The 72,089-nt window shown below is 40.6% G+C and overlaps 1 protein-coding gene across 6 annotated transcripts; it reads right to left on the reverse strand.

The window, feature by feature from the left end:
• Positions 1-4,431: 4,431 nt before the first annotated feature.
• On the reverse strand, positions 4,432-59,414 carry PKIB (cAMP-dependent protein kinase inhibitor beta). 6 transcript variants are annotated; one of them, XM_085056071.1, is made up of 3 exons: positions 59,284-59,414; positions 9,519-9,693; positions 4,432-5,319 (listed from the first exon to the last, which is right to left on the reverse strand). In XM_085056071.1, exons 2-3 carry the CDS (start codon positions 9,664-9,666, stop codon positions 5,234-5,236), a joined length of 234 nt encoding a protein of 77 aa, XP_084912197.1. In that variant the 5' UTR covers positions 9,667-9,693; positions 59,284-59,414; the 3' UTR covers positions 4,432-5,233. The 6 variants fall into 6 exon arrangements, with proteins under 6 accessions (XP_084912197.1, XP_084912200.1, XP_084912199.1 ...); XM_085056074.1 differs by lacking the exon at positions 59,284-59,414 and adding an exon at positions 59,197-59,237; XM_085056073.1 differs by lacking the exon at positions 59,284-59,414 and adding an exon at positions 59,163-59,184.
• Positions 59,415-72,089: the final 12,675 nt, after the last annotated feature.

The following is a 72,089-nucleotide window of genomic DNA, read 5'->3' on the forward strand; positions in this document are numbered from 1 at the left end:
CATCGGGTGCTGAAAGCACTAACGGTGGATATTAAGGAGGCATGAATGAAGCAAGGGCTGAGCTCTGAAGAAAGGAATAGATGGATGTGGGCTTTGAATGGAGTTAGACAACAAATTAAGAGGGAAGGAAGGGACGGGCTGGGATTGGATTGCTGAGCCCGCTCCCCCTCTTTGGAAGCCGCGGGAGGTGTGACGCCCAGGGCCCTGGGTGGAAAGCCGCCGCGGAGCTCCGAGCAGCCGCTGGAGCCGAGGCCGCGCCGCGGCAAGGGCGCCCTCTGCCGCCACCGCCCGGCGCCGTGCGGAGCCCCGTCCCCCGCGCCGCGGCGCTGTCACAGCCCTGCTCTTCCTCACGGTAGGGGTGATCCCGAGGGACACCCGAACTCCGCCTTGCCCGAGCCGAGGGGGCGGACAGGGCCGAGGCTGTGAGGAAGGCGGGGCCCGGCAGTGTGCCTGGCGCGGGCTCGGGCGCCATCGTGTGCCCGGCCGGCGGGAGGTGTCCGCTCACGGCTGCGGAGTCTGTCCCTCGGGAAAAGCTGCTGCTGCACCCTTGGAAACCGGGTGTGCAACTGGAAAACTGCTTCTGGAGTACTGCTGGACATTAACAGCAATTCACATGCTCTTCTTTCTGTGTTTACTTTGCTGGTGTGTCATTGACAAACATGCCCAAGGAGTCTGGAAATAAAAAATTACACAGCAGGGTCAAGCCAGTCTCTCACAGATTAGCTTTTCCATGCATCATATGATAAGCACTGGACTTACAGCATCAATACTTGCATAGCAGAGTCCCAGGAATAAAACACTGGTAGGGATTGTCCAAATCATGTCATCAGGGCCCTTTACATTGCAAGCAAGCATTATATATATGTTAAACACACAAAATCTACAGTACACAGGCAACATCCCCCCCAAACAAACATCACACAAACAACAACCAAAAAACCCCACAACATTTTCTATCAAATGTAAGCCTTGCACTAGAATCCAGAGATCTGGCATCAGGATGGGGCACATGCCAAGGTGAAGTGATGGACTTCAGACTTCCTGTTGCTTACAGCCATCAGGATATGGACTGGTCCCCACTGGGCTGAAGAGGGAAATAAACCAAGACAATAAAGTAAGAGCTCTCAGCAGTCATTGCTAATTACTATCCAAAGTAGAACAGGTTGGGAAGATGAAACACCGTTTTCCCTATAAAAGGTCAAAACAGTAATAATCTGTACTGTGATTGGCACCCAAGCCCAAATTGCAGAGTGAGCACCTAAAGCTGGGTAGGCTGCAAGCCAGACTTGGACACCCGTTTTACGACAAGAGTTTATTGGTTGAAACACGAGATGCCTCCTGTTTGTAATCGCACGGATTTCTGTATACGCAGAGGCACCAAGGTTCTGGGCCCGTAGCAAAACTCCCGAAGCGAATGTGTTGGATTATGTGGAGACATTCTGTCTCTCACCAGCCCAGTCTGCACATGGGTTTGGGGTCCCTTAAAGTTGTCTCCATCCACTTGCTTGCACAGCCTACCTGGCAGGCTGAGAATCCCACTAGATGGCAGGACAGCTTAAGCCTTTGCTATTTCTACTTCAGAGCAAGTGCCCTGGGACCCCGATGGGCTGCACCCCACTGGTCTGTGCTGTCTGGACCCGGCGGAACCCACATTCACTGACATCTGGGGATAATGCTTACTGAACGCACTGGTGGAGAAATATGTGAAGAGGTCTTTGTTCCATTCTGTTTCATGGGCTTTATCACACTAGCAGATAGAAGAAAGGAATATGAACGAATGCTACTTTGCTAAATCTTGAAGACTTCCTCTTTATGTGAGTGATACATAAAGGATATTTGGCCTACTAATGGTAGTAGGTAAAATGGTAGTAGTGGTAAAATGCAGTTTAAACCACTTCTAGCCACCACTCTCTTGTAATTTTTAAGTAAGCGAGTGCAGTTATAATTTCTTAATGACACCTGGAAAATAATTAGGCAAATTTTCTATATATTCAAAATACCGAAATTGTTTTATATATGCACAATTATGCACAATAAAATTACAAGGGTACTTTTTTTTTTAACATGCAGAGTGGGTAAGAATGGATAATTACTTCATTATGTTCTAAAATATGGAGACAACAAAGTTACCTTTTTTGCTTGGTAAGAAAATGAAATTCTTTGCTTTACAAAAGCCCAGAATAGTGCTGTAAGATTATGAAAAAGATGCTCTTACCTGTACCACACTTACTGGAATGGAAATTGAGATTAATGCATTATAATACCAGATTAGCCTTAATAGAAGTTTGCTGCTGCCATTTATCAAGGTAATTAAGTATGTAACTAATTTTAGGCACATAAGTAGTTCTATTGACTCCTGTGAAACCCGTCTGCATTTAAAGTTAAGCATGTTTAAAATACCCTGCCTATTCAAGGCCATAACATTGTGGCCATGTGAACCAAGAGGATGCATTGCTATCAATTACCCATCAGTTGAGCTGTAGTACAGCCTGGATAATGGTTGAAACTGGATACACTGGCTCAGTGATAGACATATTCAGAAGCACTTCACCTGCTCTTTACAGGCTCAGTCGAAGTTTAGTAAGACTGTATACTTCAGTATACTAACAAGAAAATTAACCTGAACTACCTCAACTTTAGGTGTGCTTAAAACAGTAACTCTGCCCAAGCCCCAGCCTACTGGACAGCATGGCATAGAGCCCCCCAGGCAGGTCTAAAGGGTCAAGTTCCCATCTGCCTGAGTCAAGCATAATGCACAACTAATAAACTCTTCTCCAAAGACCAAAGTTTATATGGTACAATGTCTCCCACACCAGCCAGTTTGTGCGTCAGTTTTTACTGGTCAGAAACGTGCATCTGGTTTGCAACTGGAAAAGATTGACAAAATCCAGGCACAACTAAATATTCTTACTATTACAACTAACTACAAAAGAGCTCTCTCATGCAGTCTAGACAAATGGTACGTGCATGTGGCAAAAAATGGTACGTGCATGTGGCAAAGAAGCATTTCTGTGTTTGTAACTTGGTTAATCTACAACGAGATTATACACATATAACATATTACAGATCTTTTAAAAAAGTTCATCCTGCTTTTAATTAAATTGCATTTTAAATCTTAGTCTTTACTACTTCTCAATTTTTTCAAATTTGCTGTTAAAATTCTTCTTTCTGTGCAACATATTTCCACTGACAGGTTCATACACCTCAAGTACAAAGTAAACACCAGAGTGCTTACAGTAAATTCCTCAGGGTGTTGAGCATTCTTGTATAGCATTCTCTATAGCTGTAAGCTACACATTGTGAACAGGTATTTATGTATACAGCTATAGATTTTTTTAAAATTTGGAATTTAGTACTTGAATAATTTGCTAAATTCAGCTGGTTCATAGTTGGTGTTTTGGTAGCAAAAAAATTCAAACTAGCTTAGACTAACAAAGTACTTAAAGTACCTATTCCTGTAATCCAAATTTTAGTGTCTGCATTGTATCAGAGAAGAATCTAAATATATCCAGTGCTGCAACTGTGAAAGAGTGCAGAATTTGATGTAGGCCATGAGCCAGACTAGCAAAGCATATAAAGAATTATGTTTCAGTAATACTTATTGACTTGATTTTGATGGGATCACCACAGCTGCTTCTAATTTACCAATGTTATGTATGGTGATGCTGTAACGGAGGCTGGTATAGGAGAATGGGACTACAACCCAGAACAAGAGTATGTACCATGAATACAGTTACCTCTGAGCCCCTCTCCCCTGTGGTTTTCAACTCTGGTCCTCCAGTATCAGCTAGTTGAGTCTCTCAGACTTTAAGCCACCTCTTTTGCTCCAGTGGAGTAAGTTATTTTACCTTTGCAAATCTGAAAAAAATTTGGGATGTTTGCACTTGTTAAATGGGAACAGGTTTAAGAGGAGGAAACTAATTGTCAGTCCAGCTGAATTAAACTGGATCCTTTATTGAATGGACCCAAAAGACAGGGTGTGAGTAAATGCACAGTAGGAATGGAAGTTGTGCCTTATAAGCTCTCTTGAGCTCATCCAAGCTCTCCACCAGGTTTTGATGACACAAATATTTTATAGATGGAATACCAGTCAAATGTGGAATGCACCCATCAGAGATGCTTCCTCCGCATTCACAATGTACATAAGAGGCTGCTGCCCCAGGAATTGTGAAGGTTCATGTCTGTACCTGAATCTTAGGTCTCCTGCAACAAGGGAATGAATGCCAAGTATTTTCAGGAGCATGATCTCCAAAAAAACCAAGTCCTTTCAGTAGAGAAAAAGATTTGCCTAAAATCTTTGTAAAAATCATGGTGATTGAAACATCTTCACTGTCAGCAAACAACAAAGCAAAACCCAGATGAAATAAAAGAACTATGTATTATCAGGCTTTAAATATTGTCCTACAATACATGAGGAGAAACATCAAGAAATCAACTGAAGACAGAAAAGATGATAGATATTTAATTTCCACTGTGAGATTAAACAATTTTAATCATATACAAACATGGCTACTTTACTTTAGATACACATTAACAGCTACAATATTCAGCATGAAAATGAGTGACCGAACTGGCAAGACTGCTAAAAGTGGGAGAACTGAGATAATCAAACTGTCTTAATCAAATAGAGGTAAGGAGAGTCTGAAAACAAATACCGATGTTTAAGTAGTTTACAAAATCTTCTGGCAACAGGAGTAGGAGAAAATTTTATTTTATGTTTGTTTTTTTTTTCTCACACCCATCTACATATGTCTAATGAGAACAAAAATCTCAGGAGATAAATTACAGATAATGTCTGTAATCTAATATATACTTAATATCACATTGGAGGGAGTGAATACATCTCTGTGTCAGCGAGAAAGAAGCTGCTTTGGGAAATTAGGAAACAGGATTTTTATTTTGAAACAATGATTAGTTCCTGGTACATCTGCATCTGGTATACTAATTGGAGCTGTCAAAGATTAGTTAGAACAAATACTATAGCCAAAACAAGAGAGAAAACCAAAACAAAGAGATACATTCTTTAGTTCTCTTCCTGTTTGGATATGCAAAACATTGCTTTTGAAGGATGACAGTAGAAAAAACTGTATGCCATCCACATAATCACCTAGGTACAAGTGCATTGCAAAGTCATATCTGTGCTGCTAAAGTTGCTACCACACTTCAGAAGGGGTGACCCAGGGAAACGGGGAAGTCTGTTGATGGGATTCATTAACCCAGAAGTCCTTAGGTGTTAGGAATCATTGTGTTTTCCTTCTGCCTCTTGAGTTTCCAGCAAGGCTTTTGGTGATGGCACTTCTCCACCCTCTGCTCCTGCATCTAAACAGAGATAGAATTAAACATTTATACCACAACCATTCTCACAGATTTTTTAATGCAGCCAAATATTTGGGTTCACTGATCATCTCTGTTTGGACTGGCTCTTTATTACCACAGTCATGGGTGCTTTAGAAAGAGAAATTAACTCAAGAGATAAAGAACTTTCAGAGGCATCTTCTAAAAGCTGCTGCCTGTTGGTGTTGATTTGCCCACTTCTTGCACAGGCTGATCAATGTGTATTTGGCTTTAAAAAAAATTATTGGAAATAACTTTGTGGTACTGTTATTATTTGTTTTCTGGGTCATTTCCAAAATCAAATTAGAATATTGTATTCCTTTGAGCACTGTGTTTTTTCAGGTGGATGACATTACAGTTTATTAACATGCCAGTTATCTGTCTGACCTTCTTTGCCAAAAAAATACCTGCATGGATTTACCCTGTCTTCACAAGATGGGGGATTTTTTGTTACTCTGAGTTTGAAGTTTACTTTTCCACAGATTAGAGCTGAATGCTTACATGACTTATATAATTTAAAGCTCCCCAGTAAGTCTAGTCATTATATGAATTCTTCCATGCTGTTTCTTTTGATCAAGTTTACTCACTGAGAAGCAGAAATTCCTCTTGCCTTGATTTTCTTGTAAACCATAATAATTTTCATATTACCCTTAAGTCCCACATGGCAGTATCAGTGGCAACAGAAAACCCAAATCTATGGCAATCCATAGCTTTTGGGGACAAGAAAAGGTCAGCTCAGCACATCTGGCTATACCATCCTCCACTTCATATTCCTCCATCTCCTCCACAGCCATATTGTAAGGGGTACATTTTTGGACTTGCTATAAAACATCACAAACACCCAAAAGAGTTATATGTCTTGGTTTCTACATATCACAGCAAATATATAATGCTGTACACAATTCATCAGCTAAAGCTCTTGGCAGAAACTGCTCAATGTTTTAAGTCTGCTCAGAGGTTCAGGGGCTTTGGAGTTCTATACTGATAAAGAACCAGATTATTTGACACCCTCTAGCTTTATATAGCACAGCACTGGTGTGGAAAGGGAGACAGAGCAATCTCTTCTTTTTTTTTTTTATGCAGGGTTGGATGTCTAATATCAGTGGAGTCTTTCAGACAGTGTAGACAAAAACAATTTATTAGAGTAAATCTAATCTCATACTTGGTGGCACTTAAGTGTGCAATAGGTGCTAGTTAAGCTGCTAAGTCTTATCGGCAGAATAGTGCCCTAACACAGGTTACCAAATGTGGGAGACCAGTATAGCTTCTTGCTCTCAAACTTCTTGCACACTCCTTTTCAAGCTTTGGATCACCAGTGACACAAATCAATTATTTAACATGGTTCCAGTATGACCTCCCACCATACCACCTGTCTCAGCACTCCAAAACTTACACGGCAGCAGAGATGATCAGACAGGATACAGATGGTCTGCATTTTGGAGTTAGGCTCCAAGATAAACAGCTGGTGCCAGAATCTCTCCTGTTCATCTCATGAGAACATCAATTTTCTGTGGCTTGCAGAGTACATGGACATTTGTATCACACAGGTAGGATCCTTTTATATTAATAAAAAAATAAAGCAAAGCTTCTTTTCTCTTTTAAGCCAAAAGGTATTAGCACATCCTGTTCCTGACTTTTCACTATGACAGTAGCTGACAGCACTTTAGAAAGAGGAAATGTATGATCCAATGAGCATTAGCTAAATTTGAAACAAGATGGAGAGTCCTCCTCACCCTTTCCCATAATCTCCACTGAATCTGAATTTCAGAGTAGCAACAAAATAGGGCATACTTTATATAGCCACATGTTCCATCTTTTCTACTTCTCTCATTTATCTAATTTCTTTGTTCTGGGCTGGAAATGACTTTCCTTTTTTAACAACTTATTGTTAAAGTCAGAAATAGGCAAAAGAGATGCCTGTTAGAGCCCCAAATGTTTCACAAACACACAGTTTCCCTGTCACAGCATTTGAACTTCAAAACTGCCTTTCCATTTTGATGAATTCTCCTCTATTTGCTTGCTGTCTCATCAAAAGTTTAAATTACAACACAATGAGGCTGAAATACCTATCTGATGCTTGTGGAATTCCCATCCTCATGAAGCATCCTATTTGTCAGAGTGGACCTAAGTGCATCCTGTATTCACTTCCTATTATCACTACTGTAAACTGCTGATAACAGAATCTGCTGCCTTCCAACATGCTCTGACACAGCTATATGTCAATGACAAAAGCAAAGGACAATTCCATGCGCTTCATTGTTCTTCAAATCCTGGCAGTGCTGGTCATGTATTTCTAAGAAAGCATCAGTACATTTTGCTAAACCTAATGTAACTGTATTTAATTTCTTCTTCTTCTTCTTAATCAATTGGATGGAGGCCAGGAGAGGAGGACTGTTCTGGTCTGCAGGGCATACTTATTTTATGCTATGCTGTAACATTTCTTATAAAGACTTGCAATCTTTCCTGTTTGTTTTTATTCACGGAGGGGGGGAAAGGACCAAAGAGAGAACTTTTTTATGCTTTAAAAAGTACACTCTTTCCAGCTACTAAACTTGCCAGAGGTCAAAGTGAAAGAAACATGAGAAACTTATTTACAGCTTTTGTATTCCTTGGTGCTGTGTTTAACATGGTGCATGTCCTTCAAGGATCACTGCTCTAAACAATACAAAAGGTTAGTTACACATAATATAGTAATGGATATTTCAGTGGGTTGGACTGGTCACTTCACTTCCACAGCTCCTGACACTGATAGCAATATAAATTCCCATCTGCCTCCCCTTTGATAAGGAAAACAGTTCCCTCCTATTGGTGCCTGACCGTGCCAGGCAGGAGAACTATGTGGCACATAAAAAACCACGCAATATTTGAAAACAAAGACATTAAATGTTAATTGACTGTTTGTACTTTGGAATTAATTTCCAGTGCTTCAGTTGCACACATCACAAGGGGGAAATATGCACAGACATAATTTTCATATTCATAGGGAAAAATCTCTCCCCAAGACAAAGTAATGCCTTCTTCCAGCACCCATCCAGATTCTTATTTTCCTCTCTTCTCCTGGTTCAAGTCAGGATATGGTCTTTCAGTCCCTTGTCACTCCTTCAGGAAATGTTCTTTCTACCTGCTAATCAGTCCTTTGATGGGCCCATGTGGGGTATAGATTACAGGACAAATACATGACTAAATTGAATCACCAAAATAACAACAATTTGTGATCAAATAAATCCTCACTCCAGCCTTTATGGTGCTTTAGGAGGCTGTACACTTAACATCCTTTAATTTCTTCAGGCAATGTAAAAGAGCTCATGCAACCTTGGAGACTAGGAATCTCTTTTATGATCTGCTTCAGATTCATGGACTCTTCATACCTCAGCACAGGCTTGCCCTCTGCTTTGCTGCACCCACACCATAACTGCTCCTGATTTGTTGTGGTATCACAGCAGCAACAGTGATGGGCAAGAGAAGAAAAAGTTCTCTGAAAAAAATTCTGAAAAGTAGGGACATGAGTGAGACCATGCTCAGGGCCAGTCTTTTTTTTTCTTTTCATAGGCATAAGAAATCAGATTTTTCTGAATCTAAAAACCCCCCTGAAGTTACACTGAAAGTAAAAAGAACCCACAAAGCTGGTGTTGATTAGACCTGTGCTTTATCAACAGAGCACCTTATCAAATTAAAGGACATGGCAAAATAGGGCACTGGTCTCAGATGGCAAAGTTGAAAGCCTGCTAACAGGAGTAAATCATTATAAACCCTACTCTTGTATATACTCATGTATATGCCTGAGTTAGCTGTCATTGTATTAATAGCACAGCCCTGCTGTCTTGTGCTAAATTATCTCAGTGCAGGAGTACACTCGAATTTATAACTGGAGGGATGGGTTTTCCATGTTGCACAGAGATGCCAACTGTGTTTTCTCTTCCTCAAGGGAACTGGAATTCAGTTCCCAGCACTGCACTGTTTCCCTGGCTTCTAACACTGGATCTGTGATGGATATGGCTATGGGTTAATCTTAACTTGTCTCATCAGGAGAATCAAATGATAACTACTTTGGAAGGTTGAATTTAATTCTAAATGATGAAAGAAATATTAGTATTGACATCAAAACTGTACGGTGGTGGAAGTCTTAAAGACGAAGCAAAGAATGACTGGATAAAAATGTCCCTTTCTGAATGCACTGCAATTACCTTCTGAAACAGAGAGCTCAGCCAGTTTGTGTGGCAGGTCTGAAGTCCCAGCACCAGCAGGGGAGCCCAGGATATCTGGTAAGGCGTTCCGGCGCCCTGCCCGTCCCGATGCTGCAAAATCTGTGACCACGGGCTCCACATCAGTCATTGCTGACTCCTTTCGTCATAGCAACATCTGCACATGGAACAAACAGAAGAAGAAAAGAGCTGTAGCCTGACGGATGCTAGTCACCTGCTCAACAATACAATGGCCAGAGGCTTTGTCCAAAGGTTCTTTTGTTATTAAAAGACATACATTTCAATACTGAGTGTTTAGGCTTTATTTCTGCCTCTGAAAAAGATGGAAGACTGTCTGTGCATTTCCTTACCATGCCATTTGCACATCAGACTAGCACAATGAAAACTCTGCACCTACAATAAACCTGTGAATAGGGTCAGCAACAGCCCTTTCAGCCAGCCATCTGTATGTCCTTCCATGACCTGTTCACTGTTTTTGAGTGGTTTTGCTGTACAATCACTCAGAAGAGAACTAAAACTCTGTTGTTATACAGTCTGTATGAAGTAAAGCATGTTTTGCTACTATGAATCTTGTTCAGATTCTTATTTAGAATCTTGTTAGCACAAACTAATTTCACAGATGGGCAAATTATATAAAATGACCTCTCAAAACACAAACTGAAACTCTTCATAGAATTACTTTATCCTGCACATATAAAACCACTTGTTTTCCTCTGCTTCTTGTTAGCCTGGTTTAACCTTCACTTGTGCATGTGACTTTTATCTAATAACTAACTGAATCCTGGAAATAACAGAACCAACAGTACTCTGCTCCCTTGATCCCTGTCTCAAAGCCCATTGAACTGAATGGGGAAACTGCTGACCACTATGGGCTTTGGATCAGGCACAGAGACGTTTGCAGGATCACACCCCGAGTCAACAGATTAAGTGTGAACACCTAGAGCAGAAAATAGTAGGCTGCAAGTGGCACATGGAGACAGAGTATGAAAACTGCCATTAGCAGTCACAAAAGGCTACACCAGAATTTACACAATAATGTGATAATTAACAGAGCAATTTATAATAATTAGGTATCCATTAAACAATTAAAAACAATAGTTACTTGCTCTACATGAATGAAATTCTGTTTGCAATGTGGGAGCAGGAATGTTTTCTCTTTGTGTAATACGGTCAGAGCTTAGTGTGGGAAGGGATACAGATGGTACTTGAGGCCAATCTGATGGAAGGCTGTCAGCTTTTGGTTGACAACTGGCTGTATTTAGACTAAGAACTGGATATGGAAAGTGTCAATCATGTTAGTGTTGTTCATATAAGAAGCAGAGCATCACAGTCCCCCTTTAAAATTCTGCAAAGCTTGGGAAATATTACTGCTTTCATTTCATGGATAGAAAAAATGATACAAATAGATATCAAATGTGACTTGCTTCAATGTGCAGGAAAGAAGAGGCAGAATTTGAATACTGATGCTGACATGCCATTTCTACCAAAAATACTTCCTTTTTCTCCCTCAAAGTGCCTTTTGGCTGTGTCAATCCAAAACCAACAAGAAAAAAGCCTTAATCTTCTTTGTATCTCTAAGTACTTTGTAATAGAAGAAATTAATCCTTCTTGCAAGAAACAAAGGCATAAATAGGACCGCCAAGTCTGAAAGATGAACTGAACATGCAAATTAACTACTTTCTTTAGCTAAGGTCAGTAAGTGAAAGATCTGACCTGCAGATTTAGCAGGAGGTTCCTGTCCTGCATGAAAACAGGTCAAAGCCAAATGAAACTTTCCCATCAATGGCAAATTATAGAAATTATACATGGACACTCAAGAATGACTCTTTTCAGAAAACATATAAAAATCATAGACTCATCAAGGTTGGAAGAGACCTTTAAGATGATCCAGTCCAATGGTCAAACATGCATCAACATTCTCAGTTAGACTTAGCATTATACTATCAGAGGGTGAGATCAGCACTTGGCATGAAATATGAAAATAAGGACAATGAATCCATGTTTACAGACATAATCTCATGGTTTTTTGGGGTTGTTCATATTTACTTAACTGTAGGTGTCCTAAACATTTTTCTTCATATGCTTACCAGAGCAAGTAAAGAGATTGTAAATTGTACTTCACAACAGAAAATGCTTGGGGCTTTATTTTGCTTAGTAAATTGTTAAAATTATTCTCAATGCCAAAAACCAGCATTCTTGCAGTTCCTGCCCATTTCTTCTCAGCCATTTATTTAATGGAGCCAAAAATACTGGTGTGAGTACAGAATGACATTAACATCAAAATACACTTTTTCAAGCCTGCCTTGTGGACTTTTTTCTGCTTCTCTTCTCTCTTGCTTGTTGTTTTGGATGTTTTGGCCCCTAAATGGTTGCTTTTTAAATGGAGAAAATCTCCTCTACAACGCATGCCATATTAAGCTACTCTCTTCTGCAGTACAGTTTGCAGTACAGTTTGCACTTGTGCACTTGTTTCAAGGCCCTCCTGTCCTTCTCTAGCACGTCTCTTTCTCCTCTGATGTAATCTCCCTGTACTGCATAATACTAGGCAACCCAGGAAGATGATGAAGGACACAGTCAGATGTGCCTTCATGTAAGTGAATTTTGATTTATGCACTTGATTAAAAAAGTATGCAGAGACAAATCTAGAACATCTGTCAGACAGAAAATTGGCTGATGATTATCCATCCGTCTGGTGGCCATAATTCAAATTTAGCTATGTAAAAATACATCATCTTTTATATACATAACATTTACCATTAAGGGTTTTCACCTTTGTTTTTTTCTATCTATACTGCACTAGCACAGCATGTTGTCTAAGTACATTTGAAAGATGAGGTGACTATCCCAACAGGCTTAGAATTGACATTACAAAACAAGTCCATTTATAGGTCCATATAACCCAAAACTTAAGCTCACTTCCCAATATATGACAGACATTATTCAAAGTAGCTTGCTGCTGTACTTGAGAGAAATGCCATTTTGTCCTTTAATGTTCTAAGGAATTTCTTCAATTTCATTCTGATGCTCTCTTCTAACACTATATTCTAAGGCCTACATCCAAGTAAGGATACAGAGTTTCTCTGCTCTTCGTCTGTTTTTGCCTTTAATTTTTTTAACACATTCATTGGGAAATATCTACCTTTCTGGCATCTCCTTGCACCTGTTAAGCACAGTATTATTCATGCCTCCTCACGTTGTAAACAATAATTACAATGTGCACAGCATCTATTTTCTCAAATCCACTCCTCCTCCTGCTGGCAACATCTTCTTCAGCTTCACTGAACCCATTTTGCTCTAGCCTTATCCAAGATAAAATACTCACATGTTGCCAACGCCTGTGTGCAGTTGCTTCTCTGAGTTTCCTAATTACTGTTGTCATTTTTCTCCTGTGTCACTGTTCACCAGACGAATGGAGCACAGCTCTAAAAGAATAGTGCCAGATTTCCAAAACACAAGGTTCTGTATTTCCCCAGCTCCGTTTTTGCCATAGCAAAAGCTGAGTCCACCCACAAGGATAAGGTGACTAAGTGGAAAAGAACAGTTGGGCAGGGATGCAGGCTGTCTGCAGAGGGTCAATAGTAGGAAGGCAGGTGCACATCTCAGAAAAGCTCACCTACTAAAGATAGAGACTGAGGGCTTTGACTGGCATCCCAGCTAGTATTCCATCACCAGGACTAACTTTGCAGCTCTTACATGGTCCAAGACAGTGCTAAGGAGGTTTTGGGAATATTAAGTTAATCCTCTCATATATGCCTCTGAAATCCCTGTAGGATCACCCAGAATTCACAACAGACCACTCAGGTGTGCAAGGGAAAAGGAAATTCTCTGCTTGTGCAAACTGACTACAGCCAAAAGCAAAACTCAACTACTGATCTACCAGACATTCAAGTGTCCTCAGATAAAACAATAGCAGGTAAACTACCAGTGGCATTTTCTCTAGAAGACAGCTAGTTTGTTAATCTTTGAGTCTTCTTTTCTGGTGGCATAGCCATCCCTTCAGGGGAAGATGAGTCACAGGGGCTGGTGAGAATTTATTTAAATAAAGGACAGGAAAAGAACAAACAATTCTCCTGAAACAATTTATATTGAGAATCAAGGGAAATAATGCTTCAAGGTGTTCAGTTGTAGCAGGTGCCATGGTCCACATTAAATGTCAGCATTGTCTCTTCCTCACTCTTATCTGTTAGAAAATAGATAAATCACCACCTTAAGTATTTGTGAAAGCTATTTTTCCTTCTGATCTTTGTACTGTCTAACACAGACAAAATACTGGATTTGTTCTGCTTGGAGGACAAACTATTCCTCAATAAATGTCAAGAGGCTCCCAACATTGGCACTGTGACAACTCCACTCCACGCAGGAGTCTGAAAGACCAAACACATCACTCCTTGCTATTCAGGCACATTTGTCAAAAACTTATGAATAGTCTCTGCCTGTGCTATCAGAGAAAGCTACATTTCCAAAACCCTATTCCCTCTGAATGCCCTTTAGTAGGAACAAACTGGAAAGCATGAAATCCTCTCACAAACAGATGAAAAATACAATAGCCAAGTAGTACTTTCAGAGCCCAACTGACTGATTCAGTGTCTTGAGGGTCTCTTACTGTAAGGTGCATTTCAGCATCTTAATATATTCAGAAAAAACTTTAATCCTGTAAGTTGGGTTTAGTTTGCTTTTATTTACTTGTAAGTAATGAGTGTGCTATAAGCACCTCTCCCCCAAAAGCTTGTAGGTTCAAAACTTTCTAAGTGAGGAGAACAGAAAACTTATCAAATGAAGTGCTTCCCCCTGTGCAACTGAGATGAAAACCACATCTTCTTGCTATGCAGTTGCCATGCTTTCACATCCACTTCTGCTGCAGCTGCATCCTCATGCCTTTGTCTCCTCTTAACAAAGGTCTCAGAATAGGAATATTCTCATTATACATACTCACATAATCCTTATGCTTTATCCTGAGGCATTCCTGGACCATAGAAAAGGAAAAAAAGACCTAGGAATGTCCATGTTTTTAAGGAAGATTATGATGATGATTAACAGTAACTTGGGCACTAGCATAAATTCTTTAAGAAAAAATTTATGTGTTTTTTTTGCATCAGAAACATTTGTAAAACCCTGTTAACCCTACTGCTGGGAAGCACACAAAAAGATAAGCATGAATATACATCTTCATCATGTGTATATCCAAACACAGGGGTCTTAGGATAAGAGATCACACATTTCCTAATATGCAGAAGCAATATAGACAACTATATGAATGTTAGAAGTGATCCACTAAGGAAAAAGAAGTAAATTTGTTAGCCTTCAGGTTTTTTCATATATCACTAAGCTTGAAATGAGTTCTTTTTATTAGTTCGTGTTAGAAAGATGATTTGGGTTTCTTGTACCAATAGAGTTGGCCTTTCTAATGTATGTTCTCTGAAAAATTCATTAAGTTTTGTTTTCCTGTGCAGGCAAACTAAATTATATCCCATCTCAGTAAATCTACAGTGCAGAAGCATGTCCTTCTACATCTGTTTCAGTCTGTCTGTTATAGCCCATATAACACATATTTTTGGTATGATATTTGAAAGTTTGGTATATTGCATAACAGGTTTTTAGTTTTGGTTCTTTGCAGTGTACACGGCTGGACAGACATTTTACACAAATGCCTTGTGTGTAAATTCTATTCTGGGTAAATGACATGCTCTACACTCTAGCACAAGAAGTGACATCCTTATCAATAATGTGCAAAAATGTCTTCTGTACATGATCTTGCTAATACCAAAATGGTCAGACTGGGATATCATGGGTACACCATTCCTCCATTTCCTTCCTTGGTGCTCTCAGAAGCACTGAATGAACACCCAAGATCTTGACCTTGTTGTTCAGTTGTCCATCATTTTAGGGCACAGAATCTGAAAACCAAAGCTGTAGGAATTTTCTTCCTCAGAATGGAACTTTGAAACTTTCAGTTGAATTTTCTGATCACTTCCATAGAGCCAATATTATACTAATGGGAAAGACAAGAGGGGGAAAAAAAGCCATATAGTATTAAGCCTGCTGCCTTTAAGCTTCTGGAGAATGCACAGATTCCAATGGTGCAGTTCACCCTCTACAAACCTGTACAGAGCAGAAAACTTGCCTATGAGCTGTGTCTGACCCCTGAGTATGCACAGTGCTCTGACGCACAGGCAAACACATTACAAAGCTAATAGCAGTTCTAAGTAATGGCACAGTTTTCTCTTTGTGAAAGAAAATAAAGGAGAGAGGAGAAGGGGTCATGATACTGACAACTGAATCAGAAGTTATCTTCAGCAAGTAATAAATGAAGTGACATTAGCTGAAGGCAGTCAATACCAGGCAACCAAGCATGTCACTTTCCAAATGTCTGAGTGACCAAGAGCAATGACAGACATAAATGTTAGTCGACTTCATGGGAAACACAATTCAATTCTAACTCATTGACTATGCTGGAAAGAAATCAAACATACCCCTAGTATGGAATAAGAAATGAAGCTCAGTAGTAACAAATCAACTGACCAACCTAATTCTTCCCCTCAGTTTTTGGCCATTCATCCCCACAGAGTTTTTATTTCCTGTTGCAAATGTACATACCACTTTCTGAGTTCAGCCACACAGTTCCAACCTTCTAAATCCTTTCTTAGAATCTGCATCTGGCCTGAAATCCAAGAGAATTTTTCCCACTTTCAGGAATATACATGACGAGTAGTTTCAGAATTAGAAATAACTTTTTAGGCTAATCTTGACTTGCAGAGGCCCTGCAACTACAGCATTGCAGTTGAATTGTATTTATGATCTTTTGCACTGTCAAAGGCACACAAGGAAATGAGTATCCCCAACCTCTTCAATCTCCTTTCTCTTCAGCCTTTCAACTGGGAATTCCTTAGGGAGGCATCAAAGAAGTTTTTCCCTCTGCTTTGATATCTGCTGCCCCCGCATCCCACAAACATTTCCTGCAACACAGACAAGTCATCTACATAAGCCAGCATATGTACGTCAATCTGTATTCTTCATTAGAAGCAGCAAGGGATTTGGTTCTTTACTTGCCAACTCTGTGTAAGAAAACTACTCTGACAAAAACACTGGGAAAAGCTGAGGCAAGCAAAGAGCTTGAGGCATACTGGAGTCCACTTACACAATGCACTCCAGTAAAGGAATCAGCACTGCAAAATGTAAAATGCTTTTGTGAGAACATGAATTTACAGTTTAGCAGATATATGAGAAAGGAACAATCCCATGCACATAGTCAACATGGCTGTGTACCCAAAGTCTCTCACTGGGGAAGACCCAAGTCTCCTTGAGATCTCACTGACATTAATGAGGAATGTTTCCATCCAGTTTAAAGTGAAACCGAGTGCACCAGTATGTACAGTATGTCCCCAGGAAGGGAAATCCTGTGGAAGTGCCCACAGAAGAGGAGTTGGAGAGCAAGACGAGTTGCATCACCTGGTAGTAGCAACATGTGGGCAGAAGGGGTTGAAAGCCACAAGCACAAGGCTGATAGAGAATCATGGGGAGCCTGTAACTGTGCTTGTATGTAGGGAAGAGAGATTACCTGAAGATCTGTATAAGACAAAGAAATTACATGGGAAGCTAAACAGACACAGGATGAAAGGAGGGCTCTGGAACCTTACTGAGGAAGAGGAATTAAATCAGTAGTGAGGAGTTTTTTTGGAAGGCAGGGAAGATGGAGACAGGGAGGAAGAGGCTTGTTCAGTTCTGGGGAACACTGGAGACCAGCTCTGGTGCAGGATGAGCACAATGGAGACCCAATGGCTTAGCTGCACACTGGCTAGGTAATGCTAAAATGGGGTTTGTTTTTTTTTTACTTAAAAGAATGTGTGTGTAATTATGCCAATAGCCCAGAAGACTGGAGAGTCTGCACAAGAAATACAAGGGCAGTTTACTACACCAAGGATCTTTCTTTTCAGGTTTTTTTGAGGGGGATGAATTATTCTGTTAATATGACATGTGCTACAACACCTTGGCCACCAAATATGTAGTATTTGTGACAACCCTTACAGGCTGATACTGTTTGGAGCCCTCAAAAGAACAAGCAGCTCCAATGAGAGCTTTCCGCACAGAAGTGCATCTTCTTTGCCCTGCAGGAAACACCCTTCCAGGGACAAAAGTCCTTGTTTATTTCTTATTAAGGCCTCCACAGTGTCCCCTGGAGTTAGAAGTGGGTTTGGTGAAAGGGCTTTCTTTTCATTGTCGAACTCGTGAAGACAAAAGCCGGTGCTCCTTTCCATTCAGCAGCTAGGTGGTAACAGTCTGGCAGCAAGCAGGAATTGCAGTGTGAATAGCTGCAGGCACCTTGCTAAGTTCCTAAACCTTCAAGGCATGGGACTGGGACCATTTCTATTAAAAAGCAAGGACAAGCTCTTAGAAGCACCTTATTGTTTTAGTTATGCAAATAAAAGCTGACTTTTGATTTTATCTTTCTCGCAGCCAGAAAATGTTCCATAATTATATATAAAGCCAGATTAATTGTATTTTATTTGCATGGTTCTTCCTTCAAACCTACAAGCTGTAATTTTTTGGTCTGGATCAGACCAGGAGACCATCCTATTCTCTCCCTGGGCAGCTCTGTTTCATCTGACTGATGTGGAAATACTTGGGTTTAGCCAGTTTTGCAGTCACAGCCCTTAGCATTTCGTCACATGAGCACAGGAAAGGATACTCTTTATCTTATGATTATATCGTTTGTGTCTGATAAATGCTTTGGAACAGCTAAAGTCCAACCAAATACAAGCACTATTCTTCTATTTGAGTAAAACTTTCCTATTTAAGTTTTTCATTTCTGCATTCTGATTTCATAGTGCAAGCACAAGCAAGGAGGAGTCACGATTTCCAGAACAAGAATTACTCATAGAAGTCTGTTCTAATACAAAGAAAAAAAAAAAACCAATCCAACACAAACCAACCAAACAAACAAAAAAAAAAAAAACCAAAACAAAACAAAAAAATAAAAAACCCCAAAAAAACCCCATTAAAAAAAAAAAAAGTGAAACTCCGTATTAAATTGCTACTTATTCATTGAGGTCTGGAAACAGTATTTAAAACAGTCAGCTTAAATCTATTCTTTATTGAGCAGTTAAAGTACTAATGTGCTAATAGAGGCTAATTATATTTTCTTTACCTGGAAAGCTGCAAGAAAGCCTGTTTGTCTTTGTCATGAGTGAGTCTGTAAATCTAGCATTCGAAGTTTTTATTATTTTGCTTGCTTCCTTAAGCAGCAACCGGACAGGTAAAGCAGTTGACAAGTTCAGCTATTTCAGCAGTGCTTCTGGTTGCTGCGAGCATCTCTACCACCCTTTTCACAAAGAGCAAATATCAGTCAGAGAGCCACTCAGATATCTTGCAGACATCACCTGAACACTTCACTCAAACGTGGTTCTTGGGGTCTCAGCGCTCTTTGCTTTTGCTATGAAGCTCTGCATGACTATTTCCCCTATAATTATTCATGTGTTTCTCACTTCAATTGCATTTTGTACTCTACAAATGATCTGGACTTCCTGAACTGTTTTTCTGGCTCATTCAAGAATACTCCTGGAAATCCAATCCAAAGTACTTCATCTGGCATTCTTCACTGAATAGGATGGTGAAAAGAAAATAGCATTTGCTCAATTCGATAAATGTTTAATTAGTTAATAAAATATTATTTTATTAACTCAGTTCAAGGATAGTAAAAGGTCTTTGATTTTGCTAATAAAAGTGGACTATTGAAGGATAATTCTATAAAGCTATCTCTGCTGGTTTACCCAAAGGTTTTTCAACTGCATTTTTCTAACTATCAAAAGGTAATTTCTTTCCCTTGAAACTTTGTATTGACAATGTCCTTATGCCACCCCAGGTGCTGGAAAATTCTGCAAAATCATTCTGGTTCAGTTTTCCCTCAGGGGAAGATGAACCAAGAGAGAAGAGAACACTGAGCTTTTCAGACTAATCTGGTGACTTTTAAAGTGAGCCTGGGCAGGAAACAGCCATTTGGCAAGTGAAGTCTAATACAAAGAAAATTGAGCTAACCTCAAACTGCAAGTCTACCTGGTGCCCTGAAACAGCCTTTAATGAGTTATTTAAGTTTCCTGCTGCTCTCCTTGACATGTCAGTGACTTTACCATTCACAAAGATGAAAAAGCAATAGGACATATGGATGCATTTTGAGAAGTTAAATGACTTTGCTGCACTGTCTTTGACAATTGCATTTTATATCTGGACCCTCATACCCTTGCTCTGTATGTTCCATTTATATTTTATTTATGGTTTAGCATAAATTTTTGCCTCAGAAACAGGATTTCTTAAAAATTAAATGAATAATTTTTCATTTTCATTTCATTCTCCAGCATACATCGTGCTTACTCTAATACAATTTCACTCAGGTCATATCCTCTACAGCTTACCTGTTCAATCTTGGCAGTAGTCCTATTTACTGATTTTAATGAAATTACAGGTAGGAAAATTTGCCCCCTTTCATGATGACTCACCAAGAAAATAGACTGAGATCTGAGAAATCTGTCTTCCTTTAGGCTTATAGTTGAAGTTAACTAATGACCTTGATTCACAAGACTTTCTCAATTATATTTACAATAGACTTTAAATTGCAAGTAAAAAAAATAAATCAATTACAATTTACTGAGACATGTTCTGATGGTACAGGTTTACAATTTGACCCTGCAGTTCTCCATGTACTTCATCTAATTGCAAGGCTTGTGTTGCTTCCACTGATATTTGATAATACAGCCAGGAGACAGTACTGGGAATGAACGCTTTGACATTCAAGAGCACTCACTGAGTCAGATTTGTCCCACTCAGATTTGGTGATAAGAGATATCTCCAGGGGATTGGACACCTGATGATACAGTCCCTGGTGACATGTGCACCAGAAAATCTATGACTGCATCATGGTCAGAGACTGCGGGGTATTTACACTCACAGGCACAAAGGATTAGAACAATGAAAACCTCAGATTTAATCCTTTGCCAGAAAGTTCTGAGACTGCAGGAAAAGCTTTTTCCACAGAATAAGGAATATAGGGGAGTAAGTATTTGAGAGCATCTTGTTCCTAAATTTTCTGAGAATGAGCCAGCTAAACACTGCTCCACTGAGTATCACTGATGAAAGAAATTAAATAAATAAAAAAATCCACAATCCCACAATTGTCTTGAGGAGTAATGAAGGAAACAAATAGGCTGTATGATTATTATCCGCACATTAAGAAATACACATCAATAAATTTTTCCTTAGAACTTATTTTGGATTAATTTTATGCTTCAGGTGAAGGGTTTATATGCAGTACTATACTTGCTTCTCCTTTCCTACTTTTAGATGACTATTTGTTTCCTCTGCATCTCTGCTGAAAGGATACCATCGATCACAGCAATTTATAAACCTCCCTGACTTTCATGCTGTTTCAGAGTGTCTCTTTTTCCTAGGAGAATAAGCCTAATAGGTGAAATTCATAGTAGTTACAAGCCTAAACAAGTCAGTAGAATTACACATGGGATTAATTTGGTTTAATTTCTTTACCCTTTCAATACACTTCTATTTTATGAAAGTATGAATCATCTCTGTTACCCTTTAATGACCTTAGCCAGAGATTCTAAACCAGCCTTCCCTTCCTATCTTAGGGCTTCACAGTTATACACTAGATTGGTAAAAAATAAGACATATTTCAATCAAAATTGTAGTAAACTATACTAAGGAAATTATTTTCTGGTCTCAGTGAGCTTACTTGGCAATTAAGAAAAATTACTGTCTCTCAAAATATCTAAGCCCTAAAAGCAAACCCATACCTCCAACTGTTATAGCTTATCTGTCTTTCAAGAACAAGAACCAAACAGACCTTTCCAAGGCATGTATGAGACTGGCAGACAGGTAATTTCCACACAGTTCAATTAATGTATTTTAAACGAATTCATTTAAAATTATATCTAATTAAAGTAGTTGACTTTCGAAGAACCCTTTCCATTTTGATAAATGATCCTTCAGTAAACATGCCCTGCTATTGAAACACCTGGATTAAGTGTTTCAAATAGGGAGCAAAAAAAAGTTATATTTGTATCCCAAATGATAAGAAGGCTGTAAAAAACACCAGTACACACAGGATAACTTAAAAGATGACAGTAGAAAGTTAAAGTGTGCTTTTTATAAGATATTTGAATGAAGCACTTGCAGACTTTCAGTACTGAAAGGGGGCCTAGAATAAAAATTTTTAGCAGGACCTCTTGTGACAGGACAAGAGATAATGGTTTTAAACTGAAGGAGGGTCAATTTAGAATATGCATAAAGAAGAATTTTTTTACAGAAGGTGCTAAAGCACTGGCACAGTTGCCAAGAGAGATGGTTCATGCCCCATCATTCAAAACATTCAAGATCAGTTTGAACTGGGCTCTGAGCAACCTGATCTTGTTGCTGATGTCCCAGCCACTGGCAGGGGGATTGGACTAAATGGCCTCTATCTCTCCCAAACCGAACCACTGTATGATTCTATGATTCTAAGTATGGCTGGACCCTTAGGCTATTTTAGCTGGGATGCCATGATCCACAGAACTTTTATTTAACTTTTGTGATCTGCATGGGCCATTGAAGCTTAAGGAAAGGGGAGGAATGAAAACCAAGATATAAACAAGCAATCAAGTCTTGTTCCCATTTGTCATACGAACAACATTAAGTAGAAGTTCCATATACTGAATTTTTTTGATGTAAAAGTTTAACAATCAGCTTGCTTTCTTCTCATCTTTTTAATTTTAATTTAAATTTTGCCTTTAGTCTGCTATATTCTGAGTGAGAGGTGGATTTAATTTTGACATGTTAGAGTAGAGCCATTCTTCCACAAGGAGTAGCAAAAACAACAAGCAAGATCAGTCTGAGCAAATGTTGCTTCCCTTTGGAGCAAAATTGGATAGGTTTTTCATCTTGAAAACTGAGACAAAAAGGAGAATCTGCACTTTCACAGCACAGGGATGGAACCACATCATTCCTGAATCACATCAATTTTAATTAAAAAGTTTTACTAGGTCCAGGCAAGACAGAGACCACTGACTGTTCCTAAAGAGGTGCTTGCCAATATTCAGGGACTGGCACAGGGTAGGAAGACAGTCAGCTACAGATGTGAAGACTGCTTTAATCACCAGGCTCTTTGATCTCTCTGAAATTTTCACTTTCTGGTTTCACCCCTGGAAGTTCACAAACACAACCTCACTGGGTTTCCTTGCACTGGAAAGACCCTGTGCACAGCCCCAGTGATACAGAACATTTGCTAAAAGATTAGGAGGCAAGGAAATCCCAGACCTTGCTTGGATTATCACAGGAAGTTTGTTCCTTTGTGCTCTCATCCGTCACTGAGACAAAGATGGTCAAACCCTGACAGCAAGAAGTCACAGAAGTCAACCACAGAAGTCATGTAGGAGATGGGACATCCTTCGCCTCAAGTCCTCCTTCTCTTACCCTGAAAGATACAACACTGGCCCTTCCTCCCCTCTTCCTACACTCCCATGGCAGCAAATGCCTTCCCTCCTCTTTGTCCTACAGCAACAAATTCACACCCTCACAGAAATGCTCTCTCCATGCAGAAAATGCCTGTGTCCCCCTCCCCAGCCTCTCCCACCCTGCCCTACAGGAGGACCACACCAAAATGTCTCCACCATCCCTGCAGAGGCTCTTCCCCAGGTTCCCACAGGTGAACCTCCTCACAGAAACACAGAAGAATGAGCAACACAACCTGCAGTGGGGGAGTTGCATCTGCCATTTGGAGTTACTCACATCTGCCATTTCAATCCCTCGCTGAAGGCACTGTGCTGTGGAGGAACGAGGAGCCCAAAAGAACCCATTTCCTATTGTGTAAAGATTACTGCTCAGAACTGACATTTTGTAGCTTTCAAATTTTATGTTTAACTGGAAATAACAGCCCCCCTGGCAAGCTCCTCTTAAGGTTTTGCAGCCTCCATGGCATTTGGTCAGAGCATGTACCTACCTGTGTAATGTGTGAATTCAGGAACTGCAGAATGCTCAGAAACAAAATTTTCCCATCTGCTTAGCTAATGACCTCTTCTAAAATGTCTATGAGCTCTGAACATTCCCTTCTTTAGTTTTGTCAGCATAATCATATTACAGCCTGACACCAAGCAGTGTAAATTAATCTGTCTTCTTTTTTTTTCTTCTCTTTTTTTTGCATGCAAATTCCTCAGAAGTCTTCCCCCCCGCCCCCCCTTTTGTCTTATTAACCACAGAAAATGAGAAAAGGCAAAAAAAACAGATAGGCATTATCACTGAGTGAATCTTTCTACAAACTGACAATTCTGTTTCTAGACAGATTGAAACTAACACCAAAACCATTCTAGAGGACACGTTCTACAAAGATGAGTCTTTCCCAGAAATGCACAGACCTAAGCACATTGCTTGATGGAAATTCCACAGGAGGGTGGGGTTTTTTTGTGGAAGTATGAGTTGAACATTTCAAAAGAAAGCCTGGAAGTGATACTGACTGACAAGTGCAGATCATTGAGGGATTATGCTGATGCTGTAGAACTCAATATATGTAATCCTTGTTTTGTGTACTGAGATTTACTTCTGCATTAAGGCCTATATATTCCAAAGGTCAAAAATAAGAAGGTGCTTGCCATGGTCTCCCAATGAACACATATCCCTAGAGACTGTGGATTCTCTTTTTCTAAATTCCACTCAGCACTGGGGATGATCACCAGATACATCGCCTCTCTAGAGCCTTGTGTGAATCTGGGTAGAAAACTGCAGATGGTGAGATTTCAGGGGTCTCTTTCTGCAGATGACCTCTTGTTCTTGAAGAGCTACTAAAGACAACACTTTAAAATGAGCAGCTGAAAATTTTTATTTATAACTTGTGTTTTTCTATTAAAAAGTACAGAAATAATCCTGCATTTTCTTGATTGCAGATGAACAGGCATGAGCTTTCACTGAACAGACATGTATGCTAGTCTCATTTTCAAACCATGGGTCACATTCTGTTCCTTACAATATCAACCAAACCACTATGGATTTGTTCAATGAAATGGAGATTTAGGAGAGTACTGACAGAAAGTAAGTCCCTGCAGATACCCCTCCACAAAATCCTTGCTCATGTATGCTGATAGAGCAAAAAAAGTAAGAGCAAGATTTGTTCCTGCCTGAGAAGTTTCAGCGCTCCTCCCTCAATTGTAGAGTCCCTCACGTTTGTGATGACTGTGTGAAGGCCAAGGGCAAGCAAAACCAGCTATTCTTTTTCAGTTCAGAGCTGCTTGCGTCCAGTATTCCATCTCAGACTCCTCATAGCCACAAACAGCTCCAGAAACCTGGCTCTCATACAGATGTCTCTGCAGGACTGACCTGACAATCTGCATTTTAAGGGCCACATAAATGGTTTCACCCAATGAATCTCTCTTCCCCTCTGAAGGAAGAAAAAATGCACCCACAGAGGAACTGAAGTAATTTCTGTACTTCTCAGCAGGGAACTCCCTAAAACACTGATAGTAGCAGCCAAAGAAAATAGTTTTAACATATAATATGGAGTCTTTTTGGCTTTTAATCTAAGCACATTTATTGTACCAAACAAGAAGCTTGCTCTAGTGTTTCAAAGGAGAGCCTAGAAAGACAAAGATGACTTCCACAGTGTGGAAAACCCAGCAAGCAGGAGAACATTGGCAAAGCTATGAACATTTAAATAAAGAGGAACTTTTCTGTTTGCTTAATTTGTTCAAAACAGTAAGAAAACAAACACAGCTCATTAACTAAAGTTCTTTAGTAATAGCAGGTGCTTATGAAACCCTGTTAAAATATTTTTAAAACAGCTTAAAAGAATTACAGAACACTATATAGCAATGAGAGCATAAGAAAAAAAGCTACTTACAGGACAGCAAAAAGAGGCTGATGAATACCAGAGACACCCAGAAACAACTGGCAAGTGATCTCAATGTCTGGCTTTTCAGCTGACTACAGCAAAAGACCAAGGGAAAGCTGAACTGTTGCCAGGGAGGAAGATAAACTTGCATACATCTAAAATAGATGAACAGATTACAAATTCACATAGAAGAGCACATGCCTTACAGGTAGACTTCTGGACTTCAGCCTTTTCATTCAGGGCACTTCTGGTACAAAAATGAGTCCTTAACAACAGGGCCATTAAGAGAATTCTCCATCCTCTCATAACTGAAGGCAAATCTCTCAGCACCAGCAGTGCTGCACATTCACCCCAAAGGTGGAAACTGCTGCCAGGACACAGTGTAAGCAACAAGCTGTGGCTGTTCCATGGCATTCTGCTATCCAAATAGAGAGCATGCAACTGTGCTTTCACACTGTTCTAAGATAAATAATACTTTGCCAACATATTTTCAGCAAACGTCTACAACAGAGTTTGTATTTCAGCATCAAAACACAGAGAGTTTCATAGCAGACAAGAAAGCAACCTGGAAATAACCATCCTTCCTAATTTGGTATTAGCTGTCAGTTGATTTGCATGAAGAACTGACCAGCCTGCAAGAAGAGAGTTATTTAGTATGGCTTCTTGGCAATCTCCCCAGTTCTGCCCCCCAAAATGCTAAGTACCTTAATATTCATGGCTCAGGTATGCCTTCAGCCCCATAGCATGGCTTCAAGAGGGGTCGGCATGAGCTAAAGAAGAAAGCCACTGCTCAAGCTGTGCCAGCAGCTCCAGGTTCCACTGTTTCCACAGAAATAACCTCCAGCACATAACTACCAGAGAAGCAAATTGCCACTGGAAAAGCCTCCCTGCTTGTAAAAATCAGAAAACCTGCAGCAATTTTGAGCCATACACATCTTGTGTGCCACATACGTCAGCAAGACAAAAAAAGGAAAGAAACAATCAAGAAAAATGGACTTCTTGGTAGAGGAAATGATTCAGTGTTCTGTACCAAGTCAAGGTTGCCTCTATCTGACATTTTTCAAGGGTCAGTCACCTACAGCACAGGGGATCCAAGCTGAATAAAATTCAGCTGCTCTAAACCTAAAGCAATCTCACAGGAGTTATGTTTCTCCAGAGGTACCCCTTGCTAGGGCAAGTGAGATAGGGGTCTTACCACAAGCTGTTCACATCTGCTGATTACTTATTTCCTAGAGTGAAAAAGGGACATTTCAGTGGATGCCAGTAGAAACAAGTTAGTTAGCAGATGTCCTAGGTTGCAATATAGATGCAGTTAAGTATTCTATTACCACCATCTGTGGGCTGTTAGCTGCTGTCAGCTGCTAATGACCCACCCCACATGACAGGCAATGGGCCATCAGGGACCCACCGTGTGACTCATGGACTTATCTCATCCCATGGTGGGATGCTCTGCCCAGGAGGGAGGAGCCAGGTGTTCCCACCTGGATATAACCTGGCCTTGGAACTGCCTGAGCTAGCCCTGTCTACTGGGTTCCCAGAGGACCAGAGCTACCACTGGATCGTCAGCTGGAGACTAGACCTTCACAGGATCACCGCTTCAACTGGACTACTTCAGTTGGACTGCTACCACCACCCTAACAGGGTGTTAGGTTGTATCTGACTTTGTCAGTGCTTTTCCTTGTATTATTTCACTTATTTTTAATTTCAATCTTAACTTGTGATCTCCCACTGGTTTGTTTTCAAACCAATACAGCAGAAAAAGAAAATAATTTGCCTATATATGTATTCCTTTTCTTACAGTGTCATCTCTATTTCAGATATTTAACCCAGACAGCAAAAGAAAGTAAAAAAAGGAAACAATTTATTTAAATTGTTATATTAATTTAGCCTTCAAACAACTTATGTATTAAATTGGGTACAATAAGATACACTAAATTCTATACCAATCCATTCAACGATTCAGCACTTGGCAAGTATAACCTTTTCTTCCCCATGTTCTCTCTTGGATGAACATTCTTTTCACTGCACTTTCATGTTAAGAAATAATGAAATCACTTCGTGAAACACAGTACAAACTTTGTGAAGGGCTCAGAGAACTCAACTCCTGCCTGTTTCACAGGTACTAGTTATAGAAATGCTGATCCAGAAAGTTATTAGAATATTAACAAAGGCCAGCATTTTGAAGTAGATATGGGTTCATCATGGAGAGATTACTGGATTTCAAAATACATAAAAATAAGTTGCACAACTTTTCAGCTTCCACCTCAACGTTTCTGCCACAGTAGCTAATACAATAAAGAGAGCATAAATTTACAGGAAAACTACAATCTTGCCTGAAGCTTTTAGCACTCTGTAAAATTAGTTTTCTTCTTGTGCATGTCGGTTATGCCTGTTTTATTGGTTTTGCTCAATTAACACCATCCAGAAAAAAATTCAGTGATGTACCTGTCCTTGGCCACTGGTTACAAAATATGCTTCATATATTTTAGTACCACTGGTTACAAAATATGCTTCATATATTTTAGTATAGTTGGCAAGGCAAAGCAAGGGTGGATTTCTAATTAAGAACCTGAATCTGAAGAGAGTAGTGTGAATACACACTACCTGTTCTACAATTGCAGAAGGAGGTATGTGGTTGCTACCATGCTGATGCTCACGGACAGCCTGGCTGGGGTAATGCAATGGCAACAGCACCATTAGCCCCTTCCTCAAGCTGTTGTCTTCCCTTCTATTCCCCCTCCCTTCAGTAAATCATGCCTGCTATCAGCAGGGAAGCATAAAATTGTGAATGTTATCTCAAGTTAAAATGCTGTCTTGTTCCAAATCTGTTGCTCACCTAAAGACCAAACCCCATGCTTTTACTTCAGATGATACATTACTGGACAAATTGTTAGTACAGTCAGTGCTTTGAATCACATCCTTAGCCCAAAATGCTCTCTTTTCAAACATGCCCTTTCAAACCTGACATTTTGTGTGTTGATTTTAGCTACTTTATAGGTGCCTAAGTGCTGAGGAGAGGAAGAAAACAACATGCACGTACAAAAGGTCTGTTGATGGGTTCTCTCTATTCCATTTTGAAGAACAAAAGCATATACATTACACATCTTTACAGCTCTTCAGGGTTTCTACCAGCTAAAGGATAGATTTTTCTGAACAGCTACTGCAGCTTCCAAAACTGTGACTTAGAAACCAAACTTTCACACTTATAAGTTTGGTAAGTGACTTGGTGCCACATAAACTAATGATCTAAGAGCTTCCTAATATGCAGCAGGATGCTTTAATGAAAGTTTTCCCATTACATATGCAAGGACAGGTTATTTGCTGTAAACTCAGATAAACTGTATTGGCCTTGCAGCAATTAGAGTATTCAGAGTCTTCTAAGCATCATGTTTGAGTTGGGTGAAGTCCATCCTGGCATGTCATCATTTATTTAAACGCTTTTGCATTTCAAGAAATTTGTTTTTCATATAATACTACAGAGACCTTTTCTTGCTGAGTTTTTCTACAAAAAGAAGTTTTATTTATTGATTTGCTAACAGATGAACAAAGTATTGTGAACTTGAATTTAGTGTATTTGAGAAGCTCTGTTAAGTCTTTTTATAGACCAGTCAGGCCATCTTGTATGAAATTTTTAAAGAAATAAAAATTAAACCATGAAATATATTATTGGATAGATGTCCCGAATATTCTTTGGCTTATGAGACACATATATAGGCATTTCAGGTTATTTTTAAAGTGCATTTATTTTGTATTATTAGGTATGGACATCCCTACACTGATGTCTGAGGAGATATGTCATCCAATTTCTTTTCTCTCTAAATGTTCTTGCCATGGCCATTAAGGTAAGATGACTAGGGATGAAAAGTTCTCAGAATTTCATTGATATGAAACTGTTGGGGATCATCCTACAACTGATAAGCCCACACTTTTCTCTTAAGCAAATAAAGGTGGAGTTAAGCCCAGTGCAAGTAGCCATTTGCAAAGTCAAACTTCTTGTGGACAGTCGTGATGAAGGTCCACTACTGTCCCTGGAATTTATCTTGCCTTTTTTTTGTTCCACACACCACTTCTTCACAGCATCTGGGAGTGGATTTTCTTTGTTTTTCAGCCAAGAACATTTCTATGTATGACAGGTGCCATGATACCTTTGCTTGAGGTAGCAGATCTGCAAAGTGCAGAGAAGCCAAACTGCGAAACTAGATGCCAAATCTTCCTCTCCCAAGTTGGAAAACTGCTTCAACCTACAAATTTCATATATGAAAGGAGAGTCACCTGGAACTAACCAACAGGTAACACCTGGGAGAAGGGTGTGCCTAGGGATCATACCCATCACAGACTTTGCCTTGCTCTGGGTTGCCAGGCCGCACCTGCATCTCCTCACTGCTCACTTCAGCTGATAAAGAAATCATCACCTCTGCAATGAGTCCTTTGAATCACCAGGCAGGGTTCATTCCTCCTTTTGAAAATGTGCCCGGAGGAATACCTTGTGATTTGAAGAAAAACTGCCTAGAGCTGCTGTCTCCTAGGTGAATGCTTTGATCCCCAGGGAAGAAATTAAATTGAGCAATAGCACTTTCCACTGTGCAGAAGTATTTTAACTGAAATTCTGCTCTTTTGATGTCAGCTCAAGTTTTGCCCTAGTCTTTACACTTTAACCTCTAAGCCAGTGCTTTCATTGATGGGAAAAAACTGTATGTCACAAAAGTTGGGTGTCAGGACTGGCATTTTTCAGGCCACCACTTGAAATAAAAAGGAAAAATATTATTCTTGTAACCTAAAGAAATCTGCATCTGTAATTTATGCAGTGACTATTTCTTATACAAGAAGAAGCCTTGGAATCAGACCAACATTCATAACTTCCACATTTCCAGCTGAGTACTGTAATGACTGTGCTTGTTTTCTCCCAAGCCATGAATTCTTACCAGTCCTTTCCTCCAGTTAGCTCCCAACTAAAAACTGTCAGCAGCACAGAGCTTTTAGAAAGGGTTAAATCATGAGCAAAGTCGAACCAAAATACTGTATGTTTATTTATGTAAGACTTGACACTAATAACATTGACTATGCTGCAAGGAACTTCTGAGTGTTTCTCTAAAAGAATATTTTCCTTGTATTGCCAACATTACATTACCAAAATACTGATAAGGCAAGCACTAAAAAGGACCCCAACAAACCACTTTTCTCTTGGGGACAAGAGTTGCAATACACCTTAGGACATTTACATGCTTCTCGCAACTGAAAATGAATGAGAACAATCACAACACAGACCTGCTGATCTGATGACAGGAAAGTTTTAATTGCCTCTCTTTTTACACACTATGTTAACTCACCACAACTAATAGTTTGATTTTGCTGATCTCCCTGGGGGAATGGTTATTAGAGTTTATCCCTGCCAGTCAGGAATTACCATAGCCATAAAGAAAGTAACAGCATTAAAAGGAAGTTGACCACCCAGTTTTCAATTGTTTATATTATTTGCATGTACCAAACTCAAACAGTGATTATTTACACTGGAAAGAGTTATTAGACATTTTTAACAACTGTACTCAGGAAAAAACCCTATGCCTCTTGCCAGCCTTTGGTGAAGTTTAAGTGCATGGCATACCTTAGTTTGTGAGGAATACTGGAGCTGGAAGTCTGAAAACACTAAAGGAGGTCAGTGTAAGCTGTTAGACACACACAGTTCTAAAGAGACCACAAATATGTCTGAAATAAGCAGAAGTTATTTATGTAATTATTTTTGACCCTCTGGGCACGAATTTTTGTGTTGATTTTGTGTCTCCTACTATAACTTCAATTCCCTGACGCTGTGAAGTTGCACCAAGTTCAAGAGCTGGATCATCACCTAGTGAGGCCTGAACTGATGCCACCACATAATTCTTCATGCATCAGAAAATGCCCCTTGTTTTGCTCCCCTCACCAAATAGAAAGCTGATTTACCCAAGTCCTGAAAAGCCTGCTCACGCTGCTTTTTTGGAGAGAAGTTCTCAGGCAAATCCCAAGTTAATCACTGAATTTGAAGTTAGTGAATTCTGCAACTACTAAGAAAACAGTGATGACCAATTCTCAAGGCAGTATAACTGGATAAAGTGACTTTTGATAGACAAAGTTATCATTCTACCTCTCTGTCACCCCAAGGTCCTGTGTTTTCTGGGAGAGGCTCTTTGCTTCTATGGTAAACCAGTCTAGCAAGTTTCCTCTTCAAAGCAACATTTTTAGGGAAAGAAATGTAATACCAATTCAACAGTGGCCAAAAAAAAGAAGTGTCCTTGTTATATGCTTTAACACTATTTTAGAAATTTTACATGTCATTAATCCACACTAGAAATTTGACCTCAGAGTCCCTTCAATTTTAGGAAAGAAAATAAATTCTGGAATTTTCCTAACATTATTTCACATTTATTATTAAGTCATTATTTCAGACTACTCATAGGCACCCTTTAGATGATGTCTTTGTATCTGCTCATTCTGTATGAATTCTGATTCTGCTGCTGAAGAAAAGCATGAGCTTTCTGAGCTTTTCTCAAAGTCAGCTGAGGAGGAGAAGGGAACAAGTAATATGATTAGGAGGAGTACAAACTAGTTCAACTTTATGCTGTTTAGTCTTCTAAAAAAGAATTCTGCATATAAAAATGAATTAGGGTCACTGCTTCTGGGACAACTAAAAAAACCTATTCAAATCAAAGCAAGGAATCCTGCTTGACTTTGCTGAATACTTTCTGAACAGATGGGGTACATGAGACATGAAGGAAGGTCTGGGAGGAAGCAGACTCTGGTGGCTTCTCAGAGGCCACAATCCAGTGATGCTTGCTTCAGAATATCATCACCAATAAATTTAGGAATAGACTAAAATGTCTGTCTCCTGAAAAAAAAAAAAAGAAAAAAAAAAAGAAAAAAAAAGGGAGGAACAATCATCTCTTTCATAGTGCATACAAGTTAACAAAACAAAGTTGTTCTGTTCAGATGGGAATAAATGGATGAGGCAGTCAGGTAGAAATCAGTAACTTAAACTTCAGCATTGGTCATAACCTTCTTCTTCCCCAAACAGATTTACAAGGCCACAGCAACAGACTGGCATAGGTTTGAACACTGGTACAGAATCAGTCAAGGTGTTGACTGGGTGTGAAATATGTTTTTCACTTTCCTCATGCGAGAAGTCACTCAGTCTCTTGCCAATGACACCTGGTTTTGCTCTTTGTGGTTTAATTACTTTTTCCCCCGTCTGTCTTTTTGCCTAAATGAACATGTATCCACTGTCTTTGGCTCATTTCCTGCTCCCACTCCCAGAAATTGCTCCACTTTATTTTGGACCCTGAATACAACTTCTTTGAACTTGCTTGGGACTGGAACACTAGGCAGTATTATTTCTTCATTTGCTGAAGCAGAAAAAAACTTCATTTTTGCTCTACAGAAATACCTTAACTAAGTGTTTGTTGGAATTCTGCTCTGCCTTCCTGCTAATTACTGCCATGGCTTCTTGCCAGCCACCATTTTGAAAAGTCAAATACCAGCTTCCAGAAGACCAGCAATGTAAAAGACAACAAAGAATCATTCTAAATGAAATGTATGGCTGCATGAAAGGAAAGCAAATGTTTTCTTGCTGGGACAGCTGCCTAAAAGCCCTGGCTATGCAACTCTCTTACGAAGACAAGGTAGGGTTTTGTCAAAATGGGAGTTTGTCCACACCTCAAAACCAGCACACTTTTGATCATGTCAAGGTTCACTTGGTGGAGAACAGCAGTATTACCCTGCATTGCTTGTAGGTCTCTGAGAGTGGGACAAGAGGAGGTGACTGGGACAGAGCCAGAAGTAAAGGACAAAACAAGGCTGAAAACTCAGTGTTATCAAATCACAGAATAATTCAGGTTAGAAATTTCCTCAGGAGGTCATCCACTCCAACCTCCTACTCAAAGACAGTCAATAACTAATTCAGATCACACATCTCAGGGATTTGTCCTTTCAGCTATTGAATATTTTCAAGGATAGAGACTCCACAACCTCTCTGTGCCAGGGTTTCACTGTCATCATGAAGAAAAAGACCTTCCTTACCTCAGGTCTGAATCTGTGCTCTTCTAGTTCATAACCATAGTCTCTTGTTCTCCTGCTACTCTGTAAAGAGCCTGGCACCACCTTCTCAGCACATATGGAAAAGCTGGTCATACATCTCCCCAAGTGTTCTCCAAGCTGAACAAGCCCCAGTCCCTCATTGTCTCCTCAAGTGTACCTTCCTATTCCTGCTTCAGTTTATCAACATCCTTTTGGTAAGGCATGAGCAAAACTGGACAATCTTCCATATATGGTCTAATGACTGCTGCCCAGGATGTTGTACCTTCCTTGGTGAGCAGAGTTTAGTTTGCTGCAGGCAATGCACAGAGCAGGGTAAGATGGTTATAGTTATCAAGAGTTTTCAGGTTGAGCTGCTCACCCTGACAAGTGTGCAAAAGATGGGGAACCATCCACTGATCCAGCAGGAATCTGTATTCTAAGAGTCTCCATTTTTTGGAAACTGGGCATGGTGACAGATTTCCAGTGTGGCTGTGAGACATATAGAACAGAGCATGTGGTACTCCAAATCAGGCATCAAAAATCAGCTTTTTATTCTGAATAGGGCTGGCACGGAGTCTGGTTTCCAGATGGTTTTCTGTTGCGTGTTTCTGTTGCTTAGAGGAACACAGCAAAATCAAAAGGGGAAGCCCTTCCCCACAAAGAAGGAAGGAATCAGGGAAGCAGAAGTAGAAATACGAAGAATGAGTCAACAATTAGTAAGTTATGTCACTTTTCGTGTCACTTTTCTCCAGTAAGGAACCAGCTGTGGAAGCTCTCACTTTTATGCAAAATAATTCAGTGTTTGATTCTGCTGTCTGTGGTAGTTTTGGCTGGCATTTTCCAGTCTTATTTGTACAGTTAGATGCAAAGCAACCCATTAAAATGGTTGTTATTTATTAATAAATGTAGTGTTTGAAAGGACAGATGCTCTTGTTTACCATCCCCTCAGATTTCAGCCAGTCTTCATATCAGTGTTTATGCTCTACGCTGTACAAACTCTGACTTCTTTTGTTCTTTATCTGCTTTTCATATTTATTTTTTCAAACCACTGATGACTGCATTAGGGTCTGGTTTAGTTGTGTCTATATCTGGAAATTTTCCTTACAGCTCACTGATTGCACATTCATTCATTAATTAAAAGCCAGTGGGAAATTTCAGTTTAAGAATTTGAACCCTGGAGTAGCTCTGGCTTCTAAAAGATGCCCAGCAGAGCTGAAGGGCACACAATACATTGGGGACATGACAATGTTGATCTAAAGGACTGCTAACTACACTCATCTTTGACTATCTGTAGGTGTTCCATTTATTTGTTGTATTAGAGCCCACTTATTTCCTAGCAAAAGACAACTCAAATACAATAGAGGATAATGTCAAATCAATAAACTGAAGTACACTACACAATCAAATGTCACTTTAACTCCACGTTGTAGCACTACACACCATTGTACTGCACAGCTCCAGTAGACAGAAGGATTCGATTGCATGTCCAGTTTTCATAGCTGCATCCTTAAAAACAAATTCTGAAGCACTCGGTACAGCTGGGGCCATAAATATTTATTTAATCTTGTTTTCTGTTGTAACGTGTGTCCTTCCTGTCCCTGACCCCGCCCCCCTGACCCCTTCTGACTGGATGTGAGTCAGGACCGCCCCCCATCCCTAGAGATAAAATCCCCAGCAAGATCCGGAACAGCCTCTTTGGTTCTGGACTCATATGGAACCTGCACCCTCCCTCGCCTTCCCTTCCCCCTCCCCAGTCTCCCCACTCCACCCCTATTTTCCTCAATAAAAACACCATGGAGACCAGGAACCAAACAGCTGCCTTTCTAAACCTGCAACGCTTCTACAAGAACCGTGTCTGACCAGCCCCACAGCTCGTGGCCATGGAATGACCATCCTGCGTGTTCCGGTTCTAGGGCAGCCCTCCCCCCCGCAGCAGGGGGGGGCTGCCCTCAGGTTTTGCACTGCTGCAGTTTTCTAATTTCATCTTTCAAAATAGCAGTTGGAAGCTTAAGAGAGACTTCCAGGACACAGTAGTTCCAAATGTTCAACTTTCTGTTCTTAACTCTGCAGAGTACCCAGCACTGCTGACTTCTACAAATCTCTACCTGTGCTGGGGAGACGTAAAGCTATTTAGCAACTGAAAGGATGAGCCCTATTAAAAGTATAGAAATGTGAAAGACTTAATCAGAAAAGTTTATTTCACTGGGGAAATTTTCTTTTCCCTGCTGTCTGATCTCCTGTAACAGACTGGATCCTTCTTGCAGGGCTATTTTGCTGATGTGATCTTGAACCCAGGCCCTCTGAGGAGAGCAACAGAGCAAAGATACAGCAAGTTACCGAAAACAGGATTCCCAGGATACCATCCTGCCTAAGGGCATCCATAGGAGGCTGAGCCTGGGGCTTTTGGCTGCTGCTGAGAAGCAGTAGCTGGGATATAGAGGAATCGGGGCAGGATGCACAATACCCTCTAACAAAGGCTCTTTCAGCCTTTGCCTCTTGACCTTAAGTAAGTTCCCTCACTCCTTACCAACTTTTCTCTTTACCATCCATCTTACTGATGCAGAATTCAAGGTAATAAATAATCTTTGTGATCTTACAACTTTTTCATGCCAACTACAACTTACTTGGCTTGAAGCAGAAACCCAGGCATCTACAGATTGTGGCAGCCAAAATGGCAAACTACCTTTGCATGGACATAAGCAGTGTATGGAGAAAAGGGCACCTGTGCCCCTAACCCTGCAGAAGGCAAGGAACAAGTGTAACATTACTGCCAGCTGCACTGTAAAAAGGCAAATGTGTGGTAGCAGCATTAGGACCCATGAAATACAAAGGGTCAGCAAGCAGCATTTTGAAGGGTTATGCAATTTTAATCCCTAGTCAGAGATTTGCCAAAGGCAGAGAAGGCACTTCAGGCTTGCAACTGTCCCCAGTACAGCCACAGAGACGCCAGTGTGTCAGTAAAACACCTTTATTCACGTGCCCTAGCACAAGAGCTCCAAGTAGTTCTATCTGTTGGCCTGAGTCCAGAAAGAGCCACAGACTCAAACAGGGCTGGGGGGGAAGTGTGGCTAAAAGGATTTAGTCTTTCCCATTATATTGTACAATCCATTGTGCCTGTTTGTCACATGGAAAGGGAGAGGGGAAAGAAATCTCCCGCAAACATCAGCATACAATTTTCTGTGGCTTGCAGTCACAAATCAGGAAATTCAGAGACAGACCTGGGGCTGAGCAAGGCTACAGCTTATTTCCGTGCAGGTTATCATACTGTGCACAGGATTTTTAAAGCACAATTATAGCCTCTGACATTCTACCTAAGCAAGTGGAGTGGTCACCATGGTAACATCTGCATCACATGGCACTGAACACCTGATACCAATCAATCTTGAAAACATCTTTTTAAAGAAACAGCCTCCTGAAAAACTGCAAATAGACATTTCTCACTGAAACTAAGGTGCTCTCTTATAACAAAAATGAAAGTTTTACCTTATCATCTTCTCATCTGACTCTCCCTTCACACAATCCTTTTCTGTATCAGTTTATAAAAGAGATAGAAAATAAAAAAGGGCTTAAAATGGTTCTGTGTTGAGAAGAGTGACAAACATTGCAGTACAGGAGGCATGTGAATAATATCTTGCATTTTTCCCCCAGAGCATGAACTGTGGCTCCTGAGAATATGGCCATGTTCTGGTTGCTAAAACAAAATAGAAACATGCCTACTGTAGTGCCTCTCCACCTTCCCAGGACACCAGATTTCCCTCAAATGTTAAAAAAACCCCAGAAACTTGCATCCTCTTTGTTCCTTTTTGCTTTTTAAAGCTGTAATTCAATTTCATTGATTAGAGTTGTATTCCTTCATGAGGGTATAGGAAGACATATATGTTTAAGGAAGTGATATTTGCACTCGGCTTGGCACCATAGCTTTCTGAAGTGCATTCTGCCACCAGCCCTCCACACACATCCAGCAGACAAAGAGCAGAAGTAATTGCTGAAGTCTCTGTGGTTTTCGGCAGAACTTTTTTTTTCAGCTCAGTTCCACCCCAACAGCCTTTGGCTTCTCTGTGCTGTGACTTCTCCTCTGCCTATTTCAACAGCCTGCTGCTTCTTGTTATCCCAGCAAGGATACTGCTATGGGTTGATGAAAATAATCCCAGACAATAACTCATACACAAAGTTCAATCAGCCTCAACAGTATTTCCAACATAATCCTTCTACTTCCAATTTAAATTCTATCCCAAATTATTACTACTTTCATTATTTTAAAGTCTATTGCTCCTTAATTTTCCTTCAAAAATATAATTTTGGTTCTTCCATATTTGTCATCTTCCATTCCCTCTATATTTACTTTTAAAAATAATTCACAGCTATAATCACCTATTCTGACAGTGCCTCTCCTTTATTGAATATGATTTCAGAACAGGAAAGCCACTGAATCTGCAAATACCATTGACCGACAATAACTTGGATGTCCAGCTGACATAGAATTGATTACAAAACTGCACAGAAATTCTTTCAGCATCCTGGATATGTGTGGAAATAGAGCAGCAGTAGACACCACATTAGTCCAAGGAGGTAATGAATTTCATAAGCTCACTGAAGTCACTAGAACCTGCCCCCCTCTGCCAAGCCCTCCTCACTGCTGGCCAATCACAACAGCTTATGTGCACAGGAACTGCTGCCACAGGTTGTTTGAACTCATCTGAGTGACTGTACACAAAAACTGATTAGGAAAATGCTTCCAAAACTCATTTCCAGAGAGGTGGTTATATCCAGAGCTAACGGCTTAAATTGTCAGATGGACACTTAGAAACAAGATGTGGCTATTGCTGTTCAAGAAAAGTGCTATCAGGATTTTTCTGAGAAAGAAAGTGCAGTAACTGGGTGGTTATGATATATATGTCACTTCGCATGTATCCAACTGAAATGTCAAATCGTGCTTGTTTAGCTCAGGTAGGTAAAAAATCCAGTTGTCTCCCATTTTAATAGAATATTGGCCTCTACCTACAGGTGTGTTTCAGGAGAAAAGCAAGGCATGCTGCTTTGAAGCTAGAAAAATAAAGGGAATTGATGATATGTAAAATTTGTGGCAGCTGTTCTCTGCCCTCAAAATGTTATGCAAATAACTCCCAGCAGCTGTACCAGGTATTTGTACTGTCTGTGACACTCTGCAAGGCAGCACTAGCTGTCATGCAGTCATGTTATATTTGAGGAAGTCCAGCTTTTAATCTGCTTTCATAATGTGGAGGTTGCATTTATTCAGCTGTGGTTCTGACGTGTGTCTCACAGTAAATGGCATTATTGCTCAACAGGGCAACAGACTCCAACAATAGATACATAATGCTCCAAAATCAAAATTAAGAACTCTGTGACAGTGTATTGGGTTTTAAGCTGTGCCAGCGTCCAATTTTATGGTTTTCAAAATGTACACAATCAATGACAGAAGAGATCCATTGATTCCATTGATTTTGGCTGTGGTCAGAAACCATACTTTGACTACATCCAATATCTTTTGCAAAGGTAAGTGGCAAGGGAATATCAGGCAACTGCAAAAGAGTTGTTGCAGCAATTGAGAAAGCTCTTGTGGCTTCCTGTGCTTTATCAGCCTGTAAGAAAGTACTCAAAACCTGCCCTTCCCAAATTTTTGGTTTAAAGAAAACAACATTATCCATACAGTGAAATGCACAAATGCAGTGTACCCTTGCTCTGAAAGAGCATTGTCGTAAATAACTAATTAACTACGCACTTCAGCCTGGAAGCTGAACCTTATACTTGTCATCACAAAATGATGATTCATTTGTTTTCCATATCCATTTATAAATGAAGGGTCAGCATAAAAAAATAGCAGTGAGGGTCAAAAGTGCTATGAATATTTCCATTACCTTCTCTATCAGGTCTACATATGCTTTTGCTGACAGGAAGATCACAAATCTTTCACCTCTATACAACCAACTCATCAGTGCTGTAGGAGCTGTCAGTACTGCAAGTTTTGAAATGTATGCTGAACTGATGCTTTCTGATAAGGCTGCTACTATCCTTATGTCTGTGAACTTCAAATACCAAATCCCAGACTGTGAACATGGCATGTGCCTTTTAGGCTGGCGTTCATTTTTTTAGTGCTCCCTTAGGAATACAGTCTTTGTGTAGACACATCTACATTGGGATTCTTTTCTATCCCCTGATGCTGTTCAGTAGAAATAACTAATAAATAACTTGCTAAAGAGTTATTCATACAAGTACAAATACAAACCCACTAGATTTAATAATGTATTTTCCATTTGTGTTAGTGTAAAACAGTAGTGAAATAAAAACAACTTGATAAAAGTTTGATTCATAAAGAGAAAACAGGATGAGAACAGCAGACCCCTCAAGCAAAACATGTCAGAAAGTCTGCCTTTCAAGTTCCCCTTTCAGAGTCATACTTCCATCTCTGGCACCTATGGTAAAGGTTTTTTCCCTAGTCCTGTTACAATTTCTGAGTCTCAGTACTATCACTCAGACACATCTGCTGTCTTTTTTTCTCCTTTCAGCATCTCAAAAGGCAAAAGGCAAAGATAAAGCCTGGATTCTCTGACAGGGTTTTCCTTCTCACTGTGATTAATGAGATTAATATGTTTTACTGAATTTTAATTCGAAAATGTCAAAAAACAGTATCTCTCTGAAGCAGTGTGGGAAAAAAAGCACTAATTCACCTCCTTGCTGCTGGCAGCATGGCCTGAAATTGCTTAAAAAGGCTCAAAAATATGTGAAGACAGAGAGTCTCCCCTACTCTTTGTATTTCCCTAAAAAATCCTTTAGACATAAACCATTGACCAAACCCAGGACTAAGATTGGACTCAGCTGCACCAATGTCCCAACAGGAGTTTAGAAAGTAAGAGCTCTTAGAGCTTCATGACTCTTTGGAATTATCTCCCTTACCTTTTACAGCTTTATCCTTTTTCATCCTTGTGCTCCATGTAAATAATTTAAAATTTGCTTCAAATCTGAGTTTGCTCTGTATGCTTTTTCTGTGCAGTAAGTCATAGAATGAACCTTACCATCAAACTTTGTCAAGATGCACCTTCACAAATTTAGATTAAACCTGCTGCTGCTATTACCTTCGGCACTGATTCCTGAAGTGACCTAAACCACCCATCTGTGACAGTCTCTTAAGAGAGAATTCATGGTAACTATTGCCTCATTCTGCCTTCAGGTGAGTTTCCATCTGTGTTAGGAGCAGCCTCCTAAGTGCTGACCTCTGCTGAGAGGCATTGCATGCCAGTTGTTGAGAGGCACAGGATTACTGACTGAATTCAGCTCCACTGCAGGGGAAGCACCAAACCTCAGCCTAGAGACAAACCTTGCTCCTTATGCTTCCTATTTCCGTGACTGCAATTACAGCATTGCATAGGCTGGAAGAGGTAATCTTGCTCTTTCTTCTGAAAATCACAAATATGGCACCAATTTAGACTGTGCACTGTGTAATTGTATTGATCTGGAGCACTTGAGTGCGGTGCCCAGTCTCTGGAGGCTTTGAAGCAAAAAAAGGTGTCTGTGTTGAAGAAATAAAGATGTGAGGTTAAGGTGGATTGAATACTTTATCCAACTCAAGCTTACATCAGTGGGAGCATTTCCAGGATCTCAAATGCAGGACAGGGCTCAAAGAGGGGGATTTTGTATAGGTTTGGACTAGCAGCAAGGAATTCTGCCTTCTGTGAAGCATCTTTGAAACCCAAGAGGATGTACAACGATATAATCCTCCTCACACAGCCTATGCAGAACATGAAGGATATTGGCAAGCATGATTGCCACATTGTAACCTCGTATTTGAGGAGTTTATCTTGCAAAAATGGATGGAGCTTATCAATTTGCACATTTTTACCATTCCCATACACGGAGATAGGTGGTCTCTACATCCCAACAGATAATGGAGGTCAATTCAATTTCTGAACCCGTGTTGCAACTATTGAGCTAAACAATTTATGCCATAAGCATCATCTGCAGTGAAATATGTAAAAAAAAGACATTTCATGAGTTCTTTTATCAAGGTTAAAAAAAGTCTATAGCTACTTGGTAGGTTTTCTTATGCTTAAGCCACATCTGCTTACAGTTGTAGTTCTTTCCTCTACCAGTAACTTACATAAGGACATCCTACTACTTTCAAAAGAAATTTCACAGATGCAGGGAAAAAACCCCAAACTTTCCATACTCAGTGTTATTAACACTTATCGATAAGCATTTAAAACTCTAAATCTGTTCTAAACATTCAGGAACAAGCAATGAATAAAGTTTGTTTTCAGCAGCAGAAAAAGTTTTTTAAAAACAAATCTCTCTGTATTAATGAGGCTTAATTAAGCAACTTTCCTTTAACAGTCCTGGCTGTTAGTACACACTAAATTACTTACTCCTTTGCAGAACTGCTGAGTATCTGCACTTCTCACGTGGAATCTCTAAGAATTTAAGTTAAATGATAGAGTATAAAAATAATCTACTATAATTAGGTTTTAAGTGTTAATTACACAAGTTCAGACGTGATTCACTTTCTTCAGATCTTCAGATACTACACTAGATCTCAGGTGGATGGTGAGACAACAGCACATACAAAAGAAAGGGGAAATATGGCAGCAATGAGGCTTGGCTTTGGGAAGATTGTGCTATCATTCCAGATGTCCTGTCACTTGGCCTCTGTCAGACACCAACACTGCAAATTCACACACCTCCACAGATTTATGGTTCATGTTCCATTACCCACGATCTTAATATCTCAAATACCCACAGAATTAACAGGCAACAAGTATAGCTTCCAAGGCAGAACCTGCTTGATGTCATGAAGGTATCTTCAATGAGAGATTTCTGAATGTCTGTGGCAAATCTACCCAAGGTTTGAAAACTGTATTCAATCTAAAGAGCTGATTAAGAGGTTAAGGAGGTAATTGATAATGTTGAGGAGGTCATAAATAACCTGAAGGAAGAAAAATGTATCAAAATCTATTAAACACAAAATTACTATGTCTCTTGCTAGTAACCCACAAGCTGCTGAGCACAGGACACATGGAGACTATCCAGCGGGAAGCACCTTCTTAGGTTCATAGTGTTTTCCCTCATTTTTGTCCTCTCTCAGCAACAAGACACTATGCACTAGATAGCCATTTGATAAGAACAAGCTCAACTGTTCTCAACTGCTCTGGATAAAAGTATAGCAATAAAAACAAGCTCCCCACAAATGAAATCCCCATTATGTCAGTGCTAAGCAAGAGAAAAACTTCCTTCCCATGCCAAAAGGAAGTTCAAATCATTTAGTCAACATTGGTTTAAGGAAACCCATTCCTTTCTGTGACAAGGAAGAACATCAAGTTTCTGACAAAGAGAAGACTACAAAAAAATATTTTCAGTTTTGATTTCAACTTCCAAAAGCTGGTGTTTGAGATAACCTCCAACTAGCCCCACAAGTCTCCTGCACAAGGGAGGGACTATTCCTTCCTATGGCAAGGAGAAGTCAAATGTGTCTGCTGATTTTGGAGAGGTAGAAGGCAGAATCTGAAAGTGGAAAATTACAACGGTATTTTGAGCTAATAAGACATCAGCTTTCTGATGAAAATAGGAAAGGATCTTATTAACTGTTCATTCAGTTTAGGTTTCTTTTTTTTATTACAAAGAAGCATTAGGCAATGAAAAAGCACTCGAAAGACTGAAAGAGCTCAATCAGAAAAGAACCTAAGATTATCAATTTGTCTTCCTATTGAAATTCTGTTACCCCTCCACTAGTGCTAAACTCTGCTTAGATGGCAAAATGGAAAGTTTTGCAGTGCACAAAGAGATGAACACACATTTTTTTCCATACTGATCACCCCTGAAGCCCAGCAACTCTGGGCTGGTGGATGCAGAGACAGCCCTGCAGTGCTGAAGGGTGCCCTTCTGAAAGGGCACCAACAGGAGTAACCAACCCCTGTAAAAGTGCTCTTTAAAGCAAAGTGATGACAAGGAAATTTAAAAGTCAAATGCCTCAAAGAATCAGCACCTGCTGTCCTGTCTATAGAGACATGTCTGACATTGGGCAGTCAGGAGATGACAATTTATTGGATGTCTCTGCCATAAATAAAGCCATCAGCACAGGTGTGAGAGCTGAAGTCAGCAGTTCCAAAACTAAACTTCTCTTTAAAACCTATGATGAGAAGGAAAAGGGGTCAGAAGCCCAGACAGACCCCAGCTGCAGGTTGTGGTCACTTGCCAATGTTCAACTAAAGCAATCTGCTCTCACACCAGGACTCTCCAAGGGCTGAATGGCATTTGGAGGTGAGGGGAAGGTGGTCCCAAGAGAAGACAATAATCATATCAGATCCCTAAAGAGATTCAGAGGGACAGCAGAAGTGGACAAGGGTTTTCTTCAGTCTTTATTCTTGCAGTGTGCAAGCCACACACAGCTGTAGCCTAAGGGGTTCCCTAGCCCTCCCTGGAACAACACATCTCTGCAAAGAGCAGGAGAAGGGAAGCAGGAATCATCAAATGCCAGCCCTAACCTCTGTGTACCCCAGTATAGCTTCATTCAATAAACAGGATTTTTACAATTGCTTTGCAACTCCCCCTGCAAGATTCCTTGCTTCTATCAGTAGGGGAATGTCGCTGTTGAGCAGCTAGCAGAGTAATGAATGCATCGGTTCTCAGTGGCAAGAAGGAAATGACCTTTATTGTTTTGATTTCATCACATATATAGAGTTCTCAAAAGTCACCCAGATTGGTCAGTCAGAAGCCTTCCCCCAGGCCTGATTGGCCAGGCCTGCACTGCCCAAGTTCTGGGACACTGTTCCAAAAACATCCAAACTTTATCTTTATTTACAAAACACAAGAAAACTTCTCATGGGAAAAACTGTGCTAGCCACAGGGGAATGCAATTTTACACATTGTAAAAATATGGTATTTATATCTATATGTAGCAAATAATAACACCAAGATGAATAACTGATATTAATGACAGAATTATAAGCTTTGAAGCCCTGATGATAAGCCAAAAGAAAAGTGTTTTTCAACACTACTGCCCTGTGTTCAAATTCACTGCTGAATCCACCATTCATTTTCCACTCTCTAAGTTTGTCACATTGTCACTGCGCCTTCTCCTGCCTTGTCCCCTCCTGCATGTGTCCTCCACATGCCCACCTGTGGCTGTTAGCACAAGGGTATCCATCAGGCAGGCTCTGTAATTGCATTTACTAATGCTTCTTTTGACCTAACAGGCTGTGACTGACCATGTGATATTCCACTTCTGGTGTCACTGAGGTCAAACCTGAAATAAAACAGTGGAAGAAAGCGTGGGCACACTGGTTATCACACTGATGAGAACTGAAGGTCACCTCCAGACTCAGCGTGCTGTGACACCAAATCTCAGGCAATGTGGTGGTGGTTCTTGCTCTTCTGTCTGCTCTGTATGCACAGCACTGAAATGGTGAGAAACTGACTACCAGTAGCACTAAACTTTTAGCAGTCTGGGAGTAAACTTAATTCTGACATTAATTCACCAGGTATTTTTCCTAGTCCATCTCTCTATCAGCTGTGCACAGCAACAACATTCCCTCTGTTCATTCCAGGAATGAAATCTTACCTTCATCTCTATTGAGGAAAAGGATGAATGCACATATGCTCACTCTGAAAACAGTTCACATGTCAGTGGTCTGCACAAGGATATGGTCAGGCCACACATCAATAAACCATGCAGCTTTACAGTGACAAGCCAGCAGATCTATAGATTTTTTAATTGCCCTTTGTATGGAGGACATCCAAAAAAAAAAAAAAAAAAGCAGGGCCAGTGTACCGCTATGCTGCAGAGATCCATCTGAGAGGCTACTGTAGCCAGGCACAATTTGTAACAGATGTTCTGACATATATCTCAGAAGGCAAGTTCACCCTCTACCTTCAACCTCCACAAGGCAGTGAGGCACCAACCCAAAACTCTACCCTTCAAGTCCTCGGTGGTCCATTCCTCAGATCTTGATGAGTCGTGGGTCTGAGCTGGCTAAGAATATCCTGTGAGGCAGGAAACTATTTTCCTAAGGATGCACTGCTTCCAAAGAAATGCATAAAACCCCATTGAAATAGAAATAGGGCAGGATACAACTCACAGAAATGAAGAGACACATGGCACAGGGCCTCAAGATTCCATGTATTCCACCAAGTTCCTTTCAGAGTTTTATTCAATATCATAAAAATACTCATGCATGGCAATTCAAGCATGTCCATTCCCACTGAAGGATGTCCAAGCTCTACAGTCAAATTCTCGTACAATGCTCTGAGTTTTCTCTATTTGTCCTTAGTAATTTCCTGCTACTCCAAAGAATCCTCAGGACAGCATGAAGGAGAGGAGACACCAGGCATTTAGCAAAACTATCATGTCTGTTAGTGGCACAAAAGGTACCCTGCCCCAAATACCATCAGTCAGGGGTTTGTGCCTAACCCTCTTCCTACCACATGTTCTTTTTAGGATGCATCAGTCAACCAGTCCTACAGCATCCTCTGAGTTTTCATGGCCACTGAGTTTCATTGGCTAATTCTTGATTCTTTAGAGATGTGTGCTTTGAACACATCTGGAAGCTAACTGCCAAAAAGATAGATAGATGAAAATTGTATCTATGTGAAGAAAAAGGTAGCAGCTTCTATAAATAAACTACTCTACTCTCCTGTAATTTTGGTCTTTCAGCTACAGAACTGGAGGCTACAGAAAAGCAGGTACCAGATGTCAAAAACTGACAAAGTAACCTAGTCAAAAGAGAGCAAGCTGCAAGTTCACACTAAGTCCTTTATTAGTGCAAGTGGTAATTTTATCTGAATCTGGAAACAACTATAAAAAGAAAAATCAAAGTCAGGATTTACTAATAGCCTTTCTGAGATTTCATGCAACAAGAAAATGTGCTGAACCTACATATCCAGGAAAGCTGTATTTAGTAGAGTGTGGTTTCAGGGCACTTACAAAGTGACCGAAATAGTGGAATGGACCCGGAGTCAGGGGCTGTAGGGAAAAAAAATTAATGAAAAAAACACTGCCCAGTCTGTGCAATGGCAGAACCCTTGCCTTGTGCAGCATGTCAGTAAATGTTTCTGGGATGATAAACTTTTCACAATGAATTTCTATTATCACATGGTAGGCACAGCTAAATCCAGGGCACATCACTCATTTGCCTCACTAGAGAACATGAACTGCACAATCTTTCAAGAAGCCTTCCTGGTGACACAGTTGTCTCTTCTGTGTTTTGAAGGCTTCATCTCACAACTCAGAAGGTAATATTTTCCCATTTTAGCAAGGACAAGCTGGAGATTCATGAGAAAACCTGCTCTGACCTAAAGGGTCCCAGATCTCCAGCCACAGAAAACACTTTCAATGCAGGGCGCCCCACAACAATCCATGTCACCAAACTGCAACATTCAGGTGCCACAACCTAGACCATGGCACAAATCAATTCTGACAGCAAGGTGTGGCTCATCATCGGGTTGGAGAAAAGGCTGAAGATGTGAGCAGCAATTGTGGCCACAAATGCCCACAAACCCAAGCCAAGGTGGAGGTGTGAGGCCAAAGCCAGTGGTGTTTATACCCTTGTGGCACTTGCCATGCTGCCTGGATGTACTGTGAGCCCACACATCTGAGCTTTGTTGAAGCTCATTCTGGATTTATTGGATATCTGCCCTCACTACTGAGTCCCAGGAAAAAAAAAAAAACCACAGAAAAAACCAGGATTGCATCACAAAAATGCTTCTTCAAGATAAAGTTATGAAAAATTAAGAATGGCTTAAATTAATTTCTGAATTGTATTAAATTTGGTGGTGTAATAGAAAAGCTCTTTTGATCTGTTTGGCTTTTTTGTTTCTTGGCTATTGTTTTTTTTAATCTGAACCATCCATCCCTCTAAAGCTCTGTACAATTCCTGCATTATCTCAGTAGGCACTGCTGATTCAAAGCAAGGATTAGTAACAAATCTGTGCCACCCCAGAGCCATTAAAACAGCAAGTTGGTGGATGGGAAAAGGGCATATGCATCTGATAAGTAAGATGACCTTTCCTACAGATATTCGTGTTTGATTACCAGTACCGTTTCTGGTTATACAGATCCACCAGTACAACGTAACACCCCAGCTCTTCCTGAATTGTGGAGACAAAAATAAGATAGCCTTTACCACCACAACAGTGCCACTTATTCAGTGCAAAATAGTGCAAAATCACCAGAAAAATTTTATTCTTCTGACTAATGAAGATACTTTAATAAACTCTATTAAACCCAAGCATCAGTACCAAACCCAGCATTAAATTGTTGAATGCAGCGCAGTTTTCCTATGGGAAATTTATGACCAAAAGAAATACTCTAGCCTTGATATTTTATAGAATACATTTATTTTTTAATGGAGGAGGGAGCTACCCAGGATTTTAAATGGTACTCGAAGTGTCCTCTACCATGAAGAAAAAAAGTAACCTACATTGGAACACCCTGCCACAGCTCCCAGAACATGAGACAACACCTGGGTGCAACTGCTGTTGCAAAGCTCATTCATTTATTCAGCTACCAGTCTCCTCAATAGACATCCTGCCCATTTTGCTTACAAACCAAAGCCATCCTGACCTTTTATCGCACTCCTCTGCCCATTGTCAAAGTGTACAGACAGGGGTCCTCAAGCCCTTTCCATGTGCCATGAAGCTTGTTCGCTGAGCTGTCACTTCTCTGTCACCTCAGCTCTGCCCCTCTCTCCCACTGGTGTCTGACTTTCCCAAGGCTTCCAAGTGAACTCAGCACCCAAGACAAGAAGCACAGACAGTTCATGCACTGTTTTCCAGTGACTTATTACCAAGTGCAGTATGACCTGAGAAAAAAAATAAAATAATTAACTGTCATTTTTGTTCCTCTAATTTAGAAAATGAGGGCACAATTTCCTCCAGAAAGCAGATGCCACAGAATTATTAGTGGGTGTTTCCTGGTATTTTGTTCACAGTTTAAGTATTCAAATTGGAGTTGCAATAAGTGTTAGTTGAATGTTTAGCACAGTTAAGCTCTATTTTTATCTAGAGAAGTATAATTTCAGATGTCACAGTTCACCAACAAATTCTGAGTACCATGTTTGTGCAGAGTGGCATTTCTCCTAGGATCTACAACTCCAGAGCTACACTGAAACTTAATTAACAATATAATGTATTACTGCAGCTCCTCTGCATCTTCCATTTTCAAACAAACTGGTGCTAAACTCTGTCATATCCCAGCAGTGCTCTCTTCTCAGCTTCCCTTCCTCCTCACCTTGGCTTCCCTTCTTCATCATCCTCCCCCCTGAATTCAGAGACACAAATCTACAGAAAACGTGCAAAGACACTTTCTGAAGAGATGTGAAAAGAACAGTGTTGTCTATATTACTCACCCAAAACAAGCCTATGTGCTTTTATACAGTCCATATGCTTATTTTCTTAGCAATTTTTGAAACTCCCATACTGATACCAGACATGAACATGCCATATCTGAAACTTCCCTCAGTTTCAGGGTTTTTCCCCTCTGAGGATTCGCTCCTCTGAACATTCCCAGAACATCTCCAGCCTCTCCAAAGTTCAGCACTGGCTGTGCTGCACTGTGCAAACACAGCTCGCAACACCACTGAGCTGTTTTTAGCTCCCATGCTGCCTGAGGCTGAGCATCTTCCCCCTCACCACATCCCAGTTAGCGATGAGCCATCTCTCCTCATGCTTTTGAATGCTACACTCTCTCTCAGGAGATGGAGCCTTAAAAAGATATGCTCCATCAAAAGAGCATGTTTCTATGTGTTCTGCTGTCAAGGCCTTTGCCCCAAAATCAGAAGGAGGTCTTATCCTGCCCCTCTTTTGTTGAGTTGTATAAATAACCTGGCTTGCTGTCTTGCTGGAGCAGTTCAGACTGGCACAGGAGGAGTGAAGCCAGATCCCCCTGCCAGCTCCTGGTAAGACATCTGAACAAATATCCCCATTTTGGGAAAAGCTTAGCATCAAATGGTAATTATGTCTCACCTTTGATGGGCTCCTGCTTTTCTAAGCCTGAAGGCTGGGCCGCCTCCCTTGTCACAGACACAACCGAGGGATCTGCTGCCATCCCTACTTCAAATGTGACTCCTGTCAGATGGCAGCTCGGGCTGTCAGCCTCCCTTCTCTTCCTCCATGAAATACTGATGCTGGAAAGTCTTAACAAGGAAACTGGGACTACGGGAGACATCCTTTGCCCCAGAGACAGCGCTGCCGGCTGTTATCTCTGCTCTCCAGTTCTCAGCCAGGAATAGAGCAGGAACAAATGCAATCCTACCCTGAAAGGTAGCCATACAGAAAGGTCTGGGCTAGAAATCCCAGCTTGTTGGTGGCTTTAATCAAATGGAACAGCACTGGGAGGAGAGGGGAGAGTGGTGGTGGGGAGGTGCTGAGCCATTCAAATTTAAATTGACCTTTTTTATTAAATTTGCTTTGATTCACTTCTAATCTTACTTGCTTTTTCCTAAATTCTGAAAAGGTACAGAAATGAGGCCAAGATACAGATTAAAAATAATAAATAAATTGCTATTCCGTCTCAAAATGTATGCCTAGAAAAATTGCATTGTTAAAGTATTTATAGCAAGGACTAATCAAGCCATTAAGTATAATGAAAAAGCTTGGTTTTAAAAAAAGGTGCATCTCTAAATCTCATATTTCAGTTATTGCAGAGTATTTATTTAATTTCAAGTAATAGAACTTCAGGTTCTAGGTTTTACAAAAATCTAAAGAAAAAGGAACTTTTTAAATCATTAAGGTGTGAAGTTTTAATTGACTTTTTTTGTTGTCAGAATCATGAGGCGGCTATAACTCCATGTGGATGTGCAAAATTGATCAGCTGGATGAATTTGTTTGGCTTTCTTCTATGCTATGTAGACCACCAACTGCTACTAAAGATGCCTCCAGTTTTGTTTGTTCTCCCTTTATATGACAGAATTTGACTCTCTACAAAGGCTGGTTGTTAACCTGTGTTAATTAGTCACTTAATTAACACAGTGAATGTACAGCTAAATATCTTATTACATACCTTCAAGATAGCTAAGTTTTTTTAACAACATTCAATTTCAGTGCTAAGATGTGTGAATTATTATAGTGACTCAAAACAAGAAATTGTCTCTCCTTAAATGGGATTTACAGCAACTAGGTTTCCATTCGGAATTATTTTAATACTCAGTAAAGCTAAATTAATTAGTATCATGATTTAATATTTTTGGGTTTAGTTTCAAAACTTGCTAGAACATAAACAATACACTGAGTCCCTTGGCAAATCTGTTTGAGAAACACACCATCCCATTTATTCTGTTTTACTTTGGAGTGCTACTTCCAGCTACCTGTAAGTAATGAGAATCCGGAAGGAGAGAAGGAACATAAAAGTGAGTTACTTATTAATAAAAGAAACTGCGTGGACAGCGTGTACTCTCTCTTCAAAGTGTAAATAATAAAACTACCAATTCAGAACAGAAAAAAAACAGCATTGCCTTTTCAGTGATCCTTTTTCCTAAGAGCATCATGCCCCATGATAAATACCTTCTATGTTCAAGTGGAGAGCTTCCAATCACATCAATAATAGGTTGTTTCCATTAGAACCTGGCTGAGAATTATTTTTATTCAATTTAATTCCTTCAACAATTCTAGCTTTTCCAGCAAACAAATGCAAGTTCAAGGAGAAAGAAAACAAATATTCCTCCAACCCTCACACACTCATCTTTTTAAGCTTTTTTAAGTTCTCTGAGGTAAACAGCAAGCACTTTTAGTGACAGTTTCTGAGTAATGATAGGGAAGAGTGGGGAAGTGGTTGAAAGCACCACTGGCTTCTTAATGCCAACTCTTTTATGTTATTCAGGGAACACATGTTCAATCAGTGCTTATGAAACAGCTTTGACAACATGGAGAGGAGCTTTTTGCTTGATGTTTGCTTAAATGAGACTATCTATTAGAGAACCAATTGCTTTTATTTTACTGTTTGGGATGTTTTTTTAGTATTTTTTTGTTAAACAGCAGCAACTCAGGAGACTTTGTTACCAAGAGGTTTCACTGCAATCTAGCTCTTCTGAGAAGATACTCAAAGAAAATATCAGAAGGGTGGTACAACAGGATTTCTAATACCTAACCTTTCCAAGAAGAAAAACGAGCAAGACACATTAGAAGACCCCCATGCCCACTTAAGGGACTTTTAAACATCAAAATCACACCATTGCACATGATGCCTACTTCCAAGAAAGCAGTAGGCTGAGCTTTTCAATTTTGAAAACAGAACATAACTATCACATTAAAGCTTTAGCAAAACATGTTTACAGAAGTCTTTGCATTTTTATTATATAGTATTGTGCCTTGCAGAAAGCTTTTCTTTAGTGAACAAAAGCTGCAGCAGAGTGAATTGGACTTGAACCCTGAAACAGGTCGCATGCAATACACTTAGAAATTGTTTTACAACATTGAATTTAACCACATCTAAGGCAGACTGTATTAGCAAGATATTTTAAGGCAGGAACTGCAAACTACTATGTTGTTGTTAGCATCTATTACTTATTTCTTATTAAAGGTACTGTTAGTGGCCTTCTTTCAGTCTGTTAAATAAGGTTCCTCTTCCCTGATGCATTTTTCATGCATAGATAGCTAACAAGGACTTCACAGCAACTTTTCAGTCTTGGCTTTGAGCTTGGAATGGCAGGGTCTCAGACAGCTCAGGCTGGACAGGGCTCAGGATGTCTCTGATCCAGCTTAGCACCAAAGTCAGATGAAGCTGATCAGGGCTGTGCCCCTTTGGGGCTGGAAACACCAGAGCAGAGCTGGCACAGCCACCATGGGCAGCCCACACCTCTGCCTCCCTGGCTCCTTTTCCTTGTGCACCATCTGAACCCCTCTGGCTTGGTCCAGCTGATGCTCCCTGTGTCTTTGGCTCTCTCTTTTTCACCACCTCCCTCCCCATGGTACCAGGGGCTGCTGTCAGCACCTCCAGAGCCATCTTCTCCCAGACTGAGCCAGCCCATCCCTCAGCCTTTCCTCATGGGGCAACTACTCTAGCCTTAACCATTATGCTTTTGATACTCTAGAAAATGCCTTCTTCCCTATTTTGCAAGGAAACAGGAAAGGTGAACTACACTGATACACTCTACAGCATCATCTGACTCCCTGTGTCCCAGGAACTGCCATCCTATGTCCAAGCTTGGCTTTGCTACAGGCAGGATTACAGCTAAATCACTGTTTCATCTTCCCATTACAAATTGTCTCTGTAGGGACACCCCATCCATGCTCTGGAAGAAGTGGCAACAGAATTGCAGACCTCTGCCCTGCTCCTCAGTTCCAGGGTGGCTTTCCCTTTTTTCAGAGCAGTTTATAAAGTAAGTCCTCCAGATTTCTATTCATACAAACAGCAAAAAAACCTTCAACACTCTCACTGTATTGTGGATTTAATTTAAGATGAAGTGCCATATGATTGCTTAACACCTTGTTGCGTCATTGCCAAAGCCAACAATGCTATTCACAGCTGGCTAAGGCCTGAGAAATATGTATATTTCAAGGTATTAGTCAAACCATATCCTTCTACTGGGTACCATAGGGAAAATTCTAGCTCAAACACTATTTTCAGAACTGCTTGTCCACCCAGAGACAGAATTTCTACACGTCATCTTCCTATCTTCTGCTTCCTTTAGTCCTCTTAGCCAACGAAACCTCATCCACAACAGACGAAAGAGACATACAAAGATCTCCTCCTAAATATTTCCAGGACAAATATTACAATCACTATTTAATGGAAACTCCCTTAATTAAGGACTATAAAATCCACCTTTGTAGACAGAAATTGCTTATGATCAAAGGGTATTTCCCAGGAATTAAAGCTATTTTTGATGAGGCAGAGGAAGGGCACAGACTCATCTCAATGACAATCTCTTTGGCATCACTCAGTGAAATGCCACAGAGCACTTTCATTAGTTAGTATGAAATATTTAACAGCTGCCAATGCTTCTGCATCTGTCTAAGCAAGACCAAGGGACCTTGTAATGAAGAAGATATAAAATATCGATGGGTCAGGTGCTCAGCTAGAGGATAAAAATGACACAAGGTTCCAAACTAGGCAAAACAAAACTTGGGGTGTTGAGCCTGAGCAAAAGGCAGTACTTTATACAGACAGAAATTATATGGTGTTGAACGCTGCATACCCTCCAAGGGCATTTCAACAACTCCAAAGCTGCATTACTAATCACAGTTCCAGGTTATTCAGGAGCTTACAGACAAACTTCTTGACTTCCAACAGAATGCTGTAAACTGGTTGCAAAAGTAATTCAAAAAGGCTAAAATAAAAGACTACCCTTGTCCATGAGGGCTGGAAAGCAGTATAAAATATTCCCTCGGTTCTGCATCAGCAGGTGTTCAGATCTGCAGGCATAAACATTGTTGTGCACTATAAACCCAGTTCACCTTCCTCTGTCGGATGGAATATGTGGACAGGATGGGGAAAGCCAACAGAGATAGCTTTGCTGTCATTGTGTATGAAGCAAATACTACTTAATCTGTAGGTTAAAATAGGAAGCAGGAAGGAAAAAGCAAGTGCTCCCTGATCTGCAGTTGTTTCCCTGGGATCTTCCTAGGGACATAGAAAATGGAAGATTTTTAATTCAGAGCTGCGTCCTTGCAGCACAACCCAGCACAGAGTAGCCCCTTCAGCATAGAAAGATGTGTGTCACAAGCAAATACATGCAGAAAAGCTTTTGCTGCATATATTCAGTGATTTCTGCGCTCTGGGAAGCCAGCTAAAATCCTCCTGTCCAAATGTCTCGGCCTGGGTGCACCTGGCCAGAGCTCCACACCCAAGGGCTGCTCAAAGTTCATCTCCCCATGCACAGTGCAAACCTGACCATGGTAAAATCATCACCTTCCTTTGGTGACAGTGGGTTTTTGTCTGTAGTCAGATGAGCTGCGTCAGACACAGCTGAACCATTCGAAGGACTCCTGCTCTCAACCCACCCCAGCCCACACCCTGGCCTCTGGGCAGAGGCCACATTCCCTCTCTGCAGGATGTCACTGCCCTTCTCTGCCCTGCCAAGGTAAAGGCACAAGTTTGCATGCCCTACCCAGTCTTTCACCACAGCAAAAGTTAAACACTTTAAGATCCATCCCTTGGATGCATTTGACCTGAAGCAGACTGGGTAGCACCTCTGTACAATGCTACATCCCACGTTTCTGGGAGCAACACGACCACTGGTGAGGGATGGGGGGTGAGAAACTGCTGTGGGAGTTCTCTCCCACAGGTGCTTGCGGCATGCAAGGATATTTGGTCCACCACAGTGCGAGAGGATGAGGCAGGGCAAAATGCTACAAGAGTGTTTGTGCTTGTTCCCAAACGAAAAGACATCCCTGTGCACCTCATCCTTCCTCTCACTAATATAAAACAAGAGAATAAATTCAAATGTAATTGCTATACAAGCACGGTGCTCTGTCTTTAGTGAGGAATGAAGGCCTTAATATATATAAATAATTATAAAAGATGCAGAGAAGAGCATCTTTTGCGTTTGTACAACGTGAATGCAGAAAAATATTATCAAAGAAATCAACATTATCTGGTGAGCACTTTACTAAATTTATTTCATTTATATATGTCCATTCATGCCCAGAGAGCAGTCCCAGTTGATATGATTTCTGCAACAGGAAAAAAGCTAGCAAATCAACTTAATATACTATGAAATATTTCAAAAGAAAAAAAAAATTAAAAAATCGACCAAACTCAACCCAAAACCCTCAGAAAACCCAACAACAATAATTTTATAGGGAGATACTGAAAGAGAAAAGACAGATAAGCATTGTGATGCTATTAATGTGGGCAAGACAAGGAAAGAGAAAATGGGCAATTACCCGTGAACACACTCTTAACTTCGGCTGTGTAACAGAACAAATAATCAGAACAATAGCTACCACTTAAAAGTCAATAAAAGCAACATGTATTCATAAAGGTCTTGCTAGATGAACTCAATACCTTTTCATATTTCTCCTCCATTATCCTTCTCCTGTCATGACACGAGGAGAGTGTTACAACATCCCGCTGTGCAGAGAAAGCAGAAGAGGACTTTGGGATGTAGATGTAACAAGAAGAAACAGCAGTGGCAGTAGGAAGCAAATTCAAGTCTAATCAAAAACTTGTAAGCAATTGAGAGAAACTGTTTGTGGAAGAAACTATGTTTTATTGTGACCACAGTAATCAAGTGTTTGCACTGAGTCAAGATAACAAAGAAAATTACTGCACCATTGGCTATCAACCCTGTATCAAGATGTATTAAATTATGGGCTAGGAAAGCAACACGTCAGCTTATGAAGTCGAGGAATGACAGTGTTTGTATATATAACTCATTACCAGAAACATCTCAGACCAATAGAGCTTATTTTGAGAGGACTACGGAGAAGAAAAGGCATGATCAAAACTTCCATGACTGTGCATTCCCAAGGAGCAAAGAAATTGAAAAATATAATCACCAGGCCTTGAGCAGCAGAAGTTATAAAGCTCAGCATCCTGTGGAGCACCCACACAAATTTTCTGATGTCTATTAAAAGTTGAATGCTTGCTACAGCTCTTCCTTCAGTGGGGGCATCAACCTCATCTTCCTCATCTCCCTGGTCACCAGAAGTCTTGAGGTTTGTAAAAATTCATCACTTTGAAATCTCTGCTCTTCTATTTATATTGGCAGAAATTAATCCCCAAGGGTAAAAATAATTACACCAAGGCAATGAGGGGAGCTATCAGTCAGACAGCATTATTATTATTTTAGCTTCATCTCCTTAGGAGACTAGTCTGAAATTAATACAGTCAGGGCAGAAGGGAAAAAATAACAAACATAAATCTAAAATGGGAAAAACTTCTAAAACCAGAATTCTTAAGTCAAGCACAGAAGACATTGTTTCACGTGAGGAAAGCCAGATTTGGGAGCTTTTCACAAACAGATCACCATTTCTGACTTTCTAGGATTTCTGCTAAGCCATACTCTTAGGCTGCAATGAAAATCTGGATGATCCCCTTGTAAAAACGCAAATGCCAGAATCTTAATCCATTCTAACACAGATGTTTGACTGTCTAAATACTTCTACCAGACAAGATCACTTGGATTTGCTTTTGTAATTCTCCCCTTTCAGTGCTGGGGGTGATGCCATGGGTCTGAGTGGCCAGTCTGGATGCCACAGAGTGGAACAAATCAAATCCTGAACTGTTCCACCGCTCACAAAACTATTTGAGAGACCAAGGTGCACCCTAGGGAGACACTGCAGTGCATGGAGGCTCTTTGGACATCAAGAAGTGGAGAGAACACACCAATTTCCCTCACTTTTCCCCCAAAGCCAGTCAAGAGGAAGCTATGCCCAGAGAACTGAGTGTGGTCCTGGGGCAACTTCACCAGGAGGAGACAGAAATCAGTGAAGTCCAGCAAAAAGCCCAGCAGGAGTTCAGGGAACACATGATCTTGAGCTGGTGGAGAAAACTATACAAATGATTCCTCACAGATTTTCCACCCCAGGTTTCAGAAATTAAACAAAGCAGTTACAATCTGAAAGGCTCATTAAAAACCCTCATCAGTATACTAACAGAAAATATTATTTGTAACGGGATAGTCAATGAATGGACACAAGAGAATAGTTCTACACTTTCAGACAGACTAACAGCATGACTTAACTGAGTTTCTTTCTGTCTCTCTGCATTTCATGATTTGCATCACCATTTTTAAAATTTGTCATGATTATGAAGTTCATGTATGTTTTTATAGCATACTGATGTATGTTCTGCTGTTTTGCCTTAATTTGTAAATGTCATGACATGTCTAATACACAAACACACACACACAAAAATAAAAATAGACTGGTCTCTGTTTCAACAGGATGTATTACAAAACCAAGCTACGGAACTAAACCTTCACCCTAATAGTACAGTAGGGTGTGTGCTTTTAGAAGTTATGTGGGTATTTCTAGTTAAGTTTCAAATTATCTATCTTATATATATATTTGCTGTCAATCATAAGGTAATGTTTCAAAACCATCATAGCATGAATTTTCAAGTTCAAAACTTCAAAGAGAATATTACAAATTGAAAAAAAAACCTCAATAACTCAGACCAGTCTCATCCCTATGACTTCTTCAGTGAGAAAAGGTAAACAAAGTGTCATTGTCTTTCCTTCAGCTGTTCTCAAGGTCTCTGTTCTGATCAAATTTTTCATCAGAAACTTTTTTTTTTTGTAGATACAGAAGGTGATGAAGTTATACTGTGTAAATCAATATGCCCTATATATTTCTACATTAACCAATGCTAACCACAATGCCCCCAATGGCAGACTAATTTTATGTATTGCTTCAGGAATTTTTAATACTCTTTTACTTCTGTCTTTGCTAAAAACACTTGCCTGCTCTGCAGAGTCCACAAATAACTTCAACAAATGCTGAGAAGCATCATTTATAACTGGATTAAGAAACAATTCTCTTACTGCCAACATTCTGTGGCAATCAGAAAGAAAAAATTCCTGCCTTGCGCGTGATCTAAGTACAAGGACATTCCTTGCAAACTCAGAAAGCTGAAAGTCAGTGATGTATTTTAACTGATTTTCTAGGAGCATCTTTTTGCATCCACAAACTCTATGTTAGTTGTTCATTATCTTGTCCGTGCAACTTAAATTATGGACTTTATGCACAACTGTTATGTTTCAAATATGTGTTGTAATATACCTTAGCAGTAAATTACTCTCTAGCCTTCATGTTGTCACCACTGATTAATCTGACCACATAAACATAATTTCGGGAAGGAGCCGTAGTTAAAAATCTCTCCTGTCTCACTTCTGACTGTTTTTCTGCCGGCGAAGAAGTAATTTCAGTTTCCTTCCCGATGAGAGGCAGCCTATGTACGACACCGATTAGCGGTTTCCCTAAAGGTTAATACCTGGCGCTAATAAACATTAAACCTGGTCAGTCCGGAAGCATCCAGGGCAGGGAGGCACAGGCAGATTATCCGTGACCAATGCCGCAGAAGGCTTGGGACACGGTGGTCGGGCACGGGACATCGCGTCCCCAGCACCCCAGCTCCGAGCCCGGAGCTGCCGCGCCACCCGCCCTCCGCTCCAAACTTCTCCCCGGTCCCTTCCATGCCCGCAGGGTGCCGGGGCCGGGAGGGACGCGCACGGTACCTGGGCACTCCGGGGCGCCGGGAACGCTCCGATGTGCGGGGGCACGGCGGCTGGCCCTCCCGCGACCCCGCCGCTCCTGCGGGACGGGATGTTCCCCGCCGGGAGCCGGCCCGGGCGGCACATCCAACCCCGGCAGCGCCGGCCCGGGCCGAGCGGGATGCCGCCCGCGCCTCTCGCCCTCCTCCCGGCCCCGGCTTCTCCCCGCCCGCCGCCGCCTTCCTCACCCGGCGCCGGAGGAGCCTGCCCTGGGATCGTGCTGCGCCGGCAGCCGCGGGATGCCGTGCCCGGGGGCGGCGGGATGCCGTGCCGGCAAGCGGCGGGATGCCGTGCCAGGATGCCGTGCCGGGAGGCGGCGGGACGCCGTGCCGGGATGCCGTGCCCGCCCCCGCGGCGCGCCCGTCCCCGCAGCCCGTCCCGGAGGGGAGCGGCGCGGGGGGGCCGAGCCCCAGGAGCTGCCAGCCGGGAGGTGGCGGGCGTGGGGCAGCATTCCCCAAAATCCCGAGCGTGGGGCAGCATTCCCCAAAACACCGAGCCCGGGGTGCTCAGGCCGCCGGGAGAGGGCACCTGGCTGGGACCCTCTGCCCCTCCAGCAAGCGCGGAGGGACGCACCTGCCGAGGGTCCCTGTCCCCCGGTGGCACTCACAGCGCACAGAGCTGTCCCGCTGCACGCTGATGTCGGGGTAGAAAGCAGGTCCTGGCGCCCCAAAAACCAGGGAAAAACAGCTCTTACCTGGAGCCTTGCTGACTTTAGTCCCTGTTGTTTCCCGTTTTTTTGGCTGCAATCCCACAAACTGCACCAGGAAAATGACACAGGACATCCTCCCACTCCTGCCCGACGCAAGCAGGGAGCGTGTGACAAAAAATTGGCACCTGGATGTAGCCATATGTGACCCTTTTTGGCTCCGAGCCTTGCTAGGTCGCGCAGGAGAGGTCGTGGTGCAGCTGCACGCCTCTGTCAAGGCTGCCGGCCTCTGGGACATGCCTGCATGTAAGAGTTTGGAAAAATCCAACCTTGGCCTGAAATCAGCTCTCTTTGCCGTTTTCCACTCAAAATGGTGCCATGTGAAGAACACTGCAAGTTCTCTACCTTGCTGTCCGTGTTTCAGTGGGAACACAAAATTAACATCTTCAGGCATATTATACTACATTACAACAAACTGGCTTTGAAAGCTTTTAAAAAGATCTAGACATTTTAAGCACTGGTTTTAAGCATAGATTTGTTGGTTGGTTTTTTGGTTGTTTTTTTTTAACTGTACTGAAAGGACTCTAGACTATCTATTTTGAAATCACTTCAAACTGTTTTGAAAATCACTCTACAGTCAGTCTATATATATATATATATAAGAGATTTCATCCAGCCATTTCCCTAGATCCAGTCAGAGCCAAATGAAAAGGGAATCTGCACAGAGTTTTTCCATTTATTCTCTGATACTTTCCATTTATATTCTGAGAACTTGACAAATGCAGCCAAAGGTGGGTACCTTACCTGTGTTTTTCAGTGTTTACACTACAAACCATGTCAAGCTTTTTATCATATTTATTTATAATAACAAATAAAGAGAAACAGAGGATTAGAATTTTATTCCGTTTTGAAAATGAGGTTGGCTTTTATGAACCTAAAATCCCTTGATTTTATTTCTTTCATTTTTCTGGCATGACCTAGAATACTTAGGATCTATTTTTAACATTATTTAAGCCATGCTGTTAAAGTAATCCTATTTACAATGGAAACTTCAAACACCAAATAACTCAGGTGATGGCTTAGAATTGGTTGATTATCTTGCATTTTTATTAGATCTTTCCAAATGTCCTCTAAAAAGTACAAGAGCTGTAGTTTGGAGTCCTGCCAATACCCCCTCTAAAATATTTTTCTTGGAATATAATTTACTGTATCTCCTCTAATGGTTAGTCTCTTTGTCATTTATTTCATATTTGGGCAGATGGCTTGGTTTCTCAAAAAATCCCTCTATGACTACTATTTCTAGCTTAATAACAAAAATAATTGGTAGGTGTCTTTTATTTTCTGGGTTATAAGGGAGGTTTATTCAGAAGAATGAACCTGTAGTTATTCTCTCACAAAGTTAGTATTTGTACTGTAGATTTACATTCAGCAGCTCCTTTTTTTCCAGCAGAAACTGAAATTCAGTGTCACTGAAGGCTGGTCACCTTCAGTACTTTGTGTGTTTGAGAACACATGAGCGAAGGAGAATACACAGATATTAGTGTCAAGGTCCTGTCCTGCACTTAGCTTGGTAGCATGTGAAGGCCTTGACATCCTTCTAGCCCACCTGTATGTCTTTGGAGGGAAAACCCAACCTGTGTATTCCTTCAGGCTGAGGCAGTGGTAGGAGTTCTGAGGTAGGAGGAGATGCTCCTCACCTTTCCTGATGCAGCTGGCATATGCTGTGTGCTGGTGGGGTTTGGAGTGGAGCACTTTAGACACCTGCTCTGAATCAGATCCAACACAAATGCCTAGAAGAACCACCAGTGCCTATAAGTGAGATGGTTACTCCATGACAAGTTCTTCAGGGATGTGTGTGTTCCCAGTGTGGCATTGAGAGAAAAATCCTTTCTGCAAAGGAATGAATCAGACACCTTAGTGGTGTTCAGTAGTGCAAAGCTGCTTTGAAGCAGCTGGGATCAACTTATTTTCTGCAGTGGGCACACCTTGACAGAAATCTGTAGCTTCCCTACTTTGAGCCACAACTGGGTTTCTCTTTCACTTCTTTATTTTAAACTGCTATTTCTTTATTTTAGTTTCTCCTTTCTTGTAGCAAAATCAATGCCACTTGAAAAAGAGATTTTGTATTTGTAAGTCTTGCTGAGAAACTTTTCATGCTGTAGCTCTGTGCAGTTTCTATATTTTTAAATAATGAAAGATTAGGAAAAAACTCTAGTGTACTTTAAAAATATTCATGTGAAACTTGTCTTTCTTTCTATTACATTGTACATACTGTTGGGAGCTTCAGATTCCCAAAGACCCTTCTAATGAAATCAATTGATATCACAGAAAACAAGCCAGTGAGGAAAATAATGTAGATCCCTGTGTTTGAATTCCACTTGTGAAATTTATGAAGAAGATTATGGTTTACTGTGGTGCCTAGGAGACAGGGAAGGAAGTCAGTGGCCCAGAACCTGTGACCAGCGGCTAGTCCTGTGACCATGTTCCACTTGGCATCTAAAATTTTAAAGATAAACAGGACATAAATAGAGTAAAAATGAAACAAAGGCAAAATTCAGACTTTTTTTACTATTTTGCTCTTTGCAGCAGGCACTGGAGGTACAAGCAGGAGCACTGGGGAGCTGCAGGACCATCCTTCACTCTAGGCCACCTCACTGGATGGGCCATGCAGCAAACCTCGTGACAATGGCTCTTCCCTGGGGACAGAGCTTTGCTGAGTTGGGTTTTTGTAGGATCTGAGCAGCCACACTACTGGATGTAGCAAGTTATCAGAGGCTGACGCTGCCTTTTAAGCTGGAGGCAGAATCTTGCCACAGTAAAGGCTTCTGAACTCTCTCCTTTCTGCTAGAGCAGTGATTTCAGAAAGCTGACCTTTTGCACTCCTTAAAAGCATCCTCTTAAGAGGTGCAAAATAAATGTATATTCCCTGTGGGGGAGGGAAAAAAAAAAAAAAAAGGGAAAGATTCTGAGATAAATAAGATGACAAAACTAAATAGAATTCTTACCTGAAGGTAAGAGGCATTTTTCCAGAAATTATGTGCAAAGAAAGGAGCTTACACAGATCATGAACCCAAACAAATTAGGCTTAAAAATATAAACAAAGAATTTGAAGAACAACTTGCTAAAGGCAAGTATAAAAGTTACTCATAAAAACCTTAGATCACGAGAATGAGGAAGTTCTGCAGAGTTGAGGGATTCCCAAGGAGTAAAAAGATCGCAAAAAGGCCATGGGAGAGGTGCTAATGCAACTCTTTCTTTGCAGTGTTCTCTGCCAAGGAGCTTGGAGACATTCATATCCATCCACTTTCTTTACAAAAATCAGGTCTGCAGAGTTATCTTCTATTGAATGGTTGGAAAGAGAGAGAAAAAAAAGCTCATATAAGGAAAATGGATAAAAAAATCAGCTTGCCTGAATCCAATTCACCTAGATGTATATGGAGAGGTCAGATATTTAAAAACTTGCCATTCAAATACTTTTTGAACTCAGAAAGATAGAAAGGTACAAAATCTTGAAAAGGGCTCCAGAGGCTGTATTTGAGACAATCCACTTAAAAATAACCTAAAAACCAGTATCACCTGGCATATGAATAACTCTGAACTAATACCATTCTGGTCTGTATCAGCAACGGTGTGGCCAGCAGCACCAGGAAGTGATTGTCTCCCTGCACTCAACACTGGTGAGGCCACAACTCAAATTCTGTGTTCAGTTTTGGGTCCCTCACTGCAAGAAAGATGTTGAGGTGCCAGAGAAGGACAACAAAGCTGGTGAAGGGTCTGTAGCACAAGTCCTGTGAGGAGCAGCTGAGGGAGCTGGGGGTGTTTAATCTGGGGAGCAGGAGGCTCAGGGCAGAACTTTATTACTCTCTACACCTGCCTGAAAGGAGGGTGTAGCCAGGTGGGGTTTGGTCTGTTCTCCCAGGTAACAAACAGTAGGATGAGAGGAAATGGTCTCAAGCTGCACCAGGGAGATTTAGATTGGATATTGAAGAAACTCTTCACCAGAAGGGTTGATCAGCATTGGAAGAAGCTGCCCAGGGAAGTTGCTGTGTCCCCATTCCAGGAGGTATTCAAAAGATGTGTAGATGTGGTTCTTAGGGACAAGGTTTAGTGGTGGACTTGGCAGGGTTGGGTTAATCACTGGACTCGATGATTTTAAAGGTCTTTTCCAACCTAAATAATTCTGTGATCCTATTGTATGATTCTATTGTTTGATTCTTAAGAGGAAGCATCAACATGCCTTTTGTGGAAGGAAGCTCTGCCTCTTCCCATCTCCTGAAGGCTTCATCAAGTTCCTTCATATGTAAATTTTCCACTTTATATAGACTTTTAAATTTCATTAATGCTTCTGTCAAGGTCTTTTTGGAAAGAACTGTGAAGACCTTTAAAAAGAATCTCAACTACCTTGAGATGAAAAGGATTAATAACAACTTAAAGGCCCATCACAAGATATTAAAGAAAGTCATCCAGATTCAACTTCTGTCTCACAAAACAAGAGTCACTGAATGAAATCCTTAGACAGTGTGTTTGAAACAAATAAAAAGTACTTGTTCTCTGCTACATGTAATTAAATGACACTTTGCCCACATAATCAGAGAATAATGTAGAAACAAAAATCATAAATGGGTAAAAAAGTGCAAATTATAGGAGAAATATTTATCAGGTGCAATTAAACACAAAAAATTGAGATTCCCAATTCTTTACATATATAAGGCCTCTAATAAATGATCCAAAGCAACGAGGATTATAATAGGGTACAGAAACAGAAAAGCAAGTGCATTATCTGTGTCTCAGCTTCTTGCAGCTTTAATACCTGTGGCCTTTCTTGAGGAAAGCTCAGACTCTGGAGACATTCAGAGAGAATGTTAGTTGGGAAAGGTGTTCAGTAGGAATACTAGGTTTTTTATTTACCTATTTACCAGTATTTCCATTAAAATACCTGCAGCATGAGCAATGCCTGGAGGCCTCCCTAGTTTGCATAGCACACTTACTGTAAATGACAGCATCTTGTTCTTGTTACCATCATGCCCTCAAAAACAGGACAGGACCTCCAACATGCTGGCCTCCAGAAACTGGACTCTCAATTAGTACAAAGCAAGAGTAAACTTCACAGAAGTGGAAAGCAACTGTGAAGCAAAAATCAAGCTTCTGATTCATGAGATTGATTACATGCATGCATCCAAATACATGGAAACTTCCACGTGCAGACATCCTGTCGTCTGTGATACAGCATCAAGCATCACATCTTGCTGTGACCTAGAACAGAACTGACAGCTCTAAATGCACTTTGAGATAAAGCACTCTAAGGAGAAGGAAGAAGATTACATTGCCCAGAGGATCTGCAGCTGAAATGTGTGTTCATATCACAATGACAAAGCCAGGGCTTGAACAGAGACGCTGCTTTTTCAGCCCTGAGCTGGTCCTGACAGGTTGCATGTGAGATGTGCCTTGCAGATATCCAGCTCCTGCCTCCTGCCCCTCCTCATGTCCAGGCTCACACATGCATTCATAAAAGGCTTATAGGATTTAAATAGCCTGGTTACAAAATTATATTGAAACATAGATACTGATGCAAATTGTACAGCCTGTTGGCACTGCATGAATCATGCCAGGCGTAGAAAGAGTCTACATTAATTCCAAGTGTGCTGCATTTCCATTTCCAGACTGTTCTCTTTTCATACTCATATTGTGTGTTGCCTTCATTTAGATTATTTTTTCTTTTTTTTTTTAATTTTCTTTTGCATCTGTTAATGCTTTTGCCAAGTCTCTGTATACATAGCTGATTTCCAAAGCTTTCCTCATCCTGTTCTGTGTTTGATCTCCAGCTCTTCCAAAGGAATATACACAATGGCAATCAGACATTGAGATAAAGAAAGAAGCATCTCTTGAACTAGTTGTTACAAACAAATCCCTATTATAAACAGATCCAAAATAATAAGAAAAGGGTCTTTCCCACTGTAAAGTTGCTTTTTTGCATCCCAGATATACATATAGTGGATCGATGTCCTACCATTTTTGGTCACTTCTTTAGTATGAAAAACTTGTGCAACCCTTTGAAGCCTGTTTCTAGCTCCCAAAGGAAAGTGAGCTGCTCTCAGGTCACTGCTATGGAGAACACAGGCAGCCTCACCAACAGCATATGCCCATGGCATCGCCAGCAGTCTGCTCTTCAAAGGACAGAGAAGTAAGCCCAGTCTGGCTGGTGACACACTGAGCAGGCTCCCCACTGTGCTGGCTGGGGTGGTGTATAGCCATGTTCAGGAGATACATTTGGAAGTGGCTATAGAACACCTGCCATTAGGAATCTGCATTTAAAAAGTCACACAGAACTTCAGTGAACGTGATGCTTGTGGGGATTAATGGGTAAGACAGGCAGCTCTGTGTGCTGCAGCAGCTGCCATGAAGTTATGACACTGTTGTTTGATGTTTGCTTCCAAAAATTACAGAAGCACTTGTAACAAATACAGTTGTTCATAAATCCCTGGAATAGCCTGCTCAGTGAAAAGTTCATTAAAAGTCACATTCAATCAACAAATGACTGTCACTGCCAGATGTGTATATCCTGAGGTACAGTTTAATATGTATCAGACACAGACAAAATGACAGGCTAAATGATGATCAATGCTTAGCTGACAATTTCACAGAGCACCACATTAAGTAAAGGAATACCTCTGAAATCAACAGCTTAGTTTACAGCTAACTGGGTGAAATATGAAATAAGGAAAAATAGATGATATAAAAAAAGGGAAAAAAAAGAAAAATGCAACACGCTTGCAGTCATTCCCCAAACTATATTTCTGTTTCACCCAGCTGGGGAAGAAACATCCCCTTTTCAGGTTAATAATTAGACAAAGATGTGGTTGAAGTAATGAACCGAAGCAACAGAGTTGTCAAGTGCATTCCCCAAAAGATGAAAAAGGCAAGATAGAGTCTCAAATGTGACTGACTGGGCTTCTGAAGAGAAGCAGCATCACAGAGGCTCAGAAGACCCAAAGTGGTGGTGGTCATCAGCCTTTCCAGAGCTTTGTGAAACATCTTCCAGGCTGGGCACATATTATTGTGATGTTACAACAAATACAGGCAGCTGAGACTGTGCTTTCATTATATGAACGTGCTGGCAACAACAGTGAGCTAACAGTTTCTTCTGCCTACTTCACAGATGGTCAATTTTAGCTCCATGAAAAGGTGCATCATCTTCTCAGTTGCTCTGTACAAACAGCTGTGGGCTCACGCTGTACACAGGAGAAGCAAAAAGAGCATAGGGTGGACCTCAGACACTAGTGAATATTGCCAGAGGGATATAATGAAAGCATAGTCTCCACTCAAGCTCTGCTGTACTGCAACCATCAATATGTGCTTAACTGTGTGGGTCAGGTACTGACTTGGGAGATGATTCAGCAGAGTTATGTGTCACCAGCTGGAGTGTGTTCGGGCATGGTCTTTTGCTGGGGTGGTGTCCAGTTTATGCTTTGGCATTTAAAAAGAAGACACTGACTCCTTTTGTCACACAGCTCCAAGTTCCTAGTGCAACTGAAGCAGAGTAGAAAAGTGCAACTCAAGCAGTGCAGAAAGGTTGCCAGGCCATTACCTGTCTCCTAATAGGTGAGTTTTGAAGCATGAGACACAGGAAAGGTACAATGCAGGCACTGGAAAACTCTGTCTGCTTCCTTTATAGCAGAGAGAAAAACAATGGAAACTGCTCTTGTTTTGTGAAACCGTTTCTTAACAGTCTCTGGTGTTCATGATTTTGTCTTGTCTACTCAGTGATACCTGAATGTCTGGTGACAGAAATTACCCAACAAGTTAGTTCAGTTGGAAGATTCAAACGGCTCCTGATCTCTGGAGTATCAAATTCTGGACCAAATGCACCAGTTCCTTTTATATTTATCTTTATATTAATTTTTAACTCATTCTTTTAGAAAGGCACAGGGAAGATAGAAGACATTTACTTGTGTGGCTGTCTGCCAGGTGTTTCTTTGCAGCTAAGGCCAGTTCAGCCTTCCAGAGCTGCTAACAGTGACTGCTGCAGTAATGTCACATACTATGAATGTGACATTATTCCTGGGCTAAACATTTTCACTTTTTCTGAGCTGTCCTCTGCACAGCATAGCAGTTAGACAAAAGGATCATACGGGATGGGGCGACAAACCAGTCCCAGATGCAAATGTTGGGAAACTGTCCTACCAAGAGCAATCTTGTCAGATGGACAGAATACGTTGTAGTTACTGGGGAAAAGTGCTAAAAAGGCAGTAAACTCAGGGAAAAAAAAAAAAAAAAAGACAAGAAAGAAAAATAGTTGAATATGAAGAATAATCTCCAGTTTTTACATTCTACAAGGGCCAGGTTCACAGCATTCCTCTTGTTCATTTGTTTATGTCATGGGTTTACAGGCTGTAGTGAAATTTCTCTTTTAGCTGGAAATTCCCAGCTCTGGGAATTGGCACAGAAGTGCTCTTTTGAGATGGAAGTCCCAGCTAAACATATGGCATGCTGATACCGAGCTTACCTTGGTAATCTTGAAAAAGCCAGGTTGCTCCTCAGATTTTTGTCAGAGCACTCTTTAGTAGGCACTGCGTGAAGGAGCTGGAGCTTTTAAAAGGACATCAACAGGACTCTCAGTGGCTGCAGCAGCTGGAAGAACAAACAAGCACCAAGATGCGTCAGTGATGAATGAAGCACAAATCAGCAGAGAGACAAAAGACAAGAGAAACAGCACTGGGGAGAATTATCTGCACGTCATCCCAAGGTGATAGGAGAACTGATATTACAGGCATCCAAGCACATGACTATCTATCAATTTGGCATTAGCTGTTGTTTAAATTTAGTATCTGCGTAATCTGGACAAAAAAGTTCCAGATAGAGAAGACACTAAATGCAAGTAATTTGGATTAAAAGAAATCAGAGAACAGAGTAGAGATCATTATGTCAGGAATGATGTAAGCAGTAATAAGCTTGCACTGTGTCTTCCTGGGGGGTACTGATTTCATGGCTGGCGGAGAAAAGTCTCCAGGGAGAGAGCACGTGATACTGAAAAGCAGAAAAAATAAATTCCCAAGAAGGGTGAAAGGACATTTTGTCTTTAACTCAAAAAAAAAAAAAAAAAAAAAAAAAAGAGAGATAGAAGATGTTTCATGAAAGAGCCTCTCAGAATCATCAAGTTAGCTTTACAAAACAGACTGTTTCTATGTATTCACCATTCAGGAACCTTCACTGATTCAGTGAATTAATTTCTTTCAGGAAGTTTCTCAAAGGTGCCTCACCAACATTACTGGAGAATTAATCTTTATAATTCTGCTGTCAAGCAGTGTGACTGATCACCTACAGTCCTATTCTTGCTCCCTCTTTAAATGGTCTCTGCTTCAAAAGGACATTTTCCTCTAAAAAAATCTTCACCTGGTAACAAAATTAATCTCAAATTTAAGCAGCCTTGAAGATCAAAGTTTTTTATGTTTATTAGTCTCAGGGAGTGAATGTAAGTAGGGCATAGACAATAGATTTGAAGATACAGGCTGACCCTCTTGAATAATCTTGCATAAGATTATCCAGGCTTTTGTAAAATGGGAATGTTAATAAATCAGAAATTCTTTAAGATCATTAAGAGAATGATCACTATGGATTCAGAGGTCCAAAATATCATACGAGGTAATGAGACTGTAGGAGAAGAGATTAAGGATGGAAATACCTGAGATTTGATCAGTTCTGAGGTAGGCAGTTTGAGCAAGAATCTGTCCAACAGAAAAACCATCAGTGAAAGGGTTAGGGAGAGAGATGAAGTTTTAGAAAGCATAACGGAAATATTTCTCCTCGAAGGTAATTAAAATTAAATTGTGAAATGTCCAACCAAAATTACTAAAACAGTTGCAAGAAGAAATCATATTAAAATAAAAGTTGGATATCATCAGAGCTACCAACTAGAAATCATGTCCTTATCCAGAACCACTGAACGGGCAGATCTCCAATTTACTCACACTTTATTAGGCTGCCAGAGCAGCGCCTCCGTTCACAGACTCTCCATGATTGTGAGAACAGCTGTAACGATTCACACAAAAGTTTGATGACTACAGAAATGGTGCATGTGGTCTTTCCATAATTCAAACTTAAAATGCAGTTCCTCTCTGCCACAATAATTTACCAACAGTAAAGGGCTTAGTTATTGCGGAATGCAAAATTGTCAAATCATCACTATGTAGGGGACACACAACCTGAGGGGTTTTTCCCACTCATAATCCCTGAAAGACATGTTTCCTCTAATTGTCCACTAGAAGATATTATTTCCTCTACAGATTTGTAGACATACCATGGGACAGCTTACAATGTGCAGAGATGGCTGGTCTTCTACATCAATAAATCAAATTATTTGAGGGGTTGTCACTGAAAAGTTCATTTGCTATATTGGTTAGAGTTTATGCAATGTTTACTCACTTGAAGATGAAATCAATAATAATTTAATGCTTCTAAATGTAATACAGCAACTACTTTAAGTAAACCTTACATAGAAGACAGACAAAGTGGTTCTTGCTACATGGAAAGTATAAATACTGAGATATATTTTTTCTGGTTTGGTTTCATGCAAGAGAACAGAGAGTTTCCTCTGCTACGCGACAGATGTGAAATATACAGCAAAACAGATGTTTCCCAATCAGAAAACCGGGTACTTTCTTTTTCCAGTTTGTGTGTGTGTGTGATGTGTTTTTAGGGTTTTGTTTGTTGGTTTTTTTAAGCATAGTTAATTTAGGACAATACAACTTGGACATGAGAGAATTATATCTGGAATCAGAATGTGAAAAGAACAAAAGGAAAAAATGCTTTTCATTGAAACACTGAAACATAGTGAAAAAAACATTTTCCAAACTTTAATTTTAATTAGCACCTATTAAAGCACCACATCCAAAGCAAACGTATGACAACATCTTATTCTGACAAACCTAAACCTGATGGCAAGATATAACTTCCATAGGGGTTTTCTCCATTTTAAGGAGCTTCTAAGGATGTTTAAATGTGAATGAGCCTCTTAAATATTTTTCTCTTAAGCATTAACTGGATAATCAGGTAATGCAACAGATACAGGAGCAAAAAGTCAAATATATGGTACCAAACATAAACAGTAACAACTAGGTGAAACTACCTTAGGCTGGGTTGTTCAAATGCACACTTTTGTTGTAGACCATTCTCCTTCATGTTCATTATATTCTTATTTCATCTAGGTTTTCTTTCCCTCCTAGATCACACACTGCAAATTGAGGAGACATTGCTGCCTGAAGACTCCCTTCCACAAAATCCCCATGAGATGGTCACTGATGTGTCAGTATAGGAGTACAGTGGATTTGTATTTTGCTCCCTTCTTTTCATTCCACAGAGCATGAAAGTTTCTGGGACTGATCTTTTTCCTTTCCTGCAGTCAGCTTTAAAAACTCCACTTTTTCTGCTAATGGCATATTGAGTCTTGACATGAGAATGACAGAGTGACCTATAAAATGGTGCCAGCCTTCCAAGCTTGATTTTTTGTTGCCCCTTCTTTAGAAAATGTGCATAAACACTTGTCTAAACATGAGATCCAGAATTTATAATGCTTGCATATGAAAATGCCTGCTACTAAATGGAATCCTAGGAATGTCACCTGGGGTTTAGGACAGAATCTCTCACTAGCAAAGCTGACAAGGATAAAAACATAGCATTGTAAATTCAATGTATAGGCATGGTATAATGAAACATGTTCATTATGGGTTTAACGTATTCCTTTTGCACCGATGTTTTATATGCAAAGATATGCTGCACATTTATAGGCCCAAATTACATCACACATGTTGGGACACCAGACTGTGCCTGCTTGGATGTGCAAGTTCAGATTCATCCCATTCCCATGCCTGGAAATGTTCAAGGCCAGGCTAGATGGAACTCCAGGCAATCTGGTCTAGTGAAAGGTATCCATGTCCAAGGCAGGGAGGTTGGAACTAGAGGATCTTTAAGGTCTCTTCCAACTCAAACCATTCCATGATTCACTCCAACGGATTGTGCTCTCATAGGCTACTCTCCACTTTCATTGTCTATCATCTGTGTCAGGATATACAGGCAGGAAGGAGATTGTCTGCCTCCTGAAATGTGTCTCCAGCCCTGAAGCGTGGAATGCCATCACCAAGAGTCCAAAGCCCACTCCCCCAAGTCTTCATCTTTAAATCAATGCCAAAATATCAGTGGGTTAACCACCATCTGCTTGCTGATCACGTAGCATAGGGAAGCTTGGGGAACCAGATTTTTATCTAAGGCACATCATTTAAGAAAGCATTGGGAAAGCTTTAGAGCTGCCTTCTCTTTGGTATATTGCAAGAGATAGATGAGGGCATCTCTGGGCCTGTAATTTACCCAAGATGATGGACACTGGATAGTGACCTTTAATCCAGCACCAACTGGATCAGTACCACTTGGACCTTTGTCTTTCACTATCCTCATTGCCCTAAAACTGTACCCGACCTCCTTCAGACCTGTTATATCATCTGCCTCGCTTGACGCACTGCTGTCACAGATTTTACCACTCCAGAAAGAAGACAAATTACATTTTATTCTTTTTCTTGGTCAATTGAAATTGAAATCTGCCTCTGTTGCTGAGTAGCTTGGAGCTGGCTCTTCTTACCTGGATTTCAAGTGGGTAGATAAGAACATTTTTATCCTCGAGCTCTGGTTGACTGCTCAGAGCTGGCAGAAAATCTCATTGCCTTTTTTACTAGACCTTGCATGCCCACCAGAAATAGGTTTGCTGCAAGGAGATAGGCAATTTCCATTTGAAATTTGCCTGGCTTCCACCAAATTACTTTGCCCAGAAACAAAGCTGGTTTGGGGGCATTCCAGAAATGGTGGGAGGC

Source organism: Lichenostomus cassidix, chromosome 3 (assembly GCF_008360975.1).
Source record: "Lichenostomus cassidix isolate B80296 chromosome 3, HeHo_3.0, whole genome shotgun sequence".
Lineage (NCBI taxonomy): Eukaryota > Metazoa > Chordata > Aves > Passeriformes > Meliphagidae > Lichenostomus > Lichenostomus cassidix.

Bases quoted from the DNA above. Each gene is read 5' to 3' on its own strand.
- PKIB (XM_085056071.1), bottom strand. From the start codon at position 9,666: ATGACTGATGTGGAGCCCGTGGTCACAGATTTTGCAGCATCGGGACGG. The intron at 5,320-9,518 runs GTAATTGCAGTG...ATCTCTGTTTAG, and splicing joins TGAGCTCTCTGTTTCAGAAG to ATGCAGGAGCAGAGGGTGGA.